This window comes from Saccostrea cucullata, unplaced genomic scaffold, assembly GCF_032062105.1.
Source record: "Saccostrea cucullata isolate Sc308-1 unplaced genomic scaffold, CSIRO_AGI_Scuc_v1 ctg1063, whole genome shotgun sequence".
Lineage (NCBI taxonomy): Eukaryota > Metazoa > Mollusca > Bivalvia > Ostreida > Ostreidae > Saccostrea > Saccostrea cuccullata.
In genome coordinates, this window is record NW_026922806.1 from 24,956 (window position 1) to 85,903 (window position 60,948).

The 60,948-nt window shown below is 34.0% G+C and overlaps 2 protein-coding genes and 1 pseudogene across 2 annotated transcripts; 2 read left to right on the forward strand and 1 right to left on the reverse strand.

Moving 5' to 3' along the window:
* Positions 1-24,177: 24,177 nt before the first annotated feature.
* Positions 24,178-58,609, reverse strand: LOC134262525 (elongation of very long chain fatty acids protein 7-like). The gene is made up of 7 exons (XM_062744925.1): positions 58,478-58,609; positions 29,817-30,004; positions 29,410-29,484; positions 28,826-28,882; positions 28,596-28,701; positions 28,273-28,409; positions 24,178-25,691 (listed from the first exon to the last, which is right to left on the reverse strand). Exons 1-7 carry the CDS (start codon positions 58,521-58,523, stop codon positions 25,494-25,496), a joined length of 807 nt encoding a protein of 268 aa, XP_062600909.1. The 5' UTR covers positions 58,524-58,609; the 3' UTR covers positions 24,178-25,493.
* On the forward strand, positions 38,370-41,382 carry LOC134262523 (uncharacterized). Its single transcript, XM_062744923.1, has 2 exons — positions 38,370-40,948; positions 41,249-41,382. The coding sequence occupies exon 1, from the start codon at positions 38,417-38,419 to the stop codon at positions 40,664-40,666; it is 2,250 nt and encodes a 749-aa protein (XP_062600907.1). The 5' UTR covers positions 38,370-38,416; the 3' UTR covers positions 40,667-40,948; positions 41,249-41,382.
* Positions 53,569-57,519, forward strand: LOC134262524 (uncharacterized; annotated as a pseudogene).
* Positions 58,610-60,948: the final 2,339 nt, after the last annotated feature.

Sequence of the window (60,948 nt, forward strand, 5' to 3'; positions counted from 1 at the left end):
TTTTGCGATGTAAGAGTTATCTCCCGTGGCATCGGTAAATCTGCTTAACACCTTACTATCGAAATCCTAGTGAAATATTTAGAATATATACACAAAATAAAATTATTTAACAAAAACTTACTACTTTATTTTCAAAATAGAATTCATGTTCGCCCCCAAACGTAATACTAATAATAATATAATAATAGATTAAGATTGGCAGTATTATTCAGGTTGAATCCACGTTTCCATTGATGTATCAGTGACGTCATATACCTGACTAATATTGCGTCACAATTAAATAGTTACAAATTTTCCATGGAAGTTGTTAATTCTTTGCATAAAAGCGCAAATAAAACGATTAAAAATAAATAATTTCTCTTTTTCTGTTCAATTACTTTTCAGAGTGCATTATCCTACATGTTAAATATTCATATATCTTTATATAAAATGTATTTTTTTTATGGGCGGCGTCTCAGCTAGAAGTCCCTTTTGAAAGGTAATTTCGTGGGCGTATTTTTTGTTTGTATTGTTTTTGTTTGTTTGGTTTTTTTTTTGAAATATGAAGTTTAAAAATGTGAACATGTTGGCCAATTCTTAAATGTTTTCCCATTAATGGAATTTTTTTCAATATGCCGCCTTGCCCCCCCCCCCCCCCCGACCCCCCCCCCCCCCCCGTCCAGGCTTTTTGCTTGCGATTTATAGGCTCTTAAATAATGATACTGCATATCAAATAACTTATTTTCTTATTAATATAAAATTAAATTTTATAAGATTAAAATATTGGGGAAACGGCATTTATAGATGACAGGTTAAAAACCTTGGATAAAGCCGAGACTGTGCACATGAAAATATTTTCTGCATTCAGGTACGTGTAAGTATAATTTCGCCAGTGATAGAATTTAACTCTTTAATTCACGAGAGAATAAAAAAAAACTTTAGTTGGAAATAAGATATTTAATAAAGATAAGCTGTCTACTCTCACTTGTTGCATAATGCATGTACAAATACTTTGATTTTTTAATACCAAGTATCAAGAAATCGAACAGATGTTATACATGATTGTAATCTTCATGTACGTAAAAAAATTTGTATTTTAAAGACTTTGTATAAACATTTGAATCCATGGATAAAATAATTTTAAAACAGTTGACTAACTGAACAGTATGGAATGCCATATACGACAGCCAACTGCTTACTGCCAACTGTCAGCTGCTTACTGCTAACTGAGACACATATTTGAATAATTTTTTTTTATTGATATTTATGTGTATTTTCAAAAAAAGGGGGCGGATCTAGAACATTTTTTCCAATAGGGTCACTCATGTTAAAAAAAATCCAACCAAGAAATTTCTTGACAAGAAAAAAAATGTAAAGACCTTTCCTTATTGTGAATATTTATTTCGGCCGGGGAGAGGGGGTTCTCATGCGTCATACCTTCATGTATATGACATTTTTTATACCAACTTAAAATTTCAGAGGGGTGGTCCGGACCTCTCTCCCTAGATCTATGCATGTAAAACTTATCTTATTTGTAAAAACAAAGAGATATAAATGTTTGATCGGCGTTTCCTATGTGGAGGGTCCAAAATCAATTTAAGTTTGTTTAGTTTATACATTAATCCATGACTGTACAAATAAATGCCCACCCCACCCCCAAGATATTTGCACGTGAAACATTATAACACACAGAGATATACATATTTAATTTGAGGAATTTTTTAACTATAGAATATAATGGAAAATATGAATTTATTTTCAAAACATCTTTATCTGCAAAACGACAAATCTTTTTTTTTTTTTAAATTTTCTCTCTTCAAGGGTTTTGTTGTCTCCGGGGGTGGGGGATGGGCATTTATTTGTACAGTCATGGATTAATGTATAAACTAAACAAACTTAAATTGATTTTGGACCCTCCACATAGGAAACGCCGATCAAACATTTATATCTCTTTGTTTTTACAAATAAGATAAGTTTTACATGCATAGATCTAGAGAGAGAGAGGTCCGGACCACCCCTCTGAAATTTTAAGTTGGTATAAAAAATGTCATATACATGAAGGTATGACGCATGAGAACCCCCTCTCCCCGGCCGAAATAAATATTCACAATAAGGAAAGGTCTTTACATTTTTTTTCTTGTCAAGAAATTTCTTGGTTGGATTTTTTTTAACATGAGTGACCCTATTGGAAAAAATGTTCTAGATCCGCCCCCTTTTTTTGAAAATACACATAAATATCAATAAAAAAAAATTATTCAATTATGTGTCTCAGTTAGCAGTAAGCAGCTGACAGTTGGCAGTAAGCAGTTGGCTGTCGTATATGGCATTCCATACCCACCCCCAAGATATTTGCACGTGAAATAAAAGACAAGCATATTTTTTTCTGATACATTAAATGCAGAATATTTCTAGTTTTACGGTAAAAACCGATCCCGATTGAAATAAAACCGATCCCGATTGAAAATAATGCAAAATTTGTAAAGTTATAAAACTAAAGACAACTGCCACCCATAAGACATGTAAAAAAATAAATCAAGTAATTTTTTGTCCATACTACAACAAAAGAGCCAAATTTAACATTACAATTATAGTATTTCCTTCTTTATATAATTCCGGTCGGGATCGATTTAATTGTGAAAGATTGTAAAACATAGGTAAATTTGACTCCTTTTATTTCTCTCAATATACGGGTGCCCACTGATTTTATTGAGTGACTCAATAGTTTGTATTTTGTATTCATAATAACATGAGAAAAAAAAATCTGTCATTGAAATGTATTGGGTTTTATAACGTAATGAAAGTTGGATAATGAATTCAAAATGTTACTTGCTAAACTCAACTTTGGACCACATATTTTTTTCTATAGAAATATAAATTGGAGTTTTATTCATTACTAAAATTAAAGATAAGAGTCTATGGTATAAATAAGATTGATAGACACATCCAGGTTTTGCGTAACTGGTACATATAAAACAAAATAAAAAAGTAGTAATTTTTTTAACCCTATGTTGACCTTTTTGCACTTAAAATTAAGCAATTGCCAAAAAATGGGACTAGAGGAGCACTGAAAATTTTTTTGATGTTGTCATGTGTAAACACTTGCTTTAATAAGTCTATATGCAAAAAATAAAAAAAAATCCATGATATGCGATGTGCCACCCATTGCCTGATTTTCAGTGGACTGCCTCTTAAAGTACAATATTTTCCATGTCAACTCTGCAAAAAGCTAAAAAAAAAAATAAAATATTTCTTCAATATGCTATTAATTCCACGAAAACAGAAAATAGAGGGAAAGTGAATTCAAAGAATACAATTTCCCGTTGAATCTCATTTTACTAGCAATCTGCAGCAGTCAAGGACTAAATATTGGTTCAAAATGTTCATCTAATGGAGTAAAATCACATGACATGGTATTTTTCATACACTATATTTTAACACACGAATTTCCTGCATTGTTCTAAATACATAAAGCGAGACACCGAGACGCCTGTGTGAAACGAAAATTCAGATGATTTTTATTTAAAGAAACTTCCTCCTACCTATGAAACATGTCCAAACTAATACTATGCACAGTATTTGCATGTTGTTGTAATATGATTAAGATATGTTTAAGTTACCTTTATGTGAGATCCGTATAATTTTCAACGTATGGTGAATTTACATTATTAGTAGTAGGAAGATCATCAGCGACATCATTTACTACCAAAGAAATGAAGATTGATCCAGTCGATTTGATGAACCTGATGACCTTATATGGTCCGATATCAAGAAAACATGAATTATGAATGGTTATGAAGTGTTTTCCGCGGATGTCTTAGTAAGAAACAAATCTACAAACCTTAGTGTTATGATATGTATTTTTGAAAGAGAGAAAAAAGACATGAAAAATAATTAAGAACCAAATAAAATAATTATTTAAAATATGGAATATGCTCCGCGCTTGGGTTTTGATCTTGTTTTTAGTTTAATTTTGGACTAAATGATGATATCTTAGACTAAATTGTCATGAAAAGGGGAAGGGGGGCTTGTCCATTTTCAGAATTATTCAAAGGGCCGAACATATTTATCTGAAACCTGTTTTAAGAACATGAATTTACAGAGCAGCTAGAGACATATAAATAATAAAGATTTGCAACCATCTCGTCATTATTAAAAACGATTCTTTACTAAAATATCTGATTGACCTCTCATTATTCTGAAATTTAAGAGGGCTGACTTTGGTTTTCATTGCGCAATATTTCGCACATCATAGTAAAATAAAGTGTAGTTGCTGTTTGAAAGCATCTTTTTTCAATAAAATTAAACAAAATTAAGAAAAAACAGGTTTTAAAATGAAATTTCCATTTTAAATAACTGACTTATTAACCGTTTTGCAATTGATGGGAAGGTTGACGTCGTTGTAGTGTGTTTAGACGTTATGATAAACTTAAGAAATAAGTAACAAAAATATTTTTAAAAACAAAGGTAATTAACATACGCTCTTGAAGTTTAAAACATAGAAATTTAAGAATATCTCCATTATTTTTCATTGAATTGACGACGGATTTTTTCCGTTATTTCCTGATCATGACAAGGAGCACACGGCGGGTGTGACCCGTTGGCAGGGGATGCTCACTCCTCCATGGCACCTGATCCCACCTTTGATGTCTTGGGGGTCCGTGTTTGCTCTGCTCTTATTTTGTATTGTTTTATGGGCTTTGAGATTGAATACTGTTCGTTATCTCCAATACCCTCTTTCTCTTGTGTCTGTCATGATATTTTGTAGTTCTCTATAAAAACAGGAAAATATGCGATTTTTTTTTGTTTTCATTTTGAGATGCCCCATCTGGTAACAAGACGGTGTTTTTTACATATTATTTACAATATAGTATTACTCATTATATACATTTGTCAGAGCTTGAACAAAAAGTTTATTGTATTTACATTGTATATTATGCTTTAAAGTGCTATAAAGTGGTATATTCCTATATAATCCTGTAGTAAATGTACCTGTATTTTGAGACGGTCACTTTAGAATACCTGGATAGCAGATTTTACACAAATTTTGCGCGTACACGGAAGTTAATGTAAATTATAAATGGTAAAAAAATGAAGAGTTTCGCTATTGTAGCTTTCACACAATAAAACCACAGTAATTTTCTTTTATATATACAACATTTATGTTTGATATTAATGATTTATAAAACGATACATATTTTATGATCATGTATTTCAAGTTCCATGATGAAATAACATTTTTAGAAAAGAAATTTATGAACAAATAAATAAAGCATGTAAGTATTCATTGGCACACGAAAGCAAGCGTAATTTCTGTGTTCAATAAACCAGAAGTGAAAAAAGAATTAGATAGATTACACGATCAGCACGTACTGGTTCCTGCCAACAAAACAGGTAACATCATTTTCTTGAAAGGCTCATTATATGATTTGCATTTTAGAAGAACGTGGATTTAATTCTACAAGTGGTAATCCTTCTTATACTCATACTTCCCTTTCTAAGGAAGAAATTCAAAATCACCTGTCAGTTTTGAATAATTTTAATATTCCACAGAGCCACAATGAATTTAAACAACCTTATATGTTGGATTCCGAAACTTCATAAGAATCCTTACAACAAGAGGCCCATGGGCCACATCGATCACCTGAGCACTAAGGGTAGGAAAAAGTAGAAAATGGCTTTTTATTGTAAAGTTTAAATCCAAAAGTAGTCCCATGACCAATCATGAGTTTGCTATTTTTTAGAAAATGATTTTTAAAGAATTTTCCCATATACATCTTTAAAAACTTTGGTCGGCCATTTTGGCCCCGCCCTACCCCTGGGGGTCATGATTTGAACAAATATGAATCTACAATACTTGAGCATGCTTCCATGTAAATATGATGAATTATGGCTTTGTCATTCTTGAGAAGAAGATGTTTAAAGAATTTTCCAAATATTTCTATGTAAAAGTTTGGTCGGCCATTTTGGCCCCGCCCTATCCCTGGGGGTCATGATTTGAACAAATTTGAATCTATACTACCTGAGGATGTTTCCCTATAAGTTTCATCTTTCCTGGCCCAGTGGTTCTTGAAAAGAAGATTTTTAAAATATGCCACTAAATTTTCATTAATTCCCAATTATCTCCCCTTGAATGAGGGCGTGGCCCTTCATTTGAACAAACTTGAATTCCCTTTACCCAAGGATACTTTGTGGCAAGTTTGGTTGAAATTGGCCCAGCGGTTCTTGAGAAGAAGTCGAAAATGTGAAAAATTTACAGACAAACAGACAGACAGACGGACGGACGGACGGACGTACAGACGGACGCCGGACAAACTGTGTTCAGAAAAGCTCACTTGAGCCTTCGGCTCAGGTGAGCTATAAAAGATACATGGCATGATCCAGTTAATGTTCAACCAAGCCTCTTTCGTTACTCCTCACTAAGATATAAACAGTAGTGAAGGAAAAACTTAAAGAGTACTGTGCAACTTTATATTCAAGAAGTGGTGTGAATCAGATGTGGATACTAAAAAACTCTAAAGATCTTTTGGACAATTTGAAATCAAAAGACTTTATAAAATTCAACAGCTTAAAAACTTACGACTTTTCAACTTTATACACAACAATTCCCCACGACAAATTAAAATCCAGGCTTTTTTTATATCATTGGCAGCTGCTTTTTCAATAAAAATGGAAGTCGTAAATTTACTTACCTGGTCATTGGTCATTTGCAAAATTATTCTGTTTAAACAGATTCTGATTGCACACATAAATACTCTGAAGTTGACATCAAGAAGATGCTTGACTCTCTGATTGACAATGTCTATGCGGTTTTTGGAGACCAGGTATTTTCAAAGCATGGTGAATTTACATTATTTGTAGTAGGAAGATCATCAGGGACATCATTTACTACCAAAGAAATAAAGATTGATCCAGTCGATTTGATGAACCTGATGATCTTATATGGTCCGATATCAAGAAAACATAAGTAAGTAAGTAAATTTTATTTAAAGTCGGCATTGTATACATTACATAACAAGAAACATGAGCTCTGTAGAGCTCTTAAACCGACTATCACAGTTAAAATATCACAAGAAAGCATTTACAACATAAATTAACATGCAAAAACACATGTACATATATACACATACAATATGGCAGATAAAACGAATTTTAAGAAGTAAACAAATGTTAAGAATTTATAATTTCTTTAAAATAAGTTAAAGAAAAAAAGACAAACTTGAAAAGCAGTATGATTGCATTAAGAGGAACAAGAAAAAAAATATAACGTGAGTATTATAAATAAATAAATAAAAGTCATATGACAGTAATAAAAATTAAGCACTACGTGTAACCCTTAAAGTCAGATTAAAAAAAAAACTAATTGTATTATTAAAAATAATAATAAATAAATAAATGAATAAAAACGATAAATTTAAAGTTTAGAAAATTAAACATTCACACAGATATAGCTAAACCAAATTGAGAAAAAAGAAAAAAAAATTAAAAATAATTAATTTATATTCCTCATCAATACACATCCTGCCTTGTGATGGGGTCAGTCCCTACCTACATAGGCAAGATATGCATCGTTGTGAGGGTAGGAAAATAGGATCTGGAGAGATTACACCTTTGCCATCATATGATGTTACTCCAAAGGTTTCAGTCCCCAGGGCCCTTATTATAGGAAATTTTTAAAGTAAATAACAAGATTTAATTTATAGATAATAAATAAACACTAGAAAACAATAAAATAAAATGAGGTAGTATCAGTAGAGCAAATGAAAGATTTCAAAAATAAATGAAAATTTCAAAAATAAAAAAAAAACTGTTTCTTAACTAAATGAATAAATATCAGAAATATTTTCTCATCAGCCATGCAGCCCTACGCTGTGGTTTCTGCAGGAACTACATTTGCATTTTCCCCCCGTCCTTGTTTCAATGAAAGTTTTAAATTGGCTGAGGGTGGAAAGTTCCCTAGCATGATTTGGTAGAGAATTCCACAGCGTAGCAGCCGCATAGCTGAATGACTGTTTTCCATACCTAGTGGTTCTTGGCCTAGGTAATAACAGTGTCTTTTGATACCTAAAATGGTATGTGGAATTTAGCTGTTTGACTAAATCTTGCAGGAACTGTGGGCTTTGATTGTTTATAATTTTGAAAACTTCAAGGGCCATGGCTCTTATACGTCTGATTTTCAGTGAAGGGAGGTTTGATTTTTCTAGTAGCTGGTCATAACTGCTTGTGTAGTCATTATATATGAATCTTAGTGCTCGCTCTTGAATTTTTTCTATCTTTTTGCCATTTTGTTCACTGCTAAAATGCCATACCAGAGGACAATAACTAAAGTTGGACATTATAAAGGAGTGATAGATGGTAAGTTTACCCAGTTTACAAAGATGTTTCCCGACACGTTTTAACACATTTAATTGTCGAGCTGCTTTTTTAAAAAAATATTTGATATATGAGAATTGAAGTTTAAGTTAAAATCAAAAGGAACACCAAGCAGTTTCACTTCATCCTCACAGGCAAGAGTTGTACCACTCAAGTTTAAAGAAATGTTTTTATCATGCGTCTTTTTCCCCAGTGCTATTGCTTGAAATTTTTCTGGGTTTGCCTGCATTTTATTAGCTGAAAACCAATCGATGAGAGTGCCACTTTCCTTTTCAAGAGTAGTAATAACATTTTGTAGGATAGGATCAGATTTGGATAAGGTATTATCATCTGCATAATTGTACAAGTCTGAATTTTTTACAAAATAAAAAATATCATTAATGAAAATATTAAAGATAACTGGTCCAAGAATTGATCCTTGAGGTAGTTGCTTGCGAGTGTCTCTTGAATTGTGAATGGTAATGAAGTGTTTTCCTCGGATGTCTGACTAAGAAACAAATATACAAACCTTAGTGTTATGATATGTATTTTTGAAAGAGAGAAAAAAAGGCATGAAAAATAATTAAGAACCAAATAAAATAATTATTTAAATATGGAATATGCTCCGCGCTTGAGTTCTGATCTTGTTTTTAGTTTAATTTTGGACTAAATGATGATTGCTTTGACTAAATTGTCATGAAAAGGGGAAGGGGGGCTTGTCCATTTTCAGAATTATTCAAAGGGCCGAACATATTTATCTGAAACCTGTTTTAAGAACATGAATTTACAGAGCATCTAGAGACATATAAATAATAAAGATTTGCAACCATCTCGTCATTATTAAAAACGATTCTTTACTAAAATATCTGATTGACCTCTCATTATTCTGAAATTTAAGAGGGCTGACTTTGGTTTTCATTGCGCAATATTTCGCGCATCATAGTAAAATAAAGTGTTGTTGCTGTTTGACATCTCCGTTCGCCGGATGCGCGTTTGACGACGTTTCCATTATACTCAATTCCTTCGTTTCACTAAAATTATTTCACGAACGCATTCACAAATTTCACTTTTTAAAAGAAAATTTGGTTCCCATCGTACACTCACTTTTTTCATAATGAATTTTCTGTCGAAAATTCTTTTAACAATAAAAGAAGACCAGCTTAAAGTCCTACATATCGCCCTGTCTTTTTGACGTCACACACCATTGAACCTTTCCGTCCGCCCTCTCATCTTTCGGTCTTTTTGTTATCTGTTGAGCATTCAAGAGCCCATCACCAACCCAAAATCGTCGAAACGATCTAAACAAGTCTCTAACTTACATACTACCTTCTGTGGATCTTGTGAATCTACTGACGACTTCTTAATTTTGAAGCAAAAGTAAAGTACAGTTCGTTGTAGCGGTTTTTTTTTTTCATTTCGACATTTCCTTTTTTTCAGTGCATCGGAATAAAACAATGATGTTTTTTTTATAGAAATAGCCATGAGGTCATATTATTTTCAACTAAAGGCTAGAAAATGATATAATATTTGTCTTTTTAGGCGATTAGGCGCTTTTAAAAGATGCTTTTAATGTGTTTGTCGTTTTTATTCTAATAAAAGTACAATTAATTATAATTTGTGACGTTCGGTTGTGACGCGGCGAAACAACCTTATAGTTCTTTGTTTTTAGCATCTATTAAATAAATTTAGTTAAGAATTATTGAATCAAAAATTAAATTTTAATTAGATTTATCTTTGTGCATCTTTTGGTATATTATATTTGATGATATGACGCCATATTTAAATGATATGGAACTGTGACATTACTTTTGGATCAATCCTCGATCAATTTATGATTGAGTCAAATGTTGACAGACGTTTTTAAAAAATAATTGTTAGTTCAGTATTTATACACTGAAATGATAATGGATTTTTCCCGTTATTTCCCGATCATGACAAGTAGAACATGGCGGGTGTGACTTGTCAGCAGGGGATGCTCACTCCTGCATTACACCTGATCCCACCTCTGGTATTTCAGAGGTCCGTATTTGCTCTGCTCCTCTTTTGTATTGTTTTATAGATTTTGATACTGAATACAGTTCTTTATCTCCATTCCCTCCTTTCATTTCATTTTTTGCAAAAAGCATAATAAATTGAATAAAAATGATTAATGTAATTGTTAATAAATGCAAAAAAATCTTTTAATTAAAATACAAGTTAACACAGTCAATGTTTTGAATAAAAAATATTTAAGTAAATTTATCAATGATAATAATTATATTTTCATTTTCCAAAGTAAAACTTTAGTAGTAAATGAATCAATTTTTCACATTAATTATTAACAGAGAGACAGGCATACAACGAATATCAGAGTCTGTGTTTGTGGGACTATGTCATAAAGTTGGGACCTCACAACTGGTGGCCTTGATGAGAGATTTTGTGGATATCTTGGATCGGGTGGAAAATCAAGTAAAAACAAGTAATGACGACACTGTGATAATAAATGGAAGTAAAAGAGAAGGATTCAGACTGAAAGGATCAGATGTAGACTTTATGATCTGGCCAAATAATCACCGTGTGATCTGGGAATTATCTCAATCTCAGTATTACGACGGACAAACACTGATCCACTGTGACAGTTCTGATAGTCAACCTGGATACACTTTGTTATATTTACTGTCACCAAGCATGAACAAAAGTGTCCAGATGTCTTGTGTTAGAATGAAAAACAGACAGTATATATCTAGTTCTGAATACCTACGTGTTAAGTGTTCTACATCACCATTGGATTCGAAAATATATGGACCATGTATCACTGCATATTATAGAAACATAAAATATGATCAAGCTCATTGTTTTGCAAGTGACTTTTGGCCTCCATCTGCCTCCTCATGGAAAAAAAGATGTCACTCATACTCATGGCCCCAGCCTAATGTTGTTGATGGTATAGTTTACATTGGGTGTCACCTTGTAGCAAGTAGACATATACTAGGAAGATATGAAGACCTTGAATGGCAAATTTCTTTTTCGATGGCAGAACAAAAACTTGTGTATACAATGAACCACTGTCAATTCTTAACTTATGGTCTGTTGGAATTGTTCATTAAAGATCTTAAAAAATCAAAATCGATTATTTTTTTAGATTGTATGGGTTGTATGAAAAGGGTTTAGCAATCCTGCTATACAGTCCCTCCATTAAGTCTTGTATTATTAATGTGCTCCATAATCCTAGACTCTCCATCTGTACAGATGAACATACTCTGATTTCTGAGGATGAGTTTGATGTAAACCTATTATGGGATGTATGAGAAGGGTTTAGCATTCCTGTTACACAGTTCCTCTATTAGATCTTGTCTTATAAATGCCCTTTATAATCCTGGACTCTCCATCTGTACAGATGAGCATACTCTGATTTCTGAGGTTGGGTTTGATGTAAACCTTTATCATGAAATATATTGGCAAAATACAGCATCCATAAAATTACAAGGCTGTATGAGATATCTATATACAATAGAGCAGATGATAGATTTACCCCTCCTGACACAATATCAAGTCTTAGTCCTACGGAGATTTACAGCTTCTGTCCTTCAGAGCACTGCTTTTATATTACACATGGAACCTTACACACATAAAAACAAAATGTGGTATAGAGCTGACAAAATCTCCTGTCACATGCTGAAATTAGCATTCAAGTTTGGTTATATAACTGACATGCTGTTCATAGCCATGTATTATTACAAGACACTCAGATATATCGAAGCTTTATCTATTATAGAGATGATGAAGGTCAACTTAGTACAGCCGTACGTGATGCATAACTTTAATGTAGATGCAGAGATGTATACTAAGGTTGTAGGAGGACAGTCCTGGTCTACAAAGATGAGACAGGCTGTATCAATGGATGTCATGCTTCACAATGAAATCCATTACATTAGTGAATTGATACCAGAACAACAGTCTGATCTTCAGAACGAGGGGCCTACATTATACATCCCACCTTATATACTGTTATACATGCTAGAGATCTTGTGCTACAGACATATAAACACAATGAGAGTACAAACAGCTCTAGATGATCTACAGACCCTAGTTCACTATGATCAGGGACACTTTATACCTTTTTGTCTCAGAGACTTATCGTGGCAAATTCTGGGGATCTGTCAACAGGTGACAGGGAACCTCCAGGCTGCTCTATATTCATACAAACAATCTTTCCAACAAGAACCATTCAACAACACACAAACAGCTGCACAAATGAGAATACAGGCAGTTTGTCAGCTAAATCCCTCAATTATTTAGATGTCAGATATTTGTAGGATTTCATCTGATAGAGTATATTGTAATGTTTCACGAAGTGTACCTGTGAAATTCGGTTTAACTCTTGTTTACAAGTTCGGAATAAATGGACATTGAATCCGATGTTTATAAACTACGTAAATATTTGTCAATGAACAGTTAACGAAAGAAATGAACAATAATTGATTTAATGACTTTATCAATTTAAAATGTATAATTTAATGACAAAGTGGTGTATTTTGTATGTTTTATATGGGTACAACGTTATTAATTTAGTAGGTAATTTTGATGGTTAAAACCCGCTTACTTATTGATTGTATTGATTGTGACGTAATAGGTATCTGATTGTTTCTTACGTCATCATAACAACTCTTGTCTATATAAACCAGCTGTTTTTGGGTTTAGACTTCAGTCGGCTGTGGGGAGCGACTCGGAGCACACAGCCTTCCCTGGTAAGGGAAAAGTGACCTAAGTCACTTTGGGGAAAGACTCCGTATACTTCGGTTATAAGACGTTACCAAGTCTATGTATACGAAACCATTAAGGGGACCAAGTTAGTAGGAACATCCTGTATTGACCATCGGTTGGTCACCTTTTTCTTAACCAAATAACGTTGTACCAACCAAGTTACAGTGTACCATTTTGTGTGTTTATAAGTGAACCATTTGATCGTCTTAATAAATGTTATAAACTTTAAACAAGTGTTATTCCTAACAAACATTATTTAAAGTGACCAAAAATTGGTCATTACGTCAACCAAAGAAGTGACCAAAATTTGGTCATAACGTCAACTAAAAAAGTGACCAAAAATTGGTCATTACGTCAACCAAAGAAGTGACCAAAAGTTGGTCATAACGTCAACTAAATAAGTAAGCAAAAGTTGTTCATAACGTCAACCAAACAAGTGACTAAAAGTTGGTAATTCCATTAACCAATTAAGTGACCAAAATTGCTCTTTTACCATAATATAAACTGTGACCAACGGAACCATCAAACCTCGACCAAGTGACCAGAAAACCAATAGCGGCCCACGAGTATTATTTCACGATACCCTCGGTTTCGTTACATTGGTGGCAGCGGTGGGATACGCTTTTCTGTGAATTGTGAACTTAAACCATTACAAAGATGTCGAGGAACGAAAAATTGGTCGAGGTAAATGACCAAAATACAGAACCAAAAGAATTACAGTTTATCGACGGTACTCCAAGTAAAGAAGTTCTTTTGCGGGTTAATAACAACGACCAGATAGGCGACGGCAGCGGAGTCAACGCATGTACCAACGACAGCTTACACATAATACTACAAGAATTAAAAACTTTGAAGTCCCAAATGAACCAATTACAATCTCAAGTGAGACCAACGAGTGCTAACAACCAATATGTAGACCAAATTTGCGTTCAATCCGGTACCAGTACTACCTCTGAAGATGACCAAATGCGCAGTGAACATCTACCATACAGAAATACGTCTCTACAAAATTCGTATGATGAGTTTCGTAATTATAATCATATAAGGACAAGTTGGTCAAACCCACCAGTATCACGCAGCTACACTACCAATGATAGGACCAACGAATTTCAGCCGACCATGCACAGCTTCGGTTATGATGTACCAAATTATGGTCACACAAGACAAGCCTATGACCACGGATTAAGACGTACCCTGGAACCTAAAGGGAGAAAACCAGCAACGTTTGATGGTACCATGAACTGGAACGACTATATAGTGCATTTCGACATGATCGCCCAATTGAACCACTGGCATGAGGAAACAAAGGCATTAGAGTTAGCTACCAGTCTACGCGGCCCGGCACTAAGCGTTTTGAGTGACCTACAACCAGAATATCGGTATAATTTTCGTCACCTTGTTACCACTCTATCAGCAAGATTTGACCCAGAAAACCAAACAGAAATCTACAAGACACAACTAAAGAGCAGAATACGGAAGAAAAACGAAACTATCACAGAGTTAATGCAAGACATAAAGCGACTTACGAGGAGGTCATACCCGAACGCACCCCTAGGTTTCCGTGACCAAATAACCAAAGATTCGTTCATTGGAAGTTTAAATGACCAAGAAATGGAATGGGCAGTATTTCAAGGAAAACCTACAGACCTAGAAGACGCAGTGCGACTGGCATTGGAATATGAGGCATTTCAAAAAGCACGAGGGAGACGAAATAAAGTTGCAGTGCGAATGCAGACAGAGGAACCAGCATATACCGACAGGAATAATGACGAAACTGACCTAGTAGCCATGATTAACCAAAACACAGATAAGAAGTTTTACAAGAAAGGTCTCTGTTTCTACTGTAAGAAAGATGGTCACATCAAAAGAGAATGCAGATTACTACAACGGCACCTAAAAAATGAAAATTACAGAAACCAAAGAAAACCGGAATACTTAAAAGACATGACAACCAGAGAACCTGAGAACCAGGGAAACGCACAGTAGTTGACAAAACAGAAAAGGCCACATGTTTTTGGGATAAAGAACTCGAATTCTCGCAGTTCCAACTTATTAATAATTGATGTGCTTGTTAACAATGTAAAAATTAATTGTGTCATAGACACGGGTTCATTAATAACAGTTATCCACCCAAAGAAATATTACGAGATAGAAAGATGTGTGAGACCTAAATTATTTACAAACCATAGTAACTTACAAATGGCAAACGGCGATTTAGTTGTACCAGAAGGCCAGACTGAACTTCGAATTGGTATTAATGGTGAACTTACGGAACATAAAGTGCTCGTTGCTGACGTCGAGTCACATATGATTCTAGGTCTTGATTTTCTTAAAAAGCATAACTGTCAATTGAATTTGGGTGAAGGAACTCTTATACTGGGAAAGAAAACGGTCCGACGTGACCTTACATGTAATAGTGAACAAAATCCTGTGTTCAGCATTTCCGTACAAGAAGTTTTACAACATGATATTAGTGAAAGACGACCACGTAAACCTTGTGACGGGGAGGAGACAAACGACGCTGAGAAGACTCCACCAAGGGCAGCCAGATCTAGAGGAAAACCGGGTCAATGTTTAGCTAGGGAACCACTGGAACAAGTGGTCAACGACATCCTTGGTCCTTTACCACGGACCAAGAAGGGTAACAAGGACGTTGTTACCAGTTCAGATTATTGCACCCGATGGATACAAAACAACAAGAACCAGAAACAAAAGTATGGCACCAAGTCAGACCAGATTAAGTACACCCCAGGACAATGTGTGTGGATTGCGTCAAAGTCAAGGACCAATGGAAGAGGTCCTTCACTTAAGGTTCATTGGAATGAACCTTACACAGTGTTACAACACAGTGTGTCAAATTCGGTATTCAAAGTGAGAATGTCTACAGTCAAGAAACCAAAATATGTGCATCGTGACCAGATGAAGCTGTTTCGTGGTGAAGCAGATGACATTATATCCGTGTAATGCGTATTTCGAAAGACATTACCAGTGGACTTGTATTAGTCATTGATAAAATACCCGAAACGAGGACGTTCGACTTAAGAAGGGGGTAATGTAATGTTTCACGAAATGTACCTGTGAAATTCGGGTTAACTCTTGTTTACAAGTTCGAAATAAATGGACATTGAACCCGATGTTTATAAACTACGTAAATATTTGTCAATGAACAGTTAACGAAAGAAATGACCAATAATTGATGTAATGACTTTATTGATTTAACATGTATAATTTAATGACAAAGTGGTGTATTTTGTATGTTTTATATGGGTACAACGTTATTAATTTAGTAGGTAATTTTGATGGTTAAAACCCGCTAACTTATTGATTGTATTGATTGTGACGTAATAGGTATCTGATTGTTTCTTACGTCATCATAACAACTCTTGTCTATATAAACCAGCTGTTTTTGGGTTTAGACTTCAGTCGGCTGTGGGGAGCGACTCGGAGCACACAGTCTTCCCTGGTAAGGGAAAAGTGACCTAAGTCACTTTGGGGAACGACTCCGTATACTTCGGTTATAAGACGGTACCTAGTCTATGTATACGAAACCATTAAGGGGACCAAGTTAGTAGGAACGTCCTGTATTGACCATCGGTTGGTCACCTTTTTCTTTACCAAATAACGTTGTACCAACCAAGTTACAGTGTACCATTTTGTGTGTTTATAAGTGAACCATTTGATCGTCTTAATAAATGTTATAAACTTTAAACAAGTGTTATTCCTAACAAACATTATTTAAAGTGACCAAAAATTGGTCATTACGTCAACCAAAGAAGTGACCAAAATTTCGTCATATCGTCAACTAAAAAAGTGACCAAAAATGGTCATTACGTCAACCAAAGAAGTGACCAAAAGTTGGTCATAACATCAACTAAATAAGTGACCAAAAGTTGGTCATTACGTCAACCAAAGAAGTGACCAAAAGTTGTTCATAACGTCAACCAAACAAGTGACTAAAAGTTGGTAGTTCCATTAACCAATTAAGTGACCAAAATTGCTCATTAACCATAATATAAACTGTGACCAACGGAACCATCAAACCTCGACCAAGTGACCGAAAACAGAAAACCAATAGCAACCCACGAGAATTATTTCACGATACCCTCGGTCTCGTTACAATATCATTTACGTATTGTCCACTACTGAAAATGATGAATATTACTTTTGGTCTGTTGTCTGTTAGCTGTCTTATTTACACCGAAATTTTACACAATAATTCCAGATCATTTTCATGTTTCATGGTGTATTTCTGGCTATGAAATAAACTAACTGATGATACTTGTTGTGTTGGATAATAACCTAACACAGGGTTCATTATATACATATATTTATTTTACTATAAACTACGTCCAGCTACATGAGTTACAACTTACAAGATATATTGTGTGTGTGTTCTCAATAGATTCTCACACTCCCCAACTCCCATACTGCACCCATATCAAATATCATCAGCTTTCATTCATTCATTGCAGCTAGCATGGGAATATTAATCTGAGTGCAGACTATGTTTACACTACAATACTAAATGTAATAAGCTAGTGTTATAATATGTATTTTTAAAAAGAGAAAAAGACATGAAAATGAGAACCCAATGAAAGGCGATTCTTTGAAATATGGTGTATGCTTCATATACAAATTTTGATTTTGTTCTCAGTAAAAATTCAGACTCATTGATGATTGCATAGACTGATGTGTTACAAAAAATGGGCACATGTCCATTTATAGAATGATTCACAAGGCCAAATAAATTTATCTTAAACGTGTTTTCAGATGAAGAGATAATTTTAATTTACAGAACAGCATCTTTAAAAGTTCTGGTCTTAGATCAATGTTTTAAATGTTTTTTTTTTGAGCAGGCAAAAAAAATCGATGTTAGGCCACTAAGTCAGATGTTGGACCGCTTACATCACAGAATGGGCGGAGCTTAATCTCATTTACAACCACCTCTGATGTTTCGGAGGTCCGTGTTTGCTCTGCTCTTATTTTGTATATTTGTTTAATGGACGTTGAGATTGAATACTGTTCGTTATTTCCATATCCTTCTTTCAACCACCGAACATGTATCTCTGCTGGTGGACAATTTGTCCCCGAGGATACTTGTCGTTCCCTTAGGACCGACTGACCCATGTCCAACTGCTGTTCACATGGAACCCTTCTCCACTTCAGTCTTCAAAGTTCTCGTTTGAATATTTGCTACTACCACCAAGATCTGCACTCGCGGCGGCTCCACCCGGGCTCACGCCCGCAGCTTCAAAGCTCACCGCGACGGCCCTCTTACTCGTCGCCGCTTGTCACCCTGGGTGCTCGTATTGCGGCGACGGCCCGGTATAGACCAAAACTTGGGAAAATCTGAACTGCAAATCTTCTAATGTTGTCTGTGGAATAGAATGTAATCTGTGTGGACTTATTTATGTCGGTGAAACCAAGGGAGGGATCGCTTAACAAAAGAATATCAGGTCATCGATTTCTAATAAATCATGGTGGTCAGCAGCTTTTATATAAACATTTTAATTCACCTGATCATTCTATTTTATCAATGAAAGTTAGAATTCTGGAAAAGATTTATCACCACACAAATAGTCCATCTTTGAGTACACCTTTCCGTAGACAACGTGAAGAAGTTTGGATTAGGAAACTAGGGACAGCCTTTCCCTATGGATGTAATGACAATGTCGATAGTGTTGGAAATCTTACAAGCCCGCAGTGTAATAATGTAAATGTGATGGGACTTTTTAACAATACTCAGAGACGTAAGCGTAGTCATGGACATCGTTCGTACAATAAACCTGCAATACACGACGTCTCTTTTGATTCATTACTACCTTATGTAAATCAACAGTTAGGTCTACATCATATTCGAACCAAACTTTACTCTGTCCCTTTGAAACTTTTAAATAGTCTTCTTGAAAAGACCAAGGAACATCCAAATTTAGATTCCTCGACACCTGAATATAGGCTCGGTTCTGTGATTATGGATATTGCACATCATAGGGTTTTTAAACCCGCACGTTTCACGGAAGAAAATGCAGCTAAAACAATCCGTCTTTTCCTCAAACTTCAATATGCCAATAAAGGAATTGACGCGGTAAATATTAGTAATATTCTTAATCACAAAAGGGTCCAGTCTTGTATTCCACCATATTTCAAGTTAAAGACTACGCCTTGTATTTCCTACAAATATACATCGACCATTGCTTCCAAACTTTTCAATTACAAAAATACTTTACATGGCCTGGATATCGACTATCTGAAAAATAATCCCCTTTCGTGTTCATGTTCTTCTTCGCCCTATAACTATAGTCCTGCTGGACACGTTATTACAGGTGACGTAAATATAGTTCGTAATGGAGACCTTAGATCACTTATTTTAAAAGGTCCTAAATATAGGGAACCCCGATCCTTCAACTGGCGTCGGAATTTCATAAATATTATGGATTCTGTTGAAAATTACGCCAGACGATGGGCTAGATATGAAAAAGAAGACATTGACACCTTGTCAGAATGGATTAAATGTATCAGATCCATGTTAAAGTCACGTATTAAAAGATTGAGGGGCAAAATGAAAACCATCTATCCTTCTGTGTTCAATAAACCAGAAGTGAAAAAAGAATTAGATAGATTACACGATCAGTACGTACTGGTTCCTGCCGACAAAATGAATTTGAACTACCTTATATATATTGGATTCCGAAACTTCATAAGAGTCCTTACAAACAAAGATACATTGCAGGTTCCAGTAAATGTTCAACCAAGCCTCTTTCGTTACTTCTCACTAAAATATTGACAGTAGTGAAGGAAAAACTTCAAGAGTACTGTACAACTATATATTCAAGAAGTGGTGTAAATCAGATGTGGATACTTAAAATTTCTAAAGAACTTTTGGACAATTTGAAATCACAAGACTTTACAAAAATCAACAGCATAAAATCGACAATATCTATGTGGTTTTTGGAGACCAGGTATTCCAACGATCTATTGGAATTCCCATGGGTACAAATTGCGCTCCGTTATTAGCAGACTTATTTTTATATTCATATGAAGCAGAATTTATGCAAAATCTTTTACGTGAAAAGAAGAAAACACTTGATGTGGCCTTCAACTCAACATTTAGATATATCGACGACGTATTGTCAATTAATAATGATAATTTGCATTCCTACGTGGACATGATATATCCTGGTGAGCTTGAGATAAAAGATACCACAGAGTCCGACACTTCTGCTTCATACTTGGATATTTTACTTGAAAAAGACACTAATGGTAATCTAACAACCAAGCTATATGATAAACGTGATGACTTTAACTTTTCTATCGTCAATTTCCCTTACTTATGCAGCAATATACCTTCATCACCCGCATACGGAGTATTTATATCTCAGTTGATTCGATATGCAAGAGCATGCTCTACGTATGAACAATTTCTTAAACGAGGTAAATTATTGACAAGCAAGTTGATGAAACAAGAATATCAACAGTCTCATTTAAAGTCATCATTTCGTAAATTCTATGGTCGATACAATGACCTTGTCAGCAAATACAATTTATCATTGAATGAAATGCTGACTGACGTTTTGCATACCAATTGTTAGTCCATTATTTATACACTGAATTGACCACGGATTTTTCCGTTATTTCCTGATTATGACAACGAGCACACGGCGGGTGTGACCGGTCAGCAGGGGATGCTCACTCCTCCATGGCACCTGATCCCACCTCTGATGTTTCGGAGGTCCGTGTTTGCTCTGCTCTTATTTTGTATATTTGTTTAATGGACGTTGAGATTGAATACTCTTCGTTATTTCCATATCCTTCTTACATGCGTTGGTGTAAAACAGTGACAAACCTGATGATACATGTACATCACTAAATACAGTACACAATACATGTATGTCAAAAAATAAAATTAAATGAAAGGTATAATAAAACATTTATTGACAGAGTTCACGGACTAAAATCGGGCAAAATGCGTTTTGTCGGACCCTCGAACCAAACTGTCTGTCTAACGGCTTCAGGCTGACAGTTTGGTTCTTGGGTCCGAGAAAACGCATGTTGCCCTCGAACTCAGTCAATAAATGTATTGTATGACTCTTGTAAGATTTTATTTACGAGTGATAATAGCCTGAGACTGCTACAGAAATGTAACTTGTTACAGAAACAATAGCTTCTGACAGTTAAAGGGTTGGTACTTTTGGCTGTAATTATAGTAATTTAAGACATTAATAGAAATTTAGCATTTAATTGATACAGCATTTACTTTGAGGACAATAACAGAAATTAAACTTATGGTTCCAAAATTAAATTTTTTGAACAATAGATTAGTAATTTGTGGCTGCCACGTAAACTTTTAACAGAGGCATTACATGTTGCGGGAACAGTACTTTTTTGGGGCAGTTACAAACTTATACCTTTCAATCAATTTACCTCAATAAATAACAGAAGATGTAGCTAGATTCCAATCAATAGACATGAAGTATCACTAACATCATTGTCATTTTAACCAAGATAGGATAAGAACAGTATTTGGCCCCCGATTGGGGGTCTCTTTCAGAATGATGCAACAGTTTATCCATGAAAACCTGTTTTCACCCCTGCCACAAAATGAGTGTTGGTTTTAAGATTTAGGAAACACAGGGGTCACAGTGAGGTCAGGAAATAGATCAATTTTCGAAATTTCTCATTTTTATGCAATTTTTCACTAATTTTAAAGCACATTTTCTTTCGGAAAACATAGAGCACACGATTGCCTATCTCCTAAATTTATATATTTTATACACTGATATTAGATGTAAAAATCTCAGATAGGCAAGCGTGTGCTCTATGTTTTCCAAAGAGAAATGTATCCCAAATATGATAAAATTCCACCAGAATTGAGAAAATTTGGGAAAATGCCCTATTTCTGCACGCTCTAGTGGCTGCCAAGTAGGCTTTGAATCAAAATTAGTGCTTGTCTTGGGGTAACCATCATTTTAACTTCTTAACTACAAACTATCATCGTTTTACCAGTGTTCTAATTTTTATATCAAATAAGGGGCCAGATTCGGCTGCTACCCTATCTGCTCCTTAGCATTTCACTGATACACTATTTCATTGATACAGCATTTACTTTGATGACAATAACAGAAGTTTAACTTATGGTTCCAAAATCAAAGTTTCTGAACAATAGATTAGTAGTTTGTGGCTGCCACGTAAACTTTAAACAGAGGCAATAACATGTTGCGGGGACAGAACTATTTTTTGGGGCAGTCACAAACTTATACATTTCAATCAATATACCTTAATAAATAACAGAAGATGTAGCTAGATTCCAATCAATATGCATGAAGTATCACTAACATCATTGTCATTTTAACCCTGTGCTTAAAAAGCTTCAGTCCACTCAAGATTCATTTATTGTTTCGTTCATAGTCATCATTTCGTAAGTTCTATGGTCGATACAATGACCTTGTCAGCAAATGCAATTTATCATAGAGTCAAATGCTGACTGACATTTTTCATACCAATTGTTAGTCCATTATTTAAACACTGAATTGACAACGGATTTTCCCATTATTTCCCGATCATGACAATGTGCACACTGTGGGATGCCAACTCCTCCATGGCACCTGATCCCACCTCTGAGGTTTTGGAGGTCTGTGGTTGCTCTTCTCCTCTTTTGTAGTGTTTTATGGACTTTAATATTGAATAATGTTCATAATCTCCATATCCTTCCATTACAAATAATCTCCAATGTTTATAGAGACGTGTTATATCTGCTCACAATTTTATTGTTTGAATGAGATTTTGACCTTGATTACTGTTCATTATTTTCAGATTTCATGAAAGTCTACAAGATCTTTCACAATATTAAATACTCACATATAATAAACTGTCTACAGAATCCAGTTCTCTCAATTGTGTCTGTGATTCTTTATATGAATAAACAACTAAAGCAATATCATTATTAAATAAAATGTAATATTTTTTCATATAGCAAAATGAAGTACAAAATCTACAGCAATATCAAAATTTAATTCTCTTCATTTAACATGATGGTAAAAACTAAACATCACACCTAAATTCTTCCATATGATGCATGCATGCTTGGGGTTTAAAAATGGCACAGCATTTAGACAATCTTTTATATTCAATAAAAAATCATCTGATAAGTCGACATCTCTAAAATTCAGATTCTTTTTCACGTTTCATATCTATTATTGACTTCAATACACATTATCAATATAAGAAATCTTTTTCCCTCTTTGGATAATCCTTCAAAGTATTATGCAGAGTTTAAAATATATTTTTCTTTGTTCAGAGCTATACATGACTCAGATAAATATAATGAGATTACATGTATATCACATGTCTGTCAATATATTGTAAAATCTTAAAGCCGCTTAATCCGAAACAGGCACATATGTTATCTTACACAATAAAAGTACGTCATTACATAGATATTATATAAAAATAAATTATAAGATTGATTTAATTGTTTATTACAACAATCCTTACATGGAAAACATAGATCAAAAACCTTATTGAAAAACAGTAGTTCCTGACGGGAAGTTATTAGTTAAGATCTGTTGTGAAGTCAATTTTGAAAAAAAAATAAATTTATCGGTTATATCTAATAATGAAGATAATTCAAATTCGAGGTTTTTTTTGCATTAGTAGATGCCTTACTCATTTTAAATACATCTTTTAAAAATTAAGAAATTAATTGAATATAATCCATAGTAATTTTTATATTAATATGCATATTTAAAGAATAAAGGAAAATCACATATTTAAAAAAAAAATTTAAAGGAGCAAAAACATTGTCCTTATTACAAGTTTATATATACTTTGCTGTGAAAAAAGGCTCGGGTTTGTGCTTCATGAGATATACATGTAAGCGATAAATTTAATTTTTCGAAGATTATTTCATGCAATATCAACATAGGATTATTTTTTGTGTGACCTAACAAAAATTATTTTTTTAACTTCGAATTTTGATATCTTTTAAAAGAAAAAGACTTTGGGGATATAATTTGACTAAAGTTTATACAATTTATGGTTAATTATTTTTCAATAAGAAAAACGAATATATATTTTGTGCGATTGGAATCGGACCAAGCGGCTTTAAGGAGCTTTAAAATATTACAGTTGAATCAACTATGCACATATTATCAGGTTTTTCAACCTCAGAATTAACTTAGAATTGTTACAATGGTTTCCATACATTAAGGACCGGGACATACAATGAACACAGACCTACAACCCGTCAACTGTTTAAGTATCAAGACTATACATAAAGAAACATTTACATGTACAAACAAATAGGAATTATCCTGATTCCAAGATGAAGAAAATCATTTATAGCTGATTATAGGCTAGTTTTAATTAAGAATCAGAAGAAGACATCAGAAGAAACATTAGTAACGAATCCCTGAAAATTCTAGAGGTATGAAAACAAAGACAGGGTAAAACTTCTATGATACCCTGATTACAATCTTGAACACTCAATAACAAATAATCATAGAAGTAAGAGTCCACTAAGAACCAAAAAATCAAGGAATCTAACAGCTCTGATTGGTTCTTAGATTACCCAGTAAAACTTATATGGCCAATAAACAAAATGATAAATAACATTTCTGATTGGTTACATATTCCAAATAACACATCTCACTTCCAATCAAAAAGAGGAAATTTAACAATTCTGATTGGTCATATTTCGTAATAATACTCTAACTACCAATCAACAATAGCATATCAAACAATTCTGATTGGTTTTTAGATAATCCCAGTAAAATCTCTCACAGCGGATCAACAACTTACATAAATCTGATATTTCTGATTGGTCCATTCTGTAATTAATAATGACATAAATAAGGAGAGTACTGACATAAATTGGTCACAGCTGAAGAGTTCATGGTTGATCTATTGTGCTACGTGTCAACCACTTGTATCATAATCAATCATAGTTTTGTAACCACAGATATCTTTCTGATAAATGATCCCTGCTTTTTCACATATATCAAGCACAAAATTATATTTGTAAGGCATAATTAGAATAAATTTGAATTAATTTGGTAAAGTTGTGCCTACAGAAGGGGATTTCTAAAACCTTAAAATCAACATCATATAATAAATGTGTCTACACGTTAAAGACATATTATAAAAGCTGATTTGTCGAATCAAAGATTATAAAAAAAAAAAACCTTTAACAAAGAATGAACTTAAAACTGTTTCTATTTCTAATTATCATTTTTAACATTCATGCAGATTATGGGGTACATACTGCTGGAACATTGAACATAGTTAGCAATTTATGCATGAGGTGGTGTCTAAAATAGGAGAAATGTCAAATTAACTTACAAGTCATAGCTAACAAAAAAATATTATAAATAAACAAATGGATATGGTAAGAGTTATAATTGTTATATTTCTAATTAAAGCATTTGTTAATTAGATTTGGCTTTGACTCCATTGGTTACAGCTCCGTTGGTCTTTGGTTTTTTATACGCGTTTCTGTAGAAGTCTGCAAACATGATGAGGAATATAACAGCGTACGCTAGAATCCAGTAAACAAACAATGTGGGGTAGTCACAGTCAATAAACAACAGCTGTAGAGAGTGGATCGTTACCAGGATAAACTGGGTCTGTTAGATAAAAAAAAATTCCTTATTAAGGTATTAGGGGTGTAATAGCCATGACCTTGAATATGACCTAATTAAGCATAGTTATAATGAACAACACTTTCGGCAATATTTCTCTTAGTTTCATGCAATTTTGTCCATACATATTTCTTATGTGCTCATTAATATAACTGTACCCTCTCGCCAGTGGTGCACCCTTAATAGACAAAGGGTAGAGATGTAATTTTTCTAGTAAGCCAGAGAACAGTTTAATGTTTCATGTATTCAACTGTAAAAATAAGCCCTATGATTGTAGACATTCAATTTTTTTTTAGTTCAGAGTCATCAGATGTGATATATGAATACTTGTAATCGAGAGAACTTGTCTGCTTTCAGTGACAATTTTAGCAATATTGTTATAAAACCGTTTATATTATTCTGCCATAGAAAATTATGGTAGGGATGATCAATAAGAAAACATAGTAAATTTTGTGTGACATTTATTTGTGATAATATAACCATAAAAAAGAATTATTCTATCCACAATATTTATCTATATTCTACATCAGAGTGAAGTACCCCCTAAAAATGTAAGCCATTATTTTTTTGTTCATGATATAGGGTAGGTTGTAATGAATGAACTAATGAGCTTGAGCATATATAAACAAAAGATGATTGTCATACTCAACTCAATTCACATTAGATTCATTTGCTTAGAAAATTGACCTCTTCTCACACTGACCTTGACCTAGATAGGGTTTACAAAATAAACTACATTTTTGCAGTTCCCATGTGTATACAGTTCTTCATAGTTTTTATTTACTTTACAATGAAGGCTAAAATATATCTGACAGATCGCAAAACACTGATCAAAGGGTTTTAAAAATGATATTGTGCCTCACATATATTATAAAGTAATAAAATATGCATAAATAAATATGTTGAACCCCCCCCCCCCCCCCCGTTTCCGACGCGGCTAATAAACTCATTCAAAAAATAAATAAATAAAAACCCCACACAGATAAAATTCACCCTGACCTTACCCAGAATATTTTTTTGTTCTCATAGCTGATATAATTTTTTTTTGTTAAAGTTCTAAACATATAATTACATTTTTTTTACTGATCGATCTATTTAGATCATCTCAGATATTTCACGTACATGTGTGATAACATGGATAATTGAACGTGACATAAATGTATGTTGCATGAGTATCTAGATATTTTAAGTCTGTTTTTTCAATTATTTTTCAAGAAACCATCAATATTTCACAAATCCTGAGAATCATTTAGCACGGCCACAGGTTTGCACAATTCCAGGATATTACATTATGTAGGGATTATATGTACGCAACATCTGTCGATTTATTGCAGATTCCACAATACACGCCATACTATTAATATTGTAACATACATTATTCTCTCAAACTGTTAGCTGATACTAAGAGAATCACAAAATTACAATGAAAAGATACTTCGTTTGTTTTTTTTTAGAAATCGGTGCTATTTTTAGAAGTTGGAAAAACCCTTGTAGTGTGTATATGAAGATAACATCGTTTTAACTGCATATTTTGCCAAACCAAATTATAGTAAGGTGTTTTCTATTTAATATCATATCAATTCTTTCCTTTGATTAGTTATAATCTGTTCCTTTGGTGTATGTTTTATGATAGCGTCCTATGCCGTCTTGACTACGCGCCATTTTTGTTTACGAAGATAGATGTTCCGAGAACTGCCGATGTCAAACACCTCGGCATTTTAACCGGAAGTGGCCTATTACACCTCTAAATCCTTAATGTGTCAACTTGTACAAAAGATATGGACCAGACACGAATTATTAAAATTTTTTCCCAGTGACCCTGAACTTCCCCAAATGACCTTGGGTCAAGGTCATGACACATCCTAAGGTCATGGGCAATCTTTGCATGGAATGAGAACCTATGAAGTTCATCCATAAGAAAGATATGGACCGCAAACAAATTATGAAATTTTTCTTCCAGTGACTTTGAACTTCCCCAAATGACCATGGGTCAAGGTCATGACACACCCTTGGGTCATGGGCAATATTTGCATGAAATGAGAACCTTTCAAGTTCATCCATAAAAAAGATGTGGACCGGAAACGAATTATTAAATTTTTCATCCAATGACCTTGAACTTCCCAAAATGACCTTGGGTCAAGGTCAAGACACACCCTTGGGTCATGGGCAATCTTTGTGTGGAGTAGTAGATCCTAATGTCCTTCCGTTAGAAAGAAATGGACCACACATGTTTGCACAGACAGACGGACAGACAGCTAGACAGACAGATGTACAAGGTGATTCCTATATACCCCCCTAAACTTTGTTTTGCAGGGGGGGGGTATAAAAATACCTCCCTCATCTACTTTATTGCCAATAAAATGATAAATAAAATGTGCCCTCCCGCATTTGTTTTGGAGAAAATTGGCCTGAGAACCAGAGAATTAAAGTTAGATAGCCTAATATCAATGCAATGGAATTGTTACATAATTAAACTGATATGTAAAAGTTACTCCTGGGAAGTTAAATGAAAGAAGATGAATTATGCACTCTTCACTTGATTCAAAATTGATTGTGAACCACTTACTATCTGCATAGATGTCATGTATTTTTTCCACCAAAGATATTTCTGGTACTGAGGACCTAAGGCTGCCATACCATAATAAGTGTACATTACCAGGTGTATAAAGGAATTCAGCATTGAGTGAAAGGTTCCAAACCCACCTATAAATCAAAATACACAGGGTCAGGAAAAGGAAAAACAATTCAAAGATAAATGACTTCAAGGACAAAAGCTGAGGTCAATAACAAATACTTGAGGTCTAGGACAATTTCCTGTGACCTGGGCAAATTCAAAATTCAGATTTTTATGCACAACAATTAGAGAGAATGAAAAATCTACCGAATTACCTCCTACAAATTTCACTCCAAACCACCAGGAGAAGGGCATAATTCCATGGTGAAAAACGTGTAAAAATGAGGCCTGGTTAAACTTCTTCCTCATCACAAAGAAAACCTGAAAAAAAATATGACTTCAGTTTATATTCAGAAACTAATATTTTTCCTCTATTGTTGTAATACCAATCTTGTATGATGACAAATCTTCTAGAATTACAAACTTAAGTTTGAAGAGAACTTACTGTGTCAAAAAGTTCAATAAATTTAGAAAAATAAAACATCCAACAGACTTTCAGCATCTAAAAATAAACAAAAGCTCCATTATAACATGAGTTATAGCTTCTGGTATTAGTTATTGTCAGTCAAAATGAATAAAGTTTTGAGGCCAAGGGCAGGGCTTAAAACCATTAATGACATGATGGACCAGGGCCGGAAAGGTTTCTTTTTAAGGTAATGATTGCAGACAGCATAATGAAAATGAGAGTGAAAAGTATCATCTGAAAGTGGAAGGCATTGATTAGTTGTCCTGGTACAATCTTATTTAGGTTGGATTTCATGGCCATTTCAGTTTTTAATATGTTTTGCATACACATTTAATTGCCTTGGTTTTCTTGATTGTTGTTTAATGTCCCTCTTGAGAATTTTTTATTCACATTGATTCCATCACAAGTTAATTGCATTTTTGACTGAGCTATCCAAGCTGATACTCACAGCCCAACTCATTAGAAACATAAAATGACAGCATTAAAATCTTTCTCTAATTTGCTACACACAGCCCAAACCATTACACAAGAATGACAGTATTACACCTTTGTAGGATACAGACCCTTAATCCTTTCTCTGAGTAATCTACAGGCTGACATCTCAGACTGTACCCATTGAGCCAACCAGCAAGCAGAAACTGAAGAAAAGAAACATTCTCTTCTCATTGAAATTTGTAAGCATCAGAGATTCCTAAATCCTTACCATAAGTTAAAATTTTTATCTTAAAGAAGGAATCTGGTTTTACTTTTGACTAAATGCAATATTCATATTATATTTCCTAAATGCCTTTCATATTAAATTGTCAAAAATTTAAGAGATAAATCGTATTTTCTCTTTCTTGTCATAGTTGTAAAAACTTCAACATGTTCAAATAGAAATGAAAAATGGATAGTGAATAATCTTGAATTTGTAAAATAGAATTAAGGAATTTACTTACAGTAACAGCAAGAACTGATTTTATAAACTCACCTCCACAAAGCAGTAGGTTGATAAGAGAACCATGCAGAAGTTGTAGACAATCAGAATCTTCTTCATCTCAAACGGTTCCCTGTTGGCCATAATGGTGGGTCCCATCTTAACGAACACAAAGTAGGCGACACAGATGACGAGGCTCGGCCAGGGAGTTGACATCATAAACCATCCATCCACTCTCGGATCTGAAATAGAACAAAATCAATGTTAGAAAATAACACATAACAAGATTATAGGTCACCTGAGTATCATGAAACAATTTTCCAAATATTTAATTTGGTTCATGTTTTAAACCAGATGCCATGAAATTCACAATTTTGAAAGAAGCACCATTGTTTATCATAATTATACACTTAGAATACTTACTATATATAGTTACTTCATACCCAGAGTTATATCAGAGTAAGAAAGAGAAAATTTTCACTTTATAACCAGTGGTGCACCCCATCCCACAGGAACATTGACCCTGGGGCCACATATTTCAAAATTTTGGAAACTTTATCATAAATTTTATTTCATCATATATGGTTGATTAATACCATAGAGCAGATTTCAAAGCATTTATTTATCTTCACTTTGCTGGATGCACCTTTCTTCATCATCAATATATGTACTAAGTTCATATGCATAATACCTAGGGGCAATGGAAAAAAATTTAAAGAATCCGTGCATTTTCACTATATATAATCATTAGAGCCCCACCCTAACACCAGAACACCTGACCCAGGGGCCATGAAATTCACAGTTTATGAAGAGGCATCCTTTCTCATCATAAATATGTACATGTACATAGTTCATTGGTTTAATACTCAGGAGCAGAGAAGAGGGTTTTTGAAGAAACAATGTATTTTCAGTATATAATCAATAAAGCCTCACCCTAACATCACAACCCCCAAACCAGGGGGCACGAAATTCACAATTTTCGAAGAAACACCCTTGCTCATCATAACTATATACTTACTTAGTAAGTAAGAGAAGAAGGTTTTCAAAGAAATAATGCACTTTTACTATATGATCTATATATAGTCCCGTCCTGACACTAGAACCCCTGACCCAGGGACAATGAAAGTCACAAGTTTTGAAGAGGACTCAATGCTAATTACAATCATGTCAACAGTTTCACTGCTTAATGTCCAGGAGTAAAGAAGATTTTTAGAGATTGCATTAATTTTATAGGTTTTGGCCCCATCCCCCTGGCCCCATGGGGGCAGGGACCATGAAATTCACAATCATTGTTCCCCTTCACTCATAGATGCCATATACCAAATTTGGTTGAAATTGGTTCAGTAGTTCCAGAGAAGAAGTTAAAAATGTTCAAAAGTTTACAAACGACGTACGACGACAGACAAAAACAGATAGCAATAGGTCACCTGAGTTTACTCCTGTGACCTAAAAAGGTCAGATATTGTCAATATATGAATTGAAATGTTTATTTAAATGTAAATACTGTGAGTCTTATTTAGTCCTGAGAGTCAATGTTAATGCACAATCAAAGAAAGCTTTTTGCTAATTGGAAATGGAACTGCTCCAAAAACTTCAACCACGAGCCTGTTCAACATAACAAACGTTCATGAGTGTTCGCCAAAATTTCTCATACCTCCCATAGAAGTGTTTGCTAGCACTCTCTCTGTTGAACAGGCCTCTGGTCACTTATCTGGAATATTAATTGAGGTCAGATCCAAAGCAAGTCTGGTTGTGTTTATTCCTAGGTCCATCATCCATACAAGTTTGGTCCAGGTAGGGCATATTGTGACTTGGGAATATGTGACGTAGTTTATATTGGGTTTCAACCACCCCCATTTTTTTGTATAATCTATTAGTCTTTTATAAAATTTATGATCAAAGAGAGATAATTCTTGGATTTGTGTAAATTCAGAATGTGGGGTATATCTTGGGTTAGACTTTTATTACTCAGCCCTTGCAGAATATTCCTGAGATGTCCTAAGAAATCCTAAGACTATCTTAAGATTTATTCCTCGGATATCTTGAAAAAATCCTAGGATTATTCCTAAGATATCCTGAGATGTTTTTGGAACAGGAATTCCTGGGATTTCCTTGGACAGTCCCAATTCAGGGGTTCTAGAAAAATCCCAGGAATCAAAACACCAAGACTTCCCAGGATATCCCAGGAAAATCCCAACACTTAAAATGTCCTAGGAAATCAGGAATTCCTAGGATTTCCTAGGATATCCTAGCCTCCTAGGACATCTTTTTCTTTAAAAAATCATACATAGCAACAAAGCAGAATTATAAGATATCTGAAAAAAATTTAATGAATGTATGCATTATAAAAATTCATGGCCACACAGAAAAAATAATACATAAAATAATTTTTCAAAAATGCTGATGGTATCTAATTCAACAAATTCTTTACAATTTTACTGCTGTTACATTATAGTGCAGTTATGATTCAACATCATGATTTACACACAAGGGGGGAAACAGATTGTCTTATTTTCAAACTATGTTAATACAGTCTGAAGCAGCTCTCATAGAATATTTATGATATACATGTACAATGACAAATATTAATAATAATTAAAAAAAATATTTAAATCAACAACCTAGTGTAGAGAGTAGGGGTGAGGCCCTCAGGGTTCCTCACTTCTGAAGAATTCTGTACAATAAAAGATTCAGATACCAAACAGAACTAATTCATAACACTCCCCCCCCCCCCATAAAAAAAACAAAAGCAGTATGCACCTGGTGGCATCAAAGTTTGAAAAAAAAAAAAACAAAAACATATAGGTCAAAGTCACAAGGTCATTAACCTTGATGTAATTTGAAAGAACTTAGTGGAGTATGGATACTCAATATAAAATCTCTACCTCTTATGGTTCAAAAGTAAAAGATTCAATAGGCTATATTTTAGCATAACGATGACAGTCATGGTCATTGGTCTTGGTCTCATTTGAAATTGGAGTAAGCATACCCAATATGAAGTATCTATATCTCTCATGATTCAAAAGTTATGGCAAAAGGTAAATTGGCAATAAACAGATAAACAGACAGGCAAAAACAATATGTGCCCCCGAAAGAGGCCTTGACCTCTGACCATATCACTTCAAAATATATAAGGGTAATATTTAATTTAAAAACAACATTAAATTTGTATTGATGATTAATCATGTTCTGCAGTGGGATCGTCAAAATGAGTTATAATATAAATAAAATGTCATTGCAATATCTGATGGCTTTTTGGAAATGTTAAGAGAACGAAGTGTTACAGACAGACAGATCGACAAACAGAAAGATAAACAGACCCAAATTAATATCCCCCTGCACCTCGTCAATCCAATATAAGTCGCCCAGCTTTAGTTGATCACTGATGTATCTTCTTTATAGCTGTACATTTTTCTTCTTCATCGCCAGTGGCCTAGTTGCAGATCGTGAAGCCTTGTTTGCTTTTTCTTCACTTGACTTTTCACTTGTCTTTGCTAAAATAAAATTTTACTTAATGTATTCCATTGTTTAATCTAAATATGTAATTATTTCTTAGGGATGAAAATCAAACTTGTAAAATTTAGTAGCCAAAGATGCTACAATTGTACCAAGCTTTCAGATTCTACCAGTCCATAAAAATATGTGTTTGCCCAAGTAAGATGAACCATTTTTCTCAAAAGATTTATTTTATTCACTGTGCTGTCACAGTTCTTATTTTTTCATTTATATCGTTTTTGTAATGTGAATCATCTAGAGTTATCGTTCTTTGTCAATTTTTTGAATTATCTTCCTTGAGTAGAACTCTTTTGTATATAGAGTTACTTCCCTCATTTTCCCGTGCAAATTTGTCAGCCATTCGAGTTCCATCCGTGAAGAAGGACATACATGTTTTTTGTTCTTCCTTCTACTTTCTTTTGATTTGTGGCCTACTACCATGTAAGTTTTTTTATAGCAAACTTTTGTGATGTAATGCATATTATTTGTAAGTTATTTCGGTAATCATTTTTTGAGAAACTTTGTGTACTATTGTAAACTCTTTTCAGTCAGGTATTTTTCACGAAGTTTTAAATCAGGAAAGATTTGAGAATTGATTATTGATTATTGTTATTCATTTTATCTAGTAATCGTTAAAGTTATTGATCTATTATTATGGTTAGGTTTATATGTGAGCTTTATTCTTTGGAACTCTATTATAGTCTCTTTGGTATTTAGTATTTGTTTTGTTTATTTCAGTTATTTACCTGTATCATCCTCATTGACTCACTTACTCGCTCGCTCACTCATTTCCTTACGTACTGTAATAAATACGGAACCAGCACCTTGTGTTATTGATTATGTGTGACTGTGAGGACCCCAGGTTTAGCTAGCTGTTCTAGACAGCATAGTAAATAAATGTCAACTGGTCAAACCCAGGATCCGAGGATGAGTGATCATCGTCAAGACGAAGAAGCAGAAGAAGAAGAAGATGAAGCCTCTCCCAGGCCGAAACGTCAAAGAGATTTAACTGCAAAAGGTGAAGGTCTTCTAGACAAGTCTATTGACACTTACTCAGCTAAACTGCAGAAATTATGGAAAAACGTTGATACCATTATTGAAGAAGTAGATCACACATCTTCTAAAAATCTCAAACTTATCGTTCAATTACAATCTTTATTAGAAACAAGGATAGATGCCTTTGACTCACATTTTAGTGAATTCTGTGAATTTCTGGAAAGACAACGTACCGAGAGATGTGTGCATGAACTGCAAAGACTCAAGTTGGCAAGGAAGGGTTATTCAATATTATTTGACTCCGCTTTCAGAAAGCTTGGTGTATTGCAAGAACAGTCTTCACAGCTTCATGAGCAGAAACCACATCAGGAAGAAGATGTCCATTCAAATAGATCAAAGAGATCAAAGAGATCAAAGAGATCACAAGAAAATGTGTCACAAACTCCTTCATCAAACAGTAATCAAAGTACATTGTCTGAGAAGAGAAAAAAGGCAGAAATTGCGCGAGCAAAATTAAAATATACTGAACTTGAAATGCAAATCAAAAAAGAACAATCTCTTCTGGCATTAGAAAGAGCGAAGTCTCAGAAAATGACGGACGACCTAGAAGCAGATCTACAATTACTCTCGGTAAAAAAAGAAGTAGCGGTTGCTGAAGCCGAAATTCTCAGTGAAGAAGAAGGAAGTCAATGTGGTCATAGTGATACCTGTATTAAAGATTTAGAGAGTGTCGACAGAAAAGAACGCACAAAATCATCATATGTAGAACAACATGCTCTAATTCAAACTCAGGATAAAAACATTCCACTGATTCCAGAACCCTGTGTATCAACATTAAATCCTCAGGCTCTTCCATACATTCCTCAACAACCATCTTGGAGTGTAGGACAAGCAGCAACACAAGACTTTACTCGTTATCTCCTGAAAAAAGACTTAATGCTTTCACGTCTCATCAAATTTAATGACAAGCCTGAATTCTACCCATCCTGGAAAGCAACCTTCAGATCTGTTATGAGAGACTTGCAAGTAACACCAGAAGAGGAAATAGACTTTCTTATCAAATTCACTAGTCTGTCAGCTCAACAACAGATTCTCAGCATTAAGGCGGCAAGTGCAAACAATCCTACTCGTGGACTTCAGCGAATTTGGCAAAGATTAGAGGAGCGATTTGGGTGTCCTGAAATGATAGAGTCTGCATTAAAAACAAAACTGAACTCTTTTGTTCCTATTACGTCAAAAGACTATCGACGCCTATACGACTTGTCTGATATTTTGGATGAAATCCTAGCAGCAAAAGAAGATATTCGTTACCAGTCATTACTCGCATACTTTGATGCATCGACAGGAGTGACACCTATCGTCATGAAACTTCCATACCAACTTCAAGAAAAATGGACAAATACAGCGGTAAAATACATCAGTGACCATCATGTTGTGTTTCCTCCATTTCATGTATTTGCAAACTTTATTCGTGAGCAAAGCCGTATCAAGAATAATCCCAGTTTTGCTTATACAGACAGAAACTTAAGTATGCAGAAACACAGTGACAAAACTTTGAAAATTTCAAGCAGGAAAACAGCTCTATCTCAAACCCCACAGATTTCTCAGAGCTCAGGAAAGGAAAATCAATGTCCCCTTCATAAAACAAACCATTCCTTGGAACAGTGTAGAGGTTTCAGGACAAAATCATTTGATGAACGGCGAAAAATCTTGAAAGATAACAATTTGTGTTTTAGATGTTGTTCAAAGGATCACAAACAAGCAGAGTGTCATTCTGATGTGCAGTGTGGAGAATGTGGTAGCAAATTTCACACATCACCATTACATGTGAATAGGCCAAAAATAAAGACTCCATACCCTTTGAGAAACAATGGCGGGGAGAATTTCACTGAGAGACAAGATTTTGAAAATGTGAACAACCCAGATGTGAATTCTAAATGTACACAAATCTGTGGACAAGCATTTGGAGGAAAATCTTGTGCTAAAACCATTCTAGTTCATGTGTACCCAAAACACTGTCCGCAAAAATCTGTGAAAATTTATGCAGTGATTGATGACCAGTCAAACAGAACACTTGCTAAACCAAAACTCTTTGATCTTATGGACAGTATTGGAACTACAACAAATTACCTGTTAACATCTTGTTCAGGAAAAGTTCAAAGATCAGGACGTAAAGTGCATGGATTAGTGGTAGAGTCATTAGATCGACAGAACTGTATAGATATACCTACCATCATTGAGTGTGATGAAATCCCTGAAGTCAGAGAGGAAATTCCTACGCCGGAGGTAGCTCTACACTATGAACACTTGCATGACATTGCTGATCACATACCACCAATTGATCCTAACGCAGAAATCCTATTACTGATAGGAAGGGATGTAACCAAAGCACATCACGTCTTGGACCAACGCATTGGTTTTGGAAATCAACCATACGCTCAAAAACTATCCCTTGGTTGGACTATCATTGGTGAAACTTGTTTGGGTAAAACCCACAAACCAGATGTCATTAACGTCATGAAAACCTGTATTCTACCTGATGGCCGTCCTACTCTGATGTTACCCTGTGGCAGTAATTTAAAGGTCAAGGAAAAAATCGTCGATGAAACCTCAACAAACATCATGTGTACAAAGACTGAAATCGGTGAAAGTGTTTTTCAGAGGACTGAGAGTGATGAAAAGTTAGGACTTTCTATGGATGATCATGAGTTTCTAGATATCATGAATTCACAGTTTACAAAAGACGCAAGTGGACATTGGCAAGCCCCACTTCCTTTTCGTAAGGACCATCAGCGACTTGTAAACAACTACGATCAAGCTAGAAAGAGAGCAAAACAGTTAGATTACACTTTGCAGAAGGATCCAACAAAGAAAAGACATTTTGTGGAATTTATGGACGCATTGTTCAAGAATTGTCATGCAGAAGTAGCACCGCCTCTACAGAATGGAGAAGAATGTTGGTACTTACCATTGTTTGGAGTTTACAACCCAAAAAAACCAAATAAAATACGAGTTGTGTTTGATTCCTCAGCAAAATTCGAAGGAAAATCACTTAATGACGTATTACTTACTGGACCGGACTTGACAAACAGTCTTCTTGGCGTTTTACTACGGTTCCGCAGAGACAAAGTTGCATTAATTGGAGATGTTGAACAAATGTTTTACTGTTTTAGAGTCTGTGAACGTCATCGAAATTATTTACGATTTCTATGGCATGAAGATAACAACCCTGAAAAGAGACTGATCGAATACCGCATGACTGTTCATGTCTTCGGAAACAGTCCCTCACCAGCCATTGCAACCTATGGATTACGCAAGACTGTAAAGGAAGTAGAAAATCTGTTTGGGACTGACGTAACTCAGTATGTGGAACGTGATTTTTATGTGGACGATGGATTAACGTCACAACCTGCTGTAGAAAAAGCTGTGGACCTCATGAAAAGAACACAGAAGGCTTTGAGTTACAGGAAATTACGTCTACACAAAATAGCTTCGAACAACCAGGAAGTTATGAACGCCTTTCCACCGAGTGATCTGTCAAGTGAAATGAAAGACTTGGATTTATCAAAGGACAATTTACCAACACAACGCAGTTTAGGACTAAATTGGGACTTGCAATCAGATTCGTTTTTCTTTAAAATCTCAAATGACGCCAAACCATTCACAAGAAGAGGAGTGTTATCCACAATGGGGTGGGATGGAATCAGCATGTCCATATGAATTACATATTAAAACCTGTCGGACATTAAATCTCAACCCCCCAAAAAAAAATCTTTGAGTATTTTATATGTTTTTAAAAAAAAATTATAGTAGATAGTGCAGACCCATTCAGTAGTAAAGAGTAGCATTCAGTTAAAGATTAATTAATGAGTTCAATGTTGGAAAGCTAGCTGTCTCAGTCGCTCTGATTAAGCTGTACCCTTTGGGGATTCCATTTGATGACCAGCAAAATTAATTTGGTATAGATTAAGTTGTTAAGACTAATTTGATGATGGGCATTTAAGGTCTAACACAACCAGCACAGAAATCTATCGGTGATGTAATATTTATTATAATTGACAATAAAGAAGCACTTTATCTTTAAAATCTCAAAGGTCACAAGAAGAGGAGTATTCGACCCTATAGGATTTCTTGCCCCAGTTATCATCCAAGGCAAGTCACTCATGAGGAGTCTACTTCAAGAAACAGTCAATTGGGATGAACCTCTTCCAGAAAATCAGTCTACTCAGTGGGAAAAATGGAAAAGTTCTTTACAACATCTCCAAAACCTACACATTCCAAGAGTTTACTTAGAACAGACACAGTCATGGAGTGAGACTACTAACAAAACAATTCACATTTTTTGTGATGCTTCAGAATCGGCAATATCAGCAGTGGCCTATGTAGAATCACAAGGAAACTTTGGATTTGTCTTGGGCAAATCAAAACTAGCGCCCTTACAAGGACATTCAATACCCCGTTTAGAACTTTGTGGCGCTGTGCTAGCGGTGGAGATTGCTAAGTTTGTATCAGAACAGCTTGAATTACCGATTGAACATTTCAAGTTTTACTGTGATAGTAAAGTAGTGTTGGGATATATTTTCAACAATTCAAGGAGATTCTTTCAGTATGTGGCAAACAGAGTGATGCAGATTCGTAAAGTGACTAAACCAGATCAGTGGTCATACATATCAACAGACAAAAATCCAGCTGATCAAGCAACGAGACAGATACCAGCTCAAGCTCTACAAGACAGTACTTGGTTGTCAGGACCATCACTTGCACACTTACAACAGACTGAATATGCAAGTATACCCTATGAGATGGTGGACCCAGATTCAGACAAGGATGTCAGACAAGAAATCACTTGTTTAAAGGTTGATATCTCGGGACTCGGATTGAAATCCGAAAGATTCTCACGTTTTTCTCAGTGGAGGAAACTTGTTGAAACTATCGCCAGACTTCAACATATAGCGCAATCCTTTCATCAAAGAGACGGTAAATGTTCTGGATGGCATGTGTGTGAAAATTCAAAAACCGTGGAAAGTTTTGACAAAGCTGAGAAATTTATCATCAAAACTGTGCAGAGTGAAGTGTATTCAGAAGAAATTCAGTGCATTTTGAAAGAAAAACCTCTGCCTAGAGATAGTAACATTCTACCTCTTTCACCATTCTTGGATAAAGATGGAATTCTGAGAGTCGGCGGACGTCTCAACAAAAGTTCTCTACCAATCAGTGAGAAAAATCCAGTGATAATACCAAGAAACCATCACATAGCGTTGTTGATTGCTCGTTACTATCATGAACTCTGTGTACATCAAGGTCGCCACTTCACAGCAGGAGCAATTCGTAGTGCTGGATTCTGGATAATAGGAGCCAGAAGATTAGTTTCATCCATGCTTCACTACTGTGTCAAATGCAGAAAATTACGTGGAAAACTATTGTGTCAAAAAATGTCGGACCTTCCTACAGATCGTTTGGAGCCTAGCCCACCTTTTACATACATCGGCCTAGATACGTTTGGTCCTTGGGAGATAGTTACTCGACGGACACGTGGAGGATCTGTGAACTCAAAAAGATGGGCGATTTTATTTACCTGTCTTACAACGAGAGGAATTCACATTGAAGTTGTGGAGGAGTTAAGCTCCTCATCATTTATCAACGCCTTTAAGAGGTTTGAAGCCATTCGAGGAAAAGTTACCCAAATTCGTTCAGATCAAGGAACCAATTTCGTGGGTGCTATAAATGACCTGAAAATCGATTCATCTGGACTCAACATAGCAGACCGTAAAATCAGAAACTTCCTTTATGAGTGTGGAACTACTTGGAAGTTTAACCCACCCCACTCTTCGCACATGGGTGGCGCATGGGAACGCCTCATTGGAGTCGTAAGACGTGTAATTGATGCTGTTATGTTGGAGATACCAGCCAGATCTCTCACTCATGAGATACTTACAACATTCATGGCTGAAGTTTCAGCGATCGTTAACGCCAGACCGTTAGTCCCCTTGTCGGAAGATGCAGATGATCCGTACCCTCTGAGCCCTTCTATGATACTTACCCAGAAAACCCCTGTGATCGTCAACTTCCCTGTTGACAAGATGAACATGTATCTAGCCCAATGGAAACGCGTACAACATATGGCAGATTTATTCTGGACACGCTGGAGGAAAGAGTACCTTCATACGCTGCAGATTCGTAGGAAATGGATGCGCAGTGAAAGAAACATTACAGAGGGTGATATTGTGTTGCTTCGTGACAAGAATGTTCACCGTAACCTTTGGCCTATGGGTGCCATCGTAAAAACGTTCCTTAGTGATGATGGGAAAGTGCGGAAAGCCGAAATACATGTGGTGAGACGTGGCTGCCAGCCGTCCACATTTATCCGTCCGGTGACCGAGATGGTGTTGCTTCTTGCCAATGACGTAGTGTAGTTTATTTAACTTTTGTGATGTTACAAACATCAGACGGGGAGTGTGCTGTCACAGTTCTTATTTTTTCATTTATATCGTTTTTGTAATGTGAATCATCTAGAGTTATCGTTCTTTGTCAATTTTTTGAATTATCTTCCTTGAGTAGAACTCTTTTGTATATAGAGTTACTTCCCTCATTTTCCCGTGCAAATTTGTCAGCCATTCGAGTTCCATCCGTGAAGAAGTACATACATGTTTTTTGTTCTTCCTTCTACTTTCTTTTGATTTGTGGCCTACTACCATGTAAGTTTTTTTATAGCAAACTTTTGTGATGTAATGCATATTATTTGTAAGTTATTTCGGTAATCATTTTTTGAGAAACTTTGTGTACTATTGTAAACTCTTTTCAGTCAGGTATTTTTCACGAAGTTTTAAATCAGGAAAGATTTGAGAATTGATTATTGATTATTGTTATTCATTTTATTTAGTAATTGTTAAAGTAATTGATCTATTATTATGGTTAGGTTTATATGTGAGTTTTTTTTTCTATGGAACTCTGTTTCGGTCTATTTTGGTATTTAGTATTTGTTTTGTTTATTTCAGTTATTTACCTGTCTCATCCTCATTGAATCACTCACTCATTCATTTACGTACCGTAATAAATATGGAACCAGCACCTTGTGTTATTGATTATGTGTGACTGTGAGGACCCCAGGTTTAGCTAGCTGTTCTAGACAGCATATTCACACTTGCATAAGGAAAAAGGTATGTTAATCAATTGCATACATGACGTGATTTACAAATGATGTCATAATAATCTTACTGAATAGCCTTTTTGTAGAAAATAAAATTTTAATTCGCAATAGTTAACCGCTTTACCACAGCTGTCGTATGAAGTCAATTTACTTGGCATTAAAATACTGTGAATTAAACTCTCCATGTGAACAGAACATTAAAATCATACATTAACATTATTTGAACAGCTTACCTTTCTCCGCAATATTCTCCTTGTTGTAATTTGCTTCTTTTCCCTTAGTCCGAGTTAAACAGTCTGCAAAGTTTTCAATAAAATTTTTTATAAGACGTGTATATATTTGTTCTTTTGTAATCTAGCTGAAATTAATTTTAATGATGGCTGTCATTGATATTTCTTGCTGATTTTTTCATTTTTCTGTTCTAAATTTTGCGAATATTATCTTATGTGTTCTACGACATATGCGTCAGTTTTCTTAACTTAATATAAGTTACAGAGATTGAAATGTACCATAAACTTTCATAGACGACTTTCACATTTACAAAACTTATTCCCCTTTGCGGGGTCAATCCAGGGTCAACTGGCGTAAGACACTGTTTCCCCTCTATTACCTTACCAACTTTATGGGTCAGTATCTCAGAAATATAGTATGTATGAATTTTTTCATTACGTTTTTAAAGTTGCCCCATATTCTGGCAATACAGTTACAGACCGATATTGTTAGATATAAATGTCTGAAAATAAAAATATTTCCAGGTAACTTACAAAGGACAAAGTGGGAAAAATGAGTGTTACGCCGACAACCGGAGATAACTCTTAGGAATGTGAAATCCGTCTATTCTTTCAAGTTTACAAAGAAAATTTTTTTTAAAATTACAAGATACCTGAAACTTTCTCTTCATTTGGTAGTCTCAATGGGAGTTTCCAGTCTCATAATCCTTGCCAGGCTTCAAGGTTCTAGCTAGAAGATAACAATGCAATGAAGGCTTTATTTAAGAGTATAATTCCAAAATTTACACCATGTCAAAACATTCAATGCAAATTTAACAGTAACTGATAATAAATATTTGTTTATAAGTCTTCTGCTTACTAAATTTTAACATGTAAAACCTGGAAATATTTCACTGTGTATGTACTAGTATACGATACATTTGATCTTCATGGACTAGAATGAATCACAGTTTGCCCAAAAACCTTTTACACATAGTCAAATCGTTTCTTCTGTTTCAATATTGAAATATTATATACAATACATCACATGCACTAAATTATTAAACAACATTTGTGTGTTTAAATACATATTACAAGGAACCACTCGCCACTTACCCCACTGGCCTGTGGCCATGATATCTAAACTTCTTCCAACATTCCCTTTACTGCACTCCTAGCGAAACCAAGATTTTTGGGAAAGAGAATATGGTTTATGCGAAGAATTAGAGTCAATCTTGGGCGTAAGTTGTGCATTTCATTATATTTCATCAGTCTCTCTAAACATTGCCGCTCCTTGAACTCATATTTTGCGCTTCTCGATGAAGTCTCGCGAGAGGATGATAAAGGACGGTGTAAAGTTATTTCGTGCCACACCAAGAAAATGCGGTTTGTTTATTCTTGAAAATAATTTGTGATTAATGTGAATTTACGTTTTTTTTTTTTTTTTTACAAAAAGAAATATATTTTAGCGAATATTTTCTGACAAATTAATATTCAAAGCTGAGTTGACAATAACATATATTTTATACACCGGGTACTAATTGATCGAAGATCACTCTTTTGTACCATCTCTCGGAAGTTCGCGCGAGAGAATGCTGCAGACACAGTGTAGGGGTATTTTGTACACCTTTAAGAAATATCCCGACATTTTCCCGAGACTCTTGTTAAAAAAAAACACGTAAGTTATTATCAGTGACAAACGACCCGCATGTTAGAAAAATAAAATATAAATATCCTTGATCAACCAATTCTACTAACAGAAAGTGTTACAGAAGAAAATATTTTCGAAGAACCACGATGATACATTTAGGCCAAGAACAATTTGCATGGAAACCGTCCAAACACAAATATGGCGGATCGTGAAGTTGTCACATGTGCTGTAAACAACGACTTTTCTTCGCATCTACAAGCCTGCCACGATGTCTGTAAGTATCTTATTGCTAAGTGATGAATGAAAATTAGTATATCTGTCGATAAAACCTATAGGGAAAGCGCATTTTTATTATCGTATTTAATAGTTATGTTACGACTCGAATTTGGTCAAAACCTTTGAAAAGTTTTATTGGATCTCTGTTTATGTGGATAAAATTTTCAGGAAACTCTATTAGTTTTACTGCGTATTTTAGATTTTCCTCGTTAAATAAAAGCAATACTCAATATCAAAAACATAAGGAATTATATTCTCAAACTCAATACAACACGATTCTAACCCAACAAAATTTGAAATACCAAGCTTTTTAAGTCAGAAAGTGACAAAAGTATGATGTCACAGACCAAGTCATGCTTCTTGAGTATGCTGTTTATGTAGTATTTAAATTTGTGTAGTGTACTCTTCTTTCAATGACTCAATATTTACTTTTCTTTTGTATAGTATCTCTGGCAGTTATGGGTGAATATACAGCGAAATCATACAGATTTGGATGAAGATGTTAAAGACAGTAAAGTCAAAGACAGTTTGATGAACCAAATGACACTGATAAAGAAGAAGATACAAAAAAAAGATACTTCTAGCCAGGCATGTGACTTTGAAGCTGATAGTTTGGTAACCACCTGAGAGATACGTATGCAGGTGATGACGGTATAGGAGAGCCATTTCTTATAACGTGCTCTGAGGAAAATATGTTTTATTTTGTCGAAATGAAATGCGAAGTGAAAAATTAAATTGACAGATGAAGAAAATTTACCACTCCATCCTTCTGCATGTATGGTCTACTGAATTCAAAGCCATTTGAAAACCAACTTTAAGTTAAGAGGAACACTTTATTTTCAGTGAAACATTCTGGAAAATATTACTTCTACATAGAAAGAAAAAGTTGTATTAATACTTGATGTTGTATTGCAAGATGGCCAAGTTTGTATGACCAGTGCTTTCGGAAAAAAAACTATGCTTGCACTCAGTTTCCCATGAACGAAGCAATCTAAAGATTAAGTGTAGAATTTAATTCTAATGGATAAAAATCAACTCAGAAATGTGTGATTTGAAAATGGTGAAATATTGCTTGTCTGTAAACAATTTTTTCTTTAAAACATATTACATGTATAACTCCTCCCTGACAGCATCAATATTTCAGAAAGTATTTAATTTAAAAAATAGTTCTAGGGTCAGTGTCTTTCTATGTATCAAGTATAATATATGTAATGATTGAAAATTATTCATTTTATGATTTTCTTGATATTATACATTAAAACTTTAAAAGTAATAAAATTTCCTGTCATTCTGTTTTAACATTTATTAACATGTACAAGTTTGTAAAGTTTAATTTGTCTTTTTTACAAAAGTCCCAACATTAAGTCAAAAGTCTTAGGAAATGGGATTATCATAAAAATGATTAACTCCTGGCTTTACAATGAAATGTCCTGGCAAGATTTGGATTTGAAATGTTTAACAAAGAAGTCCTGGGAGATCCTAGGATGTCCTGAAATCAAATCCCAGGATTGTTACTCCTAGGATTTCCTCAAATCAGATTGTGAGGAAATCTTAGGAATTCTTAGGACATCTTAGGAATTCCTGAGAAGCATTTTCAAGTCAGGAATAATTTCTGCAAGGGCGAAAACCCGCCAAATAAACGTTGTAACGTGTTTCACCTCTCCTGTTCTTTTTAGGTAAGAACACAAATTTATACATGTTAACGTGTTTGTAACTGTTTTCTTGATAAATAATATGTTTGATATAAAACATTTGTTTCTCAAAATATTGTGATTAGGTGAATTTCAATGTATTAGTGAATATTTTGATACAGCAGCATGGTCTAGCCATGTGGCTTGAGTTCAGTGTAAAGTCTTTATTTTGAGTCTAAACAATGGCGAACAGATTATATGTACAGAATTGTTATGTTATAATCACACAAAGTATTAGCTTAAACGTATAGATTTGATTTTCTAACGAATGTATAAAATTTCATTTGTTTCCGGAATTAGTTGTGTTGCTGGATTTAGAGTCATGTTTTAGAGTTTGTAATCTGTTTCAGGTTTGAGGCAAAACGTAAACAAATACAGTTGTGAATGTGTTTTGGCTTTTTTGGACATATATATGGTATTCTTGAATATTTTATTGATAAATTATCAAACGAAAGTTGCTTGTCACATATTCTATTGTAGTCAGTGATATTTAGATATAGTAAATTAGTAATTGTAAATCCCCTAGACTAAATGAGTGTATGTATTGTAATAATGCACATGTTGTATGTTAGACTTTTTACTGCTGAAACCCGCCAAATAAACGTTGTAACGTGCTTCACCTCTCCTGTTCTTTTTAGATTCTACCAGGCCAGGGTAACAATTAGACCCTGGTCCTAAAACTTAATTCAGTAGGCCAATGCTGATGCCGACACTGATGGCCAGGGTAGAGCATAGGCTAATCTTGACTTTGTTGAGCTGAGCTTAATAATATTCTTTATATATGAGAGTGTGTCAAAACTTGGTAAGTCTTAAGGTATGTCACTCATGAAATTAACTATATCAAGTATCAAGGATTTTTAATATAAAGTATACCTTAGAAAAGAATTCATATAAAATAACTCAGAAATGCTTAGAAAATGGGGAAGGGGGGGGGGTGTCAGTGAGCATTTAAATTGCAACTTTTTAGTAAATCATCTTAATGTCCTAACTGTAGTTCTATGAGAAAATCAGGCGAGGGCCATACGTGAAGTACCACTCACTTTAATGAATTTTTCCCAAAAGACTCCAATAATATAGCATTAATAATCACAAAAAAAAAATTCTGGAAATTTTCATCATTGGGGCCCACCAAGGGGGTACCCCCACAAGGCACTACCCTTAGCATAATGTTTTCTTCATAATTTTGTTAAAAAAAAAATGCTATTTTCATTCACCATTCTCTTCTTCTCATTAATAAGAGGCCCATGGGCCTTACAGGTCACCTGAGCATCATGCAACAACTTTCCAATGTTTGAATTTGGTTTATGTTTTAAACTAGATGTCATGGCATTAACAATTCTGAAAGAGGCACCATTAGTTATCATAACTATACACTTTGCATGTTTACTTTGTTTACTTAAGGTAGAATTCTTCTCTGGTTTCTGACTAGATGAAACATTCAAAGTATATTTCCTTACATGTCTTACATATTTAGGTGTAAGGAATTTAAAAGACCATATTTTTTTTCTTCATCACAATTGTACAACTTTAAAGACCCAATTTTTTTACCGTACGGTTACCTGAGGAGGGGGAGTGGTCGAAGTAACAGTGGTGTTATTTACCTGGAGACCCCCAATACCCAAGATGTAAAAAAAATCTGTGTAAACGAAGCCGTACACAGGAAGTCTGTGTTTGGTAATCAGGATCATCATTACGTGTTTTAAGTCTGGTTTTGAGTGAAACTACGTAAAATAATTATTTTAATATGAAATTTATTTGTAAACTGAACGCATTTATCGTAATCATGGTATATTTTTGAAGGAAAAAAATAATGAGATCTATAACATGTATATCGTTTAGAAAATGTTTTCCTTACATAAAAAGAAAAAAATCACGAGTAAAAACTACAAATCAATAATATTTATCTTCTTTAATCTTCAATAAAAGAAATCACTTGATTAAAAAAGTCTGAATATTGAAATAAATAAAACTTTTAATCCACCTATCCTTCGTGCATGTGAAAATGCATTTACCGCGATCGGAGTGTTTTTTCCCCCTAGCCAACAACGTTGTCCAAAATATTCCATATTTTTGATTCTTCGCGTGTTAACAAAATTTTAATGTTAGAAAGATTTCTTTTCATAATCGATCACTATTAATTATCTTCATATTTTCACTACGTATCTATACAGACGCTAGAGGAAATTCGAGCATTAATTCTGACATCAATTTCTGTACAACATCGTGCGGATTGTAGCCATAGTACAAATAAAAAAATCTTACTATGCTAAAACTATGCTATGCCTTTTATTAGTGCTGAATATTTTTCTTTTATCCCATTTCTTAAAAAATAATTTAAATCGTCGTCCAAAATAGAGCCGGTTTCAGTGGACGCTTTTTTTTTTTTTTTTCTGCAGATAACGTGGACGATATAACACTTACAAGTAACAAACAGCAGTGAAGATAGAAAAAAATATTTTATAATGTCAATGTTTTAATAATCTACTTTCAATTATTTTTTGAAATAAAATTCAAACATATTGGAGTTTTTTAACCCGCGTGTATACTATGCGGGCACATGAAAGAGTTTGACGCGTGACCAGGTAATTGTTTTCAAAACATGCAAACTCAGATTATCAGGAAGCACAGGTAGCTGACCTGTCAATCAAATCAGAAGCTATTGTTTTTTTTATGATTGACAGGCGGTAAATTATTGATCTTGAATCAGGTAGATTTTGGGGGCGTTAACATAAAATTGGGTGTTTAAACAGAAATGGTAAACTGTGTTTGAAAACTAGCAGGGACTATATTTTTGGCTGAATGGTGGCATATGAAAATATCTTCTTTTCTGTCCCTCAAAATTATTACAGAACTATGAATTTAGTTATAATTTTTACACAATCGAAGACTTTCAGAAAATTTCAAATGAAAGTTAAATTAATAATAAGGGACTAAACTTTCAAAATATATCAAATAAATATGATTTTTCAAACAAACTAGAACTTTGTTAGTTGCATTTACTGCTATGTGCGGTAAATGCCAGTTATCGAAGAAGAAAAGTTTAAGCGCGATAACTCCCTCTGCTTGCAAACAAATTTCCAAAATAACACAAAGTCACATAATGCGCTTGCACACACATCCTTTCCTCTTCATCGATTTCGATCAACCACCCACCCTCACCATTAATTAAATTCATATTCTTCATCAAATATGCATAATTTTTCACCAATCACCCCTAAAACCTGGTTACATAAACATAACTGATAAATGCGTGGATATACATTCATATAGTCTTTTTATATTAGGTATGCTAGGGCATATAAATCTTGTACATTCAAGTTTTATTAGTTTTCTTCTGTGTTTCTGCTGTTATCATTTCTGATTCCAGAGCAATATCGTCCTTCATCATGGCTTTAGAGACCCTTCCAGGCTGCAATCCGTGCCGGCGCACTACAGAATTTTGCAACAAGCCATTGCTGGCAACTTCTGTTTACCCTCCAGGGTTATCAGCACCATATGGCTCCTCGTTTCTGCAAATCGTATGCGCCAAATGCCAGATTGAAGATCGGCGCTTACTCATTGACACTTGCAATAATACCTGATCATTGTCCATTGTTGTCGTAGCATTGTTTCATTATGTAATGACCCTATTATGTTAAACAAAATTAAGGCCATGACAGATACTGCCATTCTGAATTGCTTATTCTTTCGAGATAACTATTAAACGCTTCCTATCAAAGTGCATATTTGAGCCAAAAATCCATAAAAAGTATTTTTTCTCTCTTAGTTAACAATCAAAACCTTTTGTTTTTGTATCATTTTGTACATTTATAAAACTACTTTATTATATATGTGAAAATAAGAAAAAGTTAAATATAGGAAGCATATGAAACTAGAACTGTCCAATTGGGACAAATACCCCCCGCTGGGTTTTTCAGAGAAGGTGCCAATTCAAAACATACTTTATGGATCTAGAGGTTCTTACTTACTTACATTTAATTTACCTACAAAAATTTGCAGTGAAATATAATTGCTCATCATGTTTCTTAATGAATGAAACAAAGGTGCGACCAAATGAAACATCAATACTAATTCATTGTAATTCCATTGTATTATTTTTTTTTTTTTTAATTTTTTTTATTTCTGCATTAAAAAATATATTGCAATTATGTTATGTCACTCTGCAAACTGATTGTTGAAAAAAAAATCATATTATACAAAATCAAATTAATCTTGATAACTTAATATGAAATTCATTTGAAAATAAAGAGCTGGTCATCCAGTAATGAAGTGCTTTGACAGACAATAAATTACAATTAAGAGAATGAGAGAAGAGAGATCTTTAATTCTTGTGCCTGATTCCCAGGAGATTACACATGGTTGATAATGAGATGCCTTAATGTCCAACTTCCCACACCAAACTCATTAATTTATCTTTAACTGGATGCATGTCCAGTCATTATTCCCAAGAGATAAATAAAATTTCATTATCTTCTGTGCAATGTAAAAACTGTTTTTAACACTTAATGATGTTTCTTTTTTTTAGTTTATATGAGTAGTTTAAGCTGTAGTATTTTTGTACAGATATTCTAGATTTTATGTCTCAAACCTTATACACGAGCCCAAAATGAACAAGTCAATTAATATAAAAAATAAAACCTGTAAAATGCAAAAAAATGAACAAAAAGAGTTGAAAATTCCAGTTGCACACCTTCATATGGTGAATAATAAGTGTACAAATTTTCAGATTAATCCTTGCAATAGTTTCTGAGAAACGGTTCGGACAAAACCACAAAATAAAAATGGAAAAACACCTGTAAAATTCAAAATAATAATCGAATCAAGTTGAAAATAGCAGGTGCACAACTTCATATGGTGAATAATATTTGTACAAATTTTCAGACAAATCCTTCCAATAGTTTCTGAGTAATGTTCCGGACAAAATCTCGTCTACAGACAGACAGACAGACAGACAGATGGACAGACGGACATGGTGATTCCAATATACCCCCCCTAAACTTCATTTGCGGGGGGTATAAATAACAATCTAATTAAATTTAGATGTTAGATCTCCTCTCATACTCGCTACACTAACATCTAACAACATCCCATAGAGGGTCACGTCAGAGGTCAAATTTGGAAAAACTCTAGACTTATTTGCTTCGATTACGTCAACAAATATCGGATGATTTTGCCAGCGACAATTTGATTAGTTGATAGAATTTGACCTCTGACGTGACTCTCTATGGGATGTTGTTAGATGTTAGTGTAGCGAGTATGCGAGCAGATCAAACATTTAATTTTAATTAGATTGATGAAAATAAGTAATATCTCCAAAAAAAAACTCGGAAAACAGAGAAAATTCGGATTAGCCAATATCCAGTTTAGTTAAATTATTTATGTAAATTTGGTAATATCATGCTATAGACCCAATATAGTAGTATCTTTTTAGGCAAAAAGAACAGTCTAAACTTTTGAAAAGGAGTAGGCATCTCAAGGTTGGAAACAGTATTTTTTTTATTCTTTATGTCAAGGAAAAAGATAATGACCTTGATCTGACCCTGTCTCTAATATAAAACGGTCAAACTTAATCTTACTGATACATCACTTACTGATGTTGTCTTCTTGATTCTGAGAAAATTTCATTAACTTTTCAATACAGGAAATATGAGAATAATCCTACCTTAATACCCATAGGCAGGGTAGGGGAACAAAACAATGCATTTTGACTAATCAGTAATATTCAGCAATAATGAGAAGTGCTACTACCACATATGAACCCCTGACCCTAAATGGTCCACAAATTTCACAATTTTGGAAAAGACATCCTTGCTTATCAAAAATGTTTGATTAATAATGAGGAGCAGATTTTCCATTCATTTTCAGTATATAAGTAGAACTCCCCCCCCCCTCCCCCCTTACCGCTAACCCAGGGGTCTTGAAATTAACAATTTAAAAACAATGGCTCATTCTTGCTCATCATAGCTATATAGATAGTTCATCTGCTTAATACCCAGGAGGACAAAAGAAAATTTTCAAAGATTTAATGTATTTTCACTAAATGATAATTAGATTAGAGCCCGGCCTAAAGACCAGAACCAGACCAGGGCCCAGGAGCAGTGAAGAAGTTTTTAAAAGAATTTCTGCATTTTCTCTGTAAAATCAATACAGCCCTACCCTGAAACTAGAACCCCATACCCCCGGGCCATAAAATTCACAATTTGGAAAAGGCATTCTTCCTCAACATAACAATATACATAGTTAGTTTGAGTTATCCCAGGAACAGAGAAGTAGACTTTCAAATAATTTATTTTCACTATATAATCATTCAACAGAGCCTCATCCTAACACCAGAACCCTTTGACCCTGGGGCCATAAAATTCAAAATTTTGAAAGATGCATTCTTGCTTATGATAACTATGTACTTACTTAGTTTGTTTAAAACCTATGAGCAAAGAAGAAGATTTTCAAAGAATTAATGTATTTTCACTGTATAATCAATAGAGAGCCCTGCCCTAACACCAGAACCCCCCAACCCTGGGGCCATAAAATTCACAATTTTGGAAGAAACATTCTATATACTTAGGTAGTTTGTTTAATACCCAGGAACAGAGAAGAAAACTTTCAAAGAATTAATGTATTTTCACTATAAAATCAATAGAGCCCCACCCTAACACCAAACCCCCTGACCCTGGGGTCATTAAATTCCCAATTTTGAAAGAGGCATTCTTGCTTATCATAACAATGTACTTACTTAGTTTGTTTAATACCCAAAAGCAGAGAAGAAGATTTTCAAAGAAATAATGCATTTTTACTATATAATCAATAGAGCCCCTCAAAAGCACTAGAACCCCTGACCTTTGGGCCATGAATTTCATAATTTTGGTAGAAGACTAAATGGTCATTACATTCATGCTTACAGTTTGACTGCTTAATGTCCAGGAGTAAAGAAGAAGATTTTTAAAGAATGCATTAAATTTAGTGGTTTTGGCCCCACCCCCAAGACCCCAGAGGGACAGGGATCTTGAAATTCATAATTATTGTTTCCCTTCACCCATAGAAGCTTTATGGCAAATTTGGTGGAAATTGGTTGAGTGGTTGCAGACAAGAAGCTAACATGTTCAAATGTTAACACATGATGCACACCACACGATGACAGATGAAAACAGATAGCAATAGATCATCTGAATTTACTCTAGTGACCTAAAAAATTGAGAGATCAAAAGTAAAACAAAAAATATATATTATATATTTTATTTTTGCACAATTTTTTTGTCTTAAAAATCAATGCCATATTTAAACACAACAGAAATAACTCTTAATATAAAAGAGTTTGAATAATATGGGAAAAGGGTCAATATTGGATATGTTTTAAAACTGGGTTTGATTTATGACTTATAACATTATGATTTTACAACATAAACATGATAAAATATTTTGAATAATTTTTATCATTGAACAAATCATGCAGATTATTGCACATGAAATATTGTCTCATTATTTTCTCAAGACTTAACTATAGTTGTAGACCACAGGCAAAATTGTTCATTTTTTAATCATTTTGGATATCTTTATTTACTGATTTAAGGCTTTTTATTCCTTGAATGGAATTATTTTTTAATAGTAATCTTAAAGCCGCTTAGTCCGATTCTAGTCGCTAAAAAAATATATTCGTTTTTCTTCTTGAAAAATAATTGTCCATAAATTGTTTCAACTTTTGTCAAATTATGTCCCAAAAGTCTTTTTCTTTTAAAAGATATCAAAATTCAAATTTTAAAAAAATAATTTTTGTTAGGTCACACAAAAAATAATCCAATGATGATATCGCATGAAATCATCTTCGAAAAATTAAATTTATCGATTATATCTCAGAAGAACAAACCCGAGCATTTTTTTTTTCACAACTAAGTACTTATACCTGTAAACTGACAATGTTTTATTATAGCCTTCGTTACTAAACTTCTTTTAAAAAGTCTTTAAAAATATCTGATTTTCCTTTTTTCTTTAAATATGCATATTGATATAAACATTAGTATTACTATGGGTTATATTCAATTAAATTGACTTAGGCCTCTACTAATGGAAAAAAAATACTCGGGTTTGAATTATTTTCATAATTAGATACAACCGGTAAATATATTTTTTTCAAAGGTGACTTCAATACAGATCTTAACTTCCTGTCAGAAACGGTGGTTTGTCAATACGGTTTTTGATCTATTTTTTCCATGTAAGGATTGTTGTAATAAACTATTAAATCAATATTATGATTTATTTTTATACATTATCTATGTAATGAGGCACTTTTATTGTGTAAGATAATATGTTTCTGTTTCGGATTAAGCGGCTTTAAAGGTAAAGATAATATCAAGTCCTATTTATAAAAGGAAAGTAGATATATTGTGATTTTTTACTTCATTTATAGCAACTGAAACTTTTCAGTCAAAATGGACTCCATTAGAAGCTCACAAATGTAAGTTTTAATGACAGGAATGTATAACTCCATCTGAATCTGTGTAATTTAATGACAGTAAAATTGATTTTAATTTTTTATGCACTGTATTAAAAACATCAATTAAAAAGTAATTAACATGATTAATCTAATTATAAATAAGACACTTTTATTTATGTATTTCACTTACTATTTAACAAAAATGAATGATTCATAGTTAATTTGAAAAATTATTGATCGGTTCAGGAATTTTTTTATTTTATGATTTATGAATGTAAAATAAAATCTTATTATTAAGAAAAAATATACAATGTCTACAATTTTTTTTAAATAAAACATAATAATATAATAAGTTTCTCAGTTATGATAATTATATTATAGATTTACAAAAGTGAAACATTAATTAGACAAGAATATAAATTCCACTTTAATCAACTTTGTAGTAAGACAGCCATACAACACATAACAGAGTCAGTGTTTGTGGGACTGTGTCATAAAGTAGGGACTTCCCAACTGGTGTCCATGAGGAGAGATGTGGTGGACATCAAGGATATGGTGGAAAATCAAGTGAAAACAAGTGATGGGTTCAGTGTGATGGTGAGTGGAAGTTACAGAGAAGGATTCAGACTGAAAGGATCAGATATAGACTTTATGTTCTGGCTAAATGATCTTCGTGTGATCTGGGAATTATCTCAGTCTCAGTATTACAACACACACAGAAAAACACTGATCCTCTGTGACTGTTCTGATAGTCCACCAGGATTCACTTTGTTATATTTACCGTCACTAAACATGAACAGATCAGGAATCTCTAGAGCTTGTTTTAAAATGTATAACAGACATTATATATCTAGTTCTATATACAGGCAGATTGCGTGTTCTACATCAATAAGGACGTCAACTCAACATGGACCCTGTGCCAGTGGAACATTTAGAACACTAGAATATGATACTGCCCACTGTTTTGTTTGTGACTTTTGGCCTCCATCTGCCTCCTCATGGATAGACAGATGTCACTCATGGCCCCAGCCGCATGTTGTTGATGATATAGTGAAAAATGGATGTCATTTTGTAGCAATTGGACATAAGCTAGGAAGACATGAAGATCATGAATGGAGAATTTCTTTCTCTCTGGCAGAACAAAAACTTGTACATGCAATGAACCACTGTCAATTTTTAACATATGGCTTACTTAAATTGTTCTTAACAGAAATAATTAACAATGGACTGGATGAAGATGATAAATTACTGTGTTCCTATCACATGAAGACAGCAGTTTTCTGGGTGATTCAACAAAATACAATACATCACTGGTGTCCACAAAATCTCCTGGGGTGTTTCTGGGTCTGTTTTAAACTCATCCTCAAATGGGTGTATGAGGGGGTCTGTCCTAACTTTTTCATTCCAGATAACAACATCTTTCTGAGTAAAATCCGTGGCATTAAACAACATCAATTATTTATAAGACTATATGGTTTGTATGAGAAGGGTTTAGCAATCCTGCTACACAGTCCCTCCATTAGCCCTTATATTATAAATGTCCTACATAAGCCCAGACTCTCCATCTGTACAGACGATCATACTTTGATTTCTGAGGCTGAGTTTGATGAAAACCTATATAGTGAAATATTACGCTATTACAGTGCATTATACAAAGTGAACACACAAAGCTGTATGAAGTATCTACATGTAATAGAACACATGATAGGTTCACCCCTCCTGACACAGTATCAAGTCATGATGCTACAGAGACTTACAGCTAATGTCCTTAATGAAAATGCTTTTATATTACACATGGAAACTTACACACATAAAAACAAACTTAGGTATAGAGCTGACAAAATCTCCTGTCACATGCTGAAATTAACAGCCAAGTTTGGTTGTATTTCTGACATGCTATACAGAGCCATGTATTACTACAAGACACTTTAAGATACATGGAAGCTTTATCTATTATACAGATGATCAAGGACAAGTTAGCACAGCCATATGTGATGCATGGGTATATTGTAGATAGAGAGATGTATACTGAGGCTGTAGGGGGACAGTCCTGGTTTACAAAGATGAGACAGGCTTTAACAGGGAATATCAGACTTGACAATGACATCCGTTACATCAATGAATTAATACCAGAACAACTGTCTGTTCTACAGAATGGGGGGGGCTACATTATATTTCCCACCCTTGATACTATTATACATGCTAGAGATCTTGTGCTTCAGACACGTAGACACAATGAGAGTACAAGCAGCTCTAGACGATCTACAGACCCTAGTTCACTATTATCATAGCCATATTTTAGATACACGTCTCAGAGACATATCGTGGCAGATTCTGGGGATCTGTCAACAGATGACAGGGAACCTCCAGGCTGCTCTATACTCATACCAACAATCTCTCAGACAAGAACCATACAACTATATAAAAACAGCTACACAAATGAGAATACAGGGTGTTTTTCAATGGAATCCCTTAATTACCTAAGTGTCAGGTATTTGTAGGAATTCATCTGTGTGAGATTATTATTTACATATCCTCTTCGGATTTCATATTTTCTTTTTAGTCTGTTTTAATTTCATGTAATATAAAGCTAATATTAAATAGTCTAAAATGAAAAACTACTATAAGTCAATAGAATTTTAGCATTCTACATCGTAATATGTCAATATCTCAGTGACTTGTTGAACGTTGAGTTTACAATATATTTAAGAGTATGCTCCAAAACATTCTGAAATAAGAGTCCATACAGAACACCATTTTGTAAAAAAAATTTCTGTCAACCACATAATGGCAAGTCATATGGTGACATCAAAGCAGTGGGATATGAAATGAAATATCAAAAGAGTGATATCCATGGGATAAAGGGGTAAATGTGTGATAAATATATCTTGTTGCCTATAGTTGTTCTTGAGAAAAAGAATTTTAAATGATCCCAACCAATATTCACTACATGTATTTGTTATAGCCATTTTGCTCATGTTCAAATTTTAGCGCCATTATGTCATGTGTATTACGTCATGAATTTTTAAGTACACATTATTTTCTTGAGTACTGCACGAGCAGTGACATTCGATGGAAGGTATCGTTCCCTGGTCTGTTCTTTTGTTCAATGCATCTCTGGAATTGGGAAAAAACTACTTATTCGGTAAGCCAATTATTCAAACACCAGCACACCCATATGTATTTGTAATTTTGTATGCATTTCTTGTATTTTATTTATGAATCGGTATTTTTTATACTCGATAATGGTCTACATAGTCGAGCATATTGGATAATCATTACTTCTAATGTAAAGCTATATTCATCATGTTTATAGATTTATTATATTGAACACAATATTTTGAAACTATTTATAACATTCATTGATAGGTCTGCTTATCTGTTGTTTAGGATAGGTGTTAAATGCATTAGGCTTAAACTGTGTATCGCAAGGGCGATAACTCTCATTTCCGTTTGTAAACACCAATTTTGAAAGTTAGACATTTTTTATGCATACTCAGTAATATATAGAACGTTAACTTATAAAGTATCATTTTTGGGTTTGTGATATTGATAGCATATATTCTGGCATATATTTCTAGTCTGAATTGCCTTGGCACTGCCAATTTTCTAGTCCGAATTGTCTCTGTTTATTGGTATTGCATTGTGTTACAAGAATTTTTTGTTTACAATTTTGTTTATTTACTTTACAGTAAATCGTATGAAACGTATGATGAACGGTATGAAACGTATGATGAACCGTATGAAACTTATGATGAACGTATGATGAATCGTATGATGTCAGTCATGTGATGATGTATTATGGATTGTATGAGAACTATGACATATGATGAAACCTATGAGCGAATGTTCCTATGAATGAAGTTGAATAAAGACATATACGCATTTACAATTTCTCAATCTCTCTCTGGGCATTGAACAGTACAGTATTTAAGGAATGACTCTAATTCTTGGCCAAATTATTCGATGATAACCTGGTTTGGGTCAGTTTACGCTTTATAATCCGCGAAGCGGATTATAAAAAAGCGTAAACTGACCCAAACCAGGTTATCATCGAATAATTTGGCCAAGAATTAGAGTCATTCCTTATAATTTAATTTTAAAATAATTAAACAACTGTGGGTGTAAAATTGTGTTGCTTTTTATGAGTTCAAATTTACCGCTCAATAATACATCCCTAGTAACGGAAGTATTATGAAACAAGGGGAGGTAATAACTGATATACAGATCTAGCAGCCATGATGTTTGTGTACACGAGGTAAGATCGAGCTACTGTTTGAAGTTAAAGGTACATTTATTTAATCTGGAATTTCCCAAGATTTCCAAGGATTGGAAAAGGGGGGATTGTATGGATACAGATGATTCAGCTGGTTGTCAAGGGGGTGTGTCCCCATACCAAACCAGGTTATTAAGAAATAATTTGCGTTCCTTTTTGGTAATCAACCAATGAGAGACTAGAATAAAAACAAAATTATTTCTTAATAATCTTTCTTTTGAAAAAGGGTGGAACCCTTGATTTGAACAAACTTGAATCCACTTTACCCAAGAATACTTTTTTCCAAGTTTGATTGCAAATGGCCCATTGATTCTGGCTTAAGGAGATGAAATGTGAAAAAAAAATTACAACAATGTCACTAACAACAACAACGACAAAAGATATATTTCAATCAGTTTAGTTAAAACTTAAACTACAGGGCCTCAATACATCATGAATTTTCAAACAAGTACAAATCACTTTTAATTTGTTTGTCTTTGCACTATTTGTAACTCTTGTTAATATTAAGTTGTCTCCTATTAAATGAATAAAACTGTGAAAACCTACCAGCCTTTTCCATGAGGTCATTGTACATCTTCACCAAACCTGCCATGGTTATCTGAAATTCAATAAATTTAATAAATGTTTCATGAACTGTGATAGGGTATTGAAAGGCCCTGTCAAGGTTATAAATGGTTCTTGGAGAATTCAAGTTATATTTAAAGAACAAGGTATGGTTTCCATACAATTCTTGCCCTGTGATTTTAAAAAAAAATTGAAACTGGTGTAAAAGATGAAAACTAATGCTTTCTGAATCATTGAAATTCCATACAGAAAAATCATACAAATCAAATTTCTCACATGTGTTTTTAATTGCTAATTGTGACGTCATAAACATGGGCATTTTCCCGTTTTTTTCTTCAAAAGTTGCAGAAGATACTAATTTTCAGTGGAATTTTCTTTCAGAAAATGTTGTCCACAGGCATCGCCCACAAAGATTTGTAGATATGTGATTTTTTATCGTTTTTTTTTTTTTTTTCACAATATATCAAAAAATAAAAGTGGGTGATGCATGTGGACACTATTTACTAAAGGAAAACCACCCTTGAAATTGGCTAGTTTGAGGGTTTTTCTGTTAAAAATACAGATTAGATTCGCATCACATTTATGATGTCATATTTTGCAGAATGATAATCCTTTGTGACCAAAGATTTTCCTGATTTATCACAGTCATATACTTGACTAATATTTTAGCCTGTTTCAAGACTTTTTGATGACAATACATTTTTGGGGCACAATAAGGCTGAAACCATACCTTCTTCTTTCCTGGAATGCCTCTAGAATTTGGAGTGTCCGAATGGCCGGAATTTGTCATTTTGAATCGAGTTTTAATATTTGCACTTATTTTCAGGCACGTTATCGAAAAGTTTGAAAAAGTGTAACCCGGTAATCATGTTTCATAAATTATTAGAAAGATGTGAGGGTTTTTACCAGTCAGGGGCATAACTCAAACAAGTTATAAAAAAAAATAACTTAAATAAGTTATTTTACATTACTTTACACAAACAATTTTTTTTTAAAAAATAACTTAAATAAGTTATTTTTATATCCTACTTGGACATTGATTTCTTGGAAATTTTGTGTTTCCTACCAATTTGCATTGCATTTTGGGATTCCATTATGTAATACTAGATGGAGTTCACCGACTCCAATAGAGAATTGGTGAGGAGGTGGAGATAAAAGCATTTTACTCCTTATTTTGTCGTTTTATCCTCATGGTGTATATGTCCAATTTTTATCATTAAATAAAAAAAATTCCCCACTTTTCCCAAGACTTTGAACACTTTTTCTGCATTGAGCAAGGTTTAAATTTAGTCAAACATTTGTTTTTGTCTTGGTGCACAAGCAAAATCCTTTGGTGCACGGGGTGTAAAGTTAGGGAGGAATGACACAAAATAACTAAACAAATTATTATTTTATTGAAGCTATTTTGGAAAAATAATGTGTTTGAGTTATTAAGGCTTGGAAACAGTAGATCATAGCAAAGAGAAGTAACTCACTGAGACAAAAAAATAACTCATTTGAGTTATTTTTTTAGATAACTTGTTTAAGTTATGCCCTTGACTGTTTACAAAAAGTAATCAATGTTCCGAGACGTCCGGTGCAGAAAAATCGGTAGGTGAAGCTTTATTTTCAAAGAACAAGCCATGTAATCAAGCGAGTTGAGCAGAGGGTAAATTACAGAGCCTGCATACCTTTACTTTTTGACATACCAATAAGGTATACATATCATTTATGACAGTAAACAGTTTTATGCTGAAGAATGATTTAATATTGCAAGTTGTGTTCGTATTTGTGTTATGTTCAACATATATATTGTTTATATAGTAAATTAGTAACTGTAAGTCATTACAAGGGCCTCTGCAATTTTTCCCCACCGGGAGCCTCATGTTCATTGCTGCAATCTGATTGGTTGAGAGTTAGCATCACTTTATACATTTGTAAGACAGTAGACATGTTTTGTAGAGGAGGCTGAGAGATAATTTTGATGTATTATACCACTTATTGTGTTTGCAATGGTTATACAGTGAAACCTGTCTTATCCTACATGCCATGGGAAATAGAATTTATGTCGGATTAAACAGTGTGTCGGATTACTCAGTGTTGGCTATTTCTGTCACAATTTGTCAAGTATGGCATTAGATCCAACATTATCAGTAAAAGGTACATGGTTAATCGTGGCCTCCATAATTATTTCATATGAAAGATTTTTACATGAAGATGTGATATTTTTTCAATAAATAATTAAATGGCATGGTACATTTCTATTTACAGTTTCAGACAATAAACAATGCAACGTATAACGTTAGTTACAGTTCCTGAGGTTTAGTGAATAAAGTGTCAATTGTTGTCTGTTTTTGTTAAGTCGCTGTTTCATTAAAGTCTCTTCTGTCAGAGTTGCAAGATACTGGATAATATTATGTATCTTTTGTCGGTGACCTGTCTTTCGGTGAGTTGTCTGGCACCGGAATACTTTC

What these genes read in the sequence shown, in the direction of transcription:
- LOC134262523 (XM_062744923.1), top strand. Translation starts at nt 38,417, where the DNA reads ATGAGGAGTCTACTTCAAGAAACAGTCAATTGGGATGAACCTCTTCCA.
- LOC134262525 (XM_062744925.1), bottom strand. Translation starts at nt 58,523, where the DNA reads ATGGCAGGTTTGGTGAAGATGTACAATGACCTCATGGAAAAGGCTG. An exon ending in CAACCTACTGCTTTGTGGAG is followed by an intron (nt 29,485 to 29,816) that starts GTGAGTTTATAA and finishes TCTTTTCTTCAG; the next exon opens with TTTCTGCTTGCTGGTTGGCT. An exon ending in ACATGACATCTATGCAGATA is followed by an intron (nt 25,692 to 28,272) that starts GTAAGTGGTTCA and finishes TTTATCTAACAG; the next exon opens with ACCCAGTTTATCCTGGTAAC.